Raw genomic sequence first — 60948 nt, 5'->3', positions numbered from 1 at the left:
GCTTTACGGCGAAGGAAAACATTGTGAGGAAACCTGCATGTGTCGAATATCACTGAAATTCTGCCATATGTGTACTCCACCAACCCACATTGGAGCAGCATGATGGAATAAACTTCAAAGCTTCTCCTCAAAAACAGGGGAGGAGGCATTTAGCCCAGCGGTGGGATATTCACAGGCTGTTACGGTACAAGATGCGCTTCATTTATTTAAATGTCTGATTTTATGTGAAATTTCAAATGACTCCTGAAAAAATACCTAAATATTTTTTAATTTATTCATAATAAATATTTTAAAGCTCTAAACCTTTGACAGTCTAAGTGTTATGAATATTGTTCTAATTAATTATAAATCAAACTAACTATAATTTATTTAATAATAAATTTATAAAAGTATATCCAACTGTAGAAAAATATGGTCGAAGTTAATTTTCCATATATAATTCTTCTTAACTTTCAGCTGACAGAATATCTGATATATTCTGTCTTTGCCATTAAAATGTCTTCGACAGAGTCGTTCCTGTAAATAAATCCGAACCTTAAGTTATGACTAAATATACAATTATACCTAGTACAATATTAATTCGAAAATAAATGAATATGGTTTAAACTCTATATTATATTTTCGGTTGTTCTATTTCCAACACGGGTTAGCAACTAACGGCCTTATAAATATTGCTTCAATCAATCAATCAATCAACAGCCAATCGTTGTCCACTGCTGAACATAGGCCTCTCCCAAGGTGCGCCAAAGCTCCCTGTCCTCAATATTGCTTAGCGGCTGTTTAATTAAAATCTGATTTCGCTCTTTTTATCTTTAGTGATTTTACATTTGAAAGAAGATACGGCATTGTCACTCATTGTTTAAGTAATCACCCGATAAGCAACGTTTGTAAGTAAGATCGTATAATTTTACTTATTTTCAATCGCTTCACCGCACGAATCGCATTCTAAACATGTATCGCGAGTTTCGTCAAAATGGAACGGCCAGTAGTCCTTAGGGGAGTATTCGCTTCTTCTAAATATTTGGTCCTCTATCAGCGCCCAGGACCACAGGTAACTTCTAGCTCTTAGGAATTTAGCTGATGATTCAACTACAGCATTTATAGCTCGACGACACACTGAGTCGCGTTCCGCAGCCGCGTTGAATGAGAGATTATTTATATTGCATCTGAATACCTGAAAAGCTATACTTTTAGAAGACTCATTATTTGTTATCGTTGTAATAAAACAACGACTTCGTTAACTTTACTTACAACTACTAAAATGTATGTGTGATTGTTTTAAAAATGTTGACATTATTGTGAGTTAAACCTGCGACTTTGCCGATCTCATGGATATAGCCATGCGAAAAGTTTCTTATTTTTTTTCTAAAAAATATATAATATGTTTCTTACGCTGACTTTGGGTATTGGTCAGGTGACACGGTCGTTATTTATTTATAACTATAATAAATTTTATAGAGGTTTCTTGAACTTTTAAATAACATACACATGCGACAACCACCCACTCATCAGATATTCTACCGCAAAAAAGCAGTACTTGGTATTGTTGTGTTCCGGTTTGAAGGGTGAGTGAGCCAGTGTAATTACAGGCACAAGGGACATAACATATTAGTTCCCAAGGTTGGTGGCGCATTGGCTATGTAAACGATTTCTAATTACATATAATGTCAATATCTACGGGCGTTGGTGACCAATTACCATCAGGTGGCCCATATGTGCATCCGGAAGCTATTCTATAAAAAAACACCTTTCTTTAACCCTTTCGTGCCACATGACTGGAGTCTGTGAAAGCTTGTCGAGATGTTTGGATGGATGTTTTAAAATTATTTCATACATAAAAAGCACAGATAATGAATTATTATTGTTTCGCCTATTAACAATATATTGTACTTAAAGTTAGTTTACCTCATGCCCACACATTTCCAACATGCAGTAATTTATATATTCCACGGGAACGAGATTAACACGAAAGCCCAATCTTTGAAGATACTCTATTCAAAATTTTAAAATTGTTTTTAATAAATGAAAAGTTAATTCTTTAGTAAAAATCTAAACATAAGACACTTCCCTCCCACAATTAATGCTAGATAGGTATAATTTGATTTACCTCGTATACCATTTAATTTTTGTGGTTTATGCGAAACAGTGCCAAATGATTCGTTGGGTCCGTAGTGAATTCTAACGTATTGCATCGACATTATCACAGAAATATATCCATTTGACAAAAATAATTATTTCAAAATTCAAAATATATTGTTACAATTACCCAGAGAACAGATAAAAAATGTCCACAGCTGTCATCTTCAATACAATAAACAAATTGTACGAATGTGGTCTCGGGCTGCCAGTGCTAGTTTAATAAGCGTCTATCTAGTATCTATATATCTATATATAAACTCTATTTATATAAATAAAATTATTGTCTGTCTGTGATTTAAAAATAGTTGTCTCTTGTAAAGATAATATGGCTAACAATCATTTAAAAAAAATTGTGTGTCTGTTTGCCCAGGCTAATCTTAGAACGGGTGGAAGCCAGGGCTAATGGCGACCGTCTAGGATCAGCGGAGGTGGGGCGAATCAGGTCTGTAGCCCAAAAAGCTCTCATTCGCAGATGGGAGGAGGATCTGGGATCCCCGTCAGCAGGCCTGGCGACAGTGGAGGCGATCCGCCCCCGCTTGAATCACTGGGTAACAAGAAGGAGCGGCACACTTACGTTTAGACTGACGCAGGTGCTTACCGGACACGGCTGTTTCAGTAAGTACCTGCACGGGATAGCGAGGCGGGAGATATCACCCTCCTGCCATGAGTGTGGTGCGCCACTGGACACGGCACATCACACTTTGAAAGAGTGTGCTGCTTGGGGGCCCCAGAGACATACCCTAGCGGCGATAGTTGGCGGAGACATCTCGCTGCCGAGCGTGATTGACGCTATGCTTGGCAGCGAGAGGTGTTGGATGGAGATGGTCTCTTTTTGCGAAAGTGTCCTGTTGCAGAAGGAGGTCGCGGAGCGAGAGCGAGAGGCGAGGTCAGCCGCCGCTGATTCTCTCCGCCGAAGAAGACCCGGAAGGAGGCGCCGACGCTATGCGCACCTTCTTCCCCCATCGTAAGCGCCGCTGGGGTTAGGGGGGTACTCCGTACCCCGAGAACCCCCTAGGAATGGAGGCCCGCTTGAGCGGGCCAACCGTCGGTGCGTCACGGTAGGATGCGCAAGCGATCCCGTGACGCCCCTTCGACAAGACGGAGTGGGTTCCGCTGGTTTTTTAGTGGGTATTCCGACGCCTTCAGTACCGGCTAGTCCCACATACCCCCCCACCTCATGTGGGGGAAACACGTAAATGCGTTTTTCCAGCGAAAAAAAAAGGCTAATCTTTGAAAACTGATTTATTATAAGATGTATTTCAAGGTTCTGTTTAGTCTTTAATGCATCAAAATCGGTTGAGTATCAAAAGTTATAATAACGTACGTATTTTTGTTAGGTATATGCTGCTAGGCTGCAATTATTAACTCGGTTATAATTTTGTCCTATTTATATATTTTAGTTTATAGATTATTATTTATTACTATTAAGGTTACCTATTCTTTGCACATCTGTTGATAAATTGTTTATAAAATAATAATTACTTACATTTTAATTAAAAGTTTTATACTTTTATAATTGTAAAGTGCTACCTATGCAATCAAATTATTGTCTTATTCTTTTAATTTATTCGAAAGACATGACATGATGTTCTTTCTAATTTTGATAATAAGACTTGTTTATCTCGACCACTGTAATAAAATAATGTCGAGATGTTTAATTGATATGATAAGAAATACAACGCTGATAAATGTAGTTACTAACTACACACTAAGACTTATTTCTAGATTTTTTTACGAATAAATTGAAGGTATTAAATATGTATGTTCACATAATTAAGATAACAGAACTAGATAATTATATATTTCTTAATTTCAGTTTTAATGGTATGCCACCTTTAACGCCCTGCACGAGGTGTAGGCGGTGATTTATCCGCAATCTTCTATGTGTGTTCTTTGATGGTTCCACCGAGAACTTATGCAACAGTGCGGCAAGTCCTGCTAGTGACTGCATTTGACCCAAACGACCTCCTGAAACAATATAATAATATATATTTTTTACATTTATTTTTGGCCCAGTGGTTAGAACGCGTGAATCTTATCCGATGATCGTGGGTTCAAACCCGGGCAAGCACCACTGTATTTTCATGTGCTTAATTTGTGATTATAATTCATCTCCTGCTTAACGGTGAAGGAAAACATCGTGAGGAAACCTGCATGTGTCTAATTTCATTGAAATTCTGCCACATGTGTATTCTACCAACCCGCATTGGAGCAGCGTGGTGGAATAAGCTCCACAACCTTCTCCTCAAAAGGGAGAGGAGGCCTTAGCCCAGCAGTGGGACATTAACAGGCTGTTACTGTTACTGTACTGTACATTTATTTTATTTTGATCCTTTGACGGTCGCAAAATGTCGGACTGTGAAAAGGCTAATAACTCTAACACTAAAGTATCACAAAAATCAAAATACTATAATCAGAGTTACAAATTTAAGCAGGTATGTAGTAATAAATTATATACTTGTTTAAATTTTTACTTTTTAGATGTTATATAAAATTATAACATACCTATGCAAGCTCGAGGTCCTTCTCCGAACGGCAAATATACGTATTTCGGTACGTTATCGTCAGTCGCAAACCGTTCTGGCTTAAATTGTTCAGGATTTTCAAAATATTTTTCATCGTTTTGTAATGCTTGCACAGGAATAACGATTCTGACTCCTGGATCTATAGTTATGCCGAGTTGATTGATTGTGTATTGACTTGCGCAAGTCCTATGCAAAGTGCCTATAGGTGGAAGCATCCTTAAGGCTTCTTTGAATGCCAAGTCTAGAAGAGTCATTTCGGCTACCGCATCGTAACACAATTTATTATCATATTTTGTTAGAACTTGATCAATTTCATTCTGAATTCTTTGTTGTAAATCCGTATTGTAAGCTAGTTCGTGTAAAACGTAACTTGTTGATGAAGATGAAGTTTCGAAACCGGCAGCGAAAAAAACAAATACTTGAGCTATTAAGCACAATTGATCCATTTCAAGTTCAACTTCCTTCGGTGTGCCGTCTGGGTTTCTCTGTTCAATGGATTCTCCTTTTATCTTACCCTTCGCTGCTAGGTCTAATACGACGTCAACGAAATCGTTCCTACCCGAAGGTTTATAGTGTCTGAGTTTAAAAACTTTTGTGATCATGTCAACAAAGAACTTTTCTAATTTTTTATCAAATATAACGACACTATTTCTTATTTCTGGTAAGATTTCATAGGCACCTAAGAGCAGAAGATCATGAAGCGATCTGTTGAAAAGTTCTCTTCCTATATTTCTAAAGACAGAATTCTCATTGGTCATTGTATCCATTTCAATACCCAAGCCGCAAGCGCCAATAAATTCAGTAGAGAATCTCGCCATAAGATCTCGTACATCGCACTCTCCACCCTTTGCGACAATTTCATCGCCTAAATCATGAAGTTTTTCTGCACACTTCACTATTAAAGGAAACATACCTTTCAATTTAGCTGTAGTGAATGCTGGCGTCAACCTTTGGCGCACAAGCTTCCACAAATCACCGTCAGCACTAAAAATATTTTGTAGCAGAGGTTCCTTTTTGATATCTCTACCCAATCCTCGCAGGTAAAAATGTGCAAAGTCCACATTTAAAATATCCCTTGCTATATCTGGATCACGAATGATAAGCTCCGGTGTGTTGCCACAATAGTTCCCCACCACTTTCTCATTGGGATATTTTTTATATAACTCAGTTGTAGTAACAGCGATACTCTTGATGCCAAATACATAATTGAAGTAATTACCGAAGATAGGCCAAGGTCGATCATATTTTACATTTCTTTTTGACCAGTAATCGTGATTTCGAGTTCCATAATAATAAATGGCTATCACCAAAACTAAAACAATTAAAGTGAACATTTCCTTTAGATATTCTGAATGCAACTTCTTATTTAAAACATTGTTGATTTAATTTTATACCAATTATCTTTCTATATTGAGTTTATCTCGAAAAAGATATGTTTGTAATATGTGCATGTCAGATAAGAAAATATTTATTTAAAATTTATATTTTAATCATTGTTGACGTTGGCTTGCGTTACTGTAAACATAATTTGTTACATTTTTTTTAAATGCGCTGTTACATTAAGAGATTAAGTCATATTTACTGGGTATATAAAAGTCACGTTTTTATAGCATTTTTTTAATGAAATGTTCATAAATCTAATAAATCGAAGTGTGAGACATTTTTGTCCTTGTTTTTGTTTGTAGGGATTGGAGCTTCCAGTCGTAATTCTTGCAGTTTTGTGATGGTCGTGGTGAAACCGTAACAGCCTGTGAATGTCCCACTGCTGGGCTAAAGGCATCCTCTCCCTTTTTGAGTAGAAGGTTTGGAGTTTATTCCACCACGCTGCTCCAATGCGGGTTGGTGGAATACACATGTCGCAGAATTTCAGTGCAATTAGACACATGCAGATTTCCGGGTTTGAACCCACGATCATCTGTTAAGATTCACGAGTTCTTACCACTGGGCCATCTCGGCTCTGGTCGTGGTGAAAACGTGGATTAAAATGGTTGAAAAGCGAGCTTGTCTATCATAATTTGCAATTCACAAGCACAAACAAGTATTTACCACAAACTATTCATGTAATTTAACTAGCAGGTACAGAATTATAGAGGAGACGTAAAAGTACTTAAGAAAAACTAGAATCCATGATACATTTGGACCTGAGTCAATGTCATTTATATAGTTTCTTAGATATTGTAAGCTTCGTAAGAGTATTTACTAAATTATCTGTTATTTAAAAATATAAAATTTAGTTAAAGATGTTGCGTTCTCTTTAACATAAACTAACAAAATTATAAATTATTTAATATAAACAAATTTATTGCGACGGTATTTTTTAATGCACTTTCAATTAAAATATAATTAACCTCAAATACTTGAAGTGCATTAAGCTCTTCATTTTTTAAAAGATATTTCTTGGAATAATGTTTAGTTGGAATACTTTTTAAAAGAGATGTTATCTCGCAAATAACTCTCCTATCCAATAATTTTTTTTAATCAAATTATGTAAATATGCTGTCTACAATTTTAAAGTATAAATATACCTTCCTATCTTCAATGAATTTACATTTTACTGGTGGTAGAGCTTTGTGCAAGCTCGTCTGGGTAGGTACCACCCACTCATCAGATATTCTATCGCAAAACAGCAGTACTTGGTATTCTTGTGTTTCGGTTTGAAGGGTGAGTGAGCCAGTGTAATTACAGGCACAAGGGACATAAAATCTTAGTTCCCAAGGTTGGTGGCGCATGGGATATGTAAGCGATGGTTGACATTTCTTACAATGCCAATGTCTAAGGGCGTTGGTGACCACTTACCATCAGGTGGCCCATATGCTAGTTCGCCTTCCTAATCTATAAAAAAAAATTGTCTTATTCATTTCATTTCATATATTTGAAGGACATGATGTTCTTTCTAAATTTGATAATATGACTTATTTATCTCTACCACTGTAATAAAATAATGTCGGGATGATTAATTGGTATGATAAGAAACACAATGCTGATAAATGTAGTTACTAACTACACACTTAGACTTATTTCTAGATTTTGTTTATGAATAAATTGAAGGTATTAAATATGTATGTTCAAATAACTAAGACAACGGTACTAGATAATTATATATTTCTTAATTTCAGTTTTAATGGTATGCCACCTTTAACGCCCTGCACGACGTGTAGTCGGTGATTTATCTGCAATCTTCTATGTGTGTCCTTTGATGGTTCCACCGAGAACTTATGCAATAGTGCGGCGAGTCCTGCTAGTGACTGCATTTGACCCAAACGAGCTCCTGGAACAATATAGTAATATATATTTTTTACACTTATTTTATTTTGATCCTTTGACGGTCGCAAAATGTCGGACTGTGAAAAGGCTAATAACTCTAACACTAAAGTATCACAAAAATCAAAATACTATAATCAGAGTTACAAATTTAAGCAGGTATGTAGTAATAAATTATATACTTGTTTAAATTTTTACTTTTTAGATGTTATATAAAATTATAACATACCTATGCAAGCTCGAGGTCCTTCTCCGAACGGCAAATATACGTATTTCGGTACGTTATCGTCAGTCGCAAACCGTTCTGGCTTAAATTGTTCAGGATTTTCAAAATATTTTTCATCGTTTTGTAATGCTTGCACAGGAATAACGATTCTGACTCCTGGATCTATAGTTATGCCGAGTTGATTGATTGTGTATTGACTTGCGCAAGTCCTATGCAAAGTGCCTATAGGTGGAAGCATCCTTAAGGCTTCTTTGAATGCCAAGTCTAGAAGAGTCATTTCGGCTACCGCATCGTAACACAATTTATTATCATATTTTGTTAGAACTTGATCAATTTCATTCTGAATTCTTTGTTGTAAATCCGTATTGTAAGCTAGTTCGTGTAAAACGTAACTTGTTGATGAAGATGAAGTTTCGAAACCGGCAGCGAAAAAAACAAATACTTGAGCTATTAAGCACAATTGATCCATTTCAAGTTCAACTTCCTTCGGTGTGCCGTCTGGGTTTCTCTGTTCAATGGATTCTCCTTTTATCTTACCCTTCGCTGCTAGGTCTAATACGACGTCAACGAAATCGTTCCTACCCGAAGGTTTATAGTGTCTGAGTTTAAAAACTTTTGTGATCATGTCAACAAAGAACTTTTCTAATTTTTTATCAAATATAACGACACTATTTCTTATTTCTGGTAAGATTTCATAGGCACCTAAGAGCAGAAGATCATGAAGCGATCTGTTGAAAAGTTCTCTTCCTATATTTCTAAAGACAGAATTCTCATTGGTCATTGTATCCATTTCAATACCCAAGCCGCAAGCGCCAATAAATTCAGTAGAGAATCTCGCCATAAGATCTCGTACATCGCACTCTTCACCCTTTGCGACAATTTCATCCCCTAAATCATGAAGTTTTTCTGCACACTTCACTATTAAAGGAAACATACCTTTCAATTTAGCTGTAGTGAATGCTGGCGTCAACCTTTGGCGCACAAGCTTCCACAAATCACCGTCAGCATTAAAAATATTTTGTAGCAGAGGTTCCTTTTTAATATCTCTACCCAATCCTCGCAGGTAAAAATGTGCAAAGTCCACATTTAAAATGTCTCTTGCTATATCTGGGTCACGAATGATAAGCTCCGGTGTGTTGCCACAATAGTTCCCCACCACTTTCTCATTGGGATATTTTTTATATAACTCAGTTGTAGTAACAGTGATACTCTTGATGCCAAATACATAATTGAAGTAATTACCGAAGATAGGCCAAGGTCGATCATATTTTACATTTCTTTTTGACCAGTAATCGTGATTTCGAGTTCCATAATAATAAATGGCTATCACCAAAACTATAACAATTAAAGTGAACATTTCCTTTAGAGATTCTGAATGCAACTTCGTATTTAAAACATTGTTGATTTAATTTTATACCAATTATCTTTCTATATTGAGTTTATCTCCAAAAATATATGTTTGTAATATGTGTATATGTCAGATAAGAAAATATTTATTGAAAATTTATATTTTAATAATTGTTGACGTTGGCTTGCGTTACTGTAAACATAATTTGTTACATTTTTTTTTAAATGCGCTGTTACATTAAGAGATTAAGTCATATTTACTGGGTATATAAAAGCCACGTTTTTATAGTATTTTTTAAATGAAATGTTTATAAATCTAATTTGATAATCGAAGTATGGGACATTTTTGTCGATGTACTTTTACCATTTTTCTTGGTGGTAGGGCTTGGAGCTCCCAGTCGTAATTTTTGCTGTTTTGTGATGGTCGTGGTGAAGGAGTGGACAAAAATAGTTGAAAAGTCTGGGTAGATAAAAAGCGAGCTTGTCTATCATAATTTGCAAATCACAAGCACAAACAAGTATTTACCACAAACTATTCATGCAATTTAACTAGCAAGTACAGAATTAAAGACGAGACGTAAAAATACTTCAGAAAAACTGGAATCAATGATACATTTGGACCTGAGTCAATGTCATTTATATAGTTTGGTATGTATTGTAAGCTTCATAAAAGTGTTGACTAAATTATTTGTTATTTATAAACATAAAATTTAGTTAAAGACATTTTACATTCTCTTTACCATCGACTAACAAAATGCTTAATATAAACAAATTTATTGCGACGGTATTTTTTTAATTACTGCGTCAAATGATTAAATAATGAAATCTATGCAATGCACCGTCAATTAAAATATAATTAACCTCAAATACTTGAAGTGCATTAAGTTCTTTATTTTTCAAGATATTTCTTGAAATAATATTAGTTGGAATACTTTTTAAAAGAGTCGTTATCGCGCAAATAACTCTCCTATCCAATAATAAAAATGTGTTATCAAATTATGTAAATTATATAATTATATTATAAGATCGAGGGACATAACATCTTAGTTCCCAATTTTGTTGGCGTATTAGCGATGTAAGGGATGTCTACGGGTGTTGGTGACCACTTACCATCAGGTGGCCCATATGCTCGTCTGTTGCTATTCAATAAATTTCCTATTTATGCTACTCAATAAAAAAAAATACAAAGTTTATATAAGCGAAATATAACGGCTGACCGACTCGTCACAAGGTCTCCGAAACTATAAGTCCGATTGACTTTAATTTAGCATAGTTACTCTGATTACGACAAAGACGCACACTAAGAAATGTTTTTTGTACATATTTAAATTTCATGGAAGGTAAATGGAAGTAGTTTTGTATGAATTTTTCCGTACGAAATCAGGACGGGTGGATGTATTATGCAACTGTAAGTAATTAATATATATATATATATAATAATTCGCTCTGGAATAATCTTAATGTCTTTATTATGATTATTATTTTGTTATTGGTCTCATCTGAGTAGTGTCTGTCTGTGATTTCAAAATAAATGTCTCTTTTTAATTTATTATGGCTATTAGCGAGTTACCAAAACCAAAACTATATATTTTTTTACTATAGTTTACCGCTGCTACCTAATAACATTTTAAATTAAGAGTATTTTTTGGTTTTACTTTAGTTGTACACATCATGAACATACATACGGTCCACTTGACTGCGGAAAGGCAGAAGCATTTCTCCGTTGTCCGATTATCTGGGCGAAAAATGATAAACGTATTATATATGTCGCGATGATAATTGCTTGTGTTCGGGATAATGAAAGCATTTCAAGAAAATGGTTATACTACCATTGCCTTTTTTTCCTTTTTTTTTTCTCGCTGGAAAAACGCATTTATGTGTTTCCCCCACATGAGGTGGGGGGGTATGTGGGACTCGCTGGCGCTGAAGGCGCCGGAATACCCACTAAAAAACCAGCGGTACTCACTCCGTCTTGTCAGGGGACGTCACGGGATCGCTTGCGCATACTACCGTGCCGTCCCAACGGTTGGCCCGCCTCTGCGGGCCTCCAAATCATAGGGGGTTCTCAGGGTACAGAGACCCCCTAGCCCCGGCGACACTCACGGCGGGAGGAGAAGAAGCGCATAGCGCTGACGTCTTCTCCCCGGTCTTCTTCGGCGAAGCGGGTCGGCGGAGGCACTCTCCTCGCGCTTCCGCTCCGCGGCCTCCTTCTGCGACATGACTTTTTCGCAGAAGGAGACCATCTCCATTCAGTACCTCTCACTACCAAGCATGGCATTATACTACCTTTTCCTGCTTTTAACATTTTGTTTATCATACGCATCATAGAACAGGTAGCAGGTCTAATTTAGAAACAATTTTATAATAAAACACGCACACAATTTATGCCAATCTTTAATGTTTTAAATTATTTATTTCTCACGTAATTTAAGTTTAAGTGGGATTCCGTTTAAAACACCCTGTATAATGCGTAGTCGAGGGTTCATAGTTAATTTTCTCTTGGATTTCTCTGATGGTACCACTGTGAAGTTGCGTAACACAGCGGCAAGTCCAGCTAGAGACTGCATCTGACCTAACCGAGCGCCTGCAACAGTAAAAATAGTTTAGATACTGGTTGGAGATTACTTACTGACAGGATTTTAAACCAACTGGGTTAAATGGATCTACTCATCCGTTGTTCTATATATAAGGATCAATACTTTTTTAATGACTGTGTTCGGGCCTAAAGGTTAATTAGATAAGAGACATGACATCATATTTATTTCTTTTTGGTATATGGAGTCGTTAATACTTCTTGCATTGCCAGTTTCCGTGGGTGATGAAAATGTTCATTTACATTTTCTCATCTATCTCCTTAAAACATATTAAAATAGAAACATTCACTTATAAGCTTATCAATAGCGATACTTTGTGTCGAAGCCGATTTCAGAACAGGTGACCAGCTACCATTAGGTGGTGGGAGATTAGTTCCATCTGCTTTACTCCTATAAAATGTAAAAGAGAAAGGGGCACTAAGGAAGGATATACCCGAGTTATTCCATATAAGGTAACGAGTAGGAGCTTATTCTCCATAAAAAGAAAGAAATAAGAATAATAAGTTCTAAACAAAACCTATGACTTGGTAATATTAATTCAATTCGTAAAATGTTGTAAATCGACTATAATATCACTAGTTCGAGTTTCTTTTCCTTATTCGATAACGTTAACGTTAATTTGCTATTTGTGTGAAATGAAAACTGCGCTGTCTCATGACAATAATTGGAATTCTGCAGAATTACACTACTGCACATCTATAATTATATGAAATTAAAGAAATTAGTATGATTACTGAAAATTTTAATAAAAGTACACTGATAATGGTATGTGCAGTTATTCGATAACACAATTACTACGTAAACTGATAAATATTAATAGACAAAACTGGATACCTATACATGCACGTGGACCTTCTCCGAAGGGCATGTAGACATATTTATTGATTTCATTAATTTCATTTTTTCCAAATCTTTCTGGATTGAATACTTCGGGATTTTTGAAATAAAGTTTATCATTATGTAACGCTTGTGAAGGAATTAATATTTTTACACCGGGATCTATACTTATTCCAAGTTGAGAAATTGTATATTTACTAGCACACACTCTATGCAATCTTCCTCCAGGGGGTACAATTCTCATTGCCTCTTTAAAAGCCATATCTAAAAGTGTCATTTCTGCAACAGCTTCGTAACACAGCCGATTATCATGCTTTAAAAGCACACGATCAATTTCATCTTGTATTTTTTCCTGTATGTCCAAATTGAATGCAAGTTCATGTAATGTATAGCTGGTACTCGATGACGATGTTTCAAAACCAGCTGCAAAAAATAAATATATTTGGGCTATAAGGCACGATGAATTCATTTCTAATTCAATCTTCTTAGGCGAACCGTCTGAATGTCGATGCTCAATAGAATCCCCAATTATTTTACCCTTCCCAGCTAAATCTAAAACGAAATCAACAAAATCGTTTCTACCAGAAGGCTTAAAATTTCTTTGTTCAAATATTTTCATTATTATGCTTGTAAATGATCTTTCTAAATTATTGTCAGTCATGCGGATGAATTTTCTTATCCCTGGAAAAATTTCCCATAGCATGATTAGAATATCATTCGTCAAAGAGGGATCAAAAATTTTCTTTCCTATTTTTCTAAAAACAGAATTTTCGTTGTTTATTGCGTCCATTTCAAGGCCAAATCCACAACTTCCTATAAAATCTGTTGAAAAACGCGCCATAAGTTCGTATACATCACACTCTCCTCCTGCGGCTACTATTTCGTTTCCTGTAGTTTCAAGTTTCTCTGTACACATCACTATAAGTGGAAACATATTTTTCAATTTAGATGTAGTAAATGCTGGAGTCAGTCTTTGCCTCAATAATTTCCATAAGTCACCATCGAGATGAAAAATATTTTGGTGCAGTGGTTCAATCTCGGTATTTCTACCTAAGCCACGTGGATAAAAATATGCGAAGTTTGCGCTCATAATATCTCTAATGATATCTGGATCCCTGATAATCAACTCAGGCGTTGGTCCCCGAAAGTATCCAACCACTTTCTCTTCTGGATATTTGTTGTACATTTCAGTTGTAACCTCAACGAAGCCTTTCATTCCAAAAAGTGTTTTAAAATGATTTCCAAACAGCGGTAGCGGTTTGTCGTGTTTAACATTCCTCTTAGTCCAGTAATCATAATTCCGCGTTGTATAAAAATATATGGACACTAATAATATTATTGTTAATAATAGAAACATCTTTACGTGCCGAAGTAAAAAGCACAAATTACATATAAATTCTGAAATTACTTATTTATAAATGATCACCTAATTATAAATTGTAATTACTTAAGTAAGTGTAAATTAATTATTTAAAAACAGTTAATTAGGTTTGTTCGATAAGCCGAAATGGCCTAGTGGTTAGAACGCGTGAATCTTAACCAACGATCGTGGGTTCAAACCCGGGCAAGCCCTACTGAATTTTCATGTGCTTAATTTGTGAATTTGTGATTATAATTCATTTCGTGCTTGACGGTGAAGGAAAACATCGTGAGGAAACCTGCATGTGTTTAATTTCATTGAAATTATGCCACATGTGTATTCTACCAACCCGCATCGGAGCAGCGTGGTGGCATAAGCTCCAAACCTTCTCCTCAAAAGGGAGACATTAGCCCAGCAGTGGGACAAATGTTAATAGGAGATAAACTTATAATAGGAGATTATTTAAAATAATATGTCTAATCAGGCGCAACATTTTAACATAATATATAATTCGACGAGCTGGTTGGCGTGGTTGGTGGATGCTTGCCTTTCACGCCGAAGATTGTGGGTTCGATTCCCTTAATTTGGGATCAGATGGCCGAGTGTGAAAAATGTTCCTGGATATTATTATTATATAATATAATGTGCTTAACGCGAACAGAGAATAAGTCTGCAGTTACTGGGAGCATTAGATGCGAAGCAAATAGAACTCGCACAACAGTTCACTAACCTCGGTAGTGTCGAGTCAAATATGAAAGGAAATATACTTTACGAATCAAATATGAAGAATACGAAGAGGCTGTTACATAGGGGCGCTCGCGCGTTCTATTCGCCTTATATACCTAAGTACCAGAAGCGTCAAGTATGGTATCACCTCCGTGTCAGCACTTTAGTACTTACCAACCATGCCCAGGATGACGTGCCCGCCTTGCATCTCTCCTTGGTAGAGCTAGGTCAGCTTGCTGTGACCATTCTGTAAACATTTTAGGGCTTAATAGATGTCCTCGCGGTTTCACCGGCGTGTAACTAAAAGAAATCATTAATAGCAGACTTATAATATTTCTTTAATATTATTTTTATTAGACTTTAATATTAGTTTTCTTTTCATGGGATAATCGTATACATTGTTATTCTATATTTACGCGCGAACGAAGCCGCGGGCATCTGCGTTCGGTGAGACCTTCTTACTTTAAAATCACAGACTTCCATACAAGAATTATCCTTTTCCTATACTTACCCGCGAGCGAAGCCTGCTTGCTTGCCTGCTTTTAGCAATAGCAATGGCGATAGCTAGTTAAATGCTTAGTGTCGAAAAACAAAAGAAATGTGTATTACATATATTGTTATTTTTTTAATCCGTAATATGTACAGTTTTTAATATGAAACATTGATAGCGGCGGGGGTTCTATTGCGTTGATAAAGGCCATAATAATAGTTTTACTCATAAACCTTCCATGTACAGACAGCGATCAATTACATTTTTACTATATGTATAGATAACGTTAAGATAAATAAGACAAGATACCGATAGACGATACCGTTTAAGCAAAAAAAAGATTACTAATGGTCTCCGTACCAGTAAAACTGTATCGTGGAGATAAGAAGCCAATTACGTTTTCGGAATAGCAAGACTAAGTAAGTTACAAACATTATCCTCTTAGTTCAAGTAGTTGCTATATAATAGGCATGATGACAGTATTAAAGAATTAAAAAATAAATGATTTTAGTGAAGAAACTATTTTAAAAGGATTCTAAAAATAATCTCATTTTAATATACATATTGAGATGAATAAGATTTTTAATAAAACAAAAGTATAAGATTCTGTAATCGGCCATTTTATTTGAAACACCAATCAGAACGAAAGACGTCATGCATCAGAATCATAACCCTTTCTCTTGAAAAGTTGTTGTGTTTACGCGTTTAAAATTAATTTTGCATCATTTAATTAGTTGAGTCGTTGGTTATTCGGGGTTTTGTGAAGAAAATAAAACATCCAAGAACCGTCAATGATGAAACAAGGTTTTGTTAAGGCAAATTCCTCTAATTTGCCCAGGATTGATTTGTTGATGTCATGTTTTTGATTTGTTAGATTTGTTTCATCAAATAAAGACTTTTGTTCATATGATATTCGAAATGTGAAAACTACTTACTAAGTACATTTTTATTTATCTTAAGTGTTATCATAGGTTTTTTTTTGTTAGCTATATAGTATTACTCGCAGATGAAGAGCCTTTATATTGTTACCAGTAAGAATTTTTAAAGACAAAATTTCATTTAGCTCCACTAGTACTGAATTTGTGAATTTACCTATTTACGAATACTTCTATAAATCTAAATGTATAATAAATATATAATAAATCTTTATGAATCTCTGCCTCTATATATTTGCGTTAAGCCACTTATTTCTCACAATTTTCTTGTTTGGAACATACACAAAAAATTTGTTAGATGTTGATATTGATATATTTTTACACAGAGGGACCGCATACTACTTGTAAAATTTGGAATTCATTTTTAACCTTAGGAAATACGCAATACTTTCTGATTTTCTTCGTTGAGTAATAACAGATTAGTTTATCGTCATCGATTATTACTCGAAAATTGCAAGTCACCGCGGTGATATTTCAAAAATATCAAACAGAGGCAAAGTACTAATTAGATCACTGAATTTTCCATGCTTAATTTCATCATATAATCCATTTTGTTCTCGGGAGTTATGAGAGCACTTTGAGAAAATGACAATCAATATGTTAAGAGACAAAACTGTTGCCTGATTTTAACGTTTGTAATATGCTGACGGTTTGTTTACGTCATCGGACAAGGATGTAGTTCTTTAAATACAGCTTTTTATAATAAAACATTTAATTACAACTATACTAACTAATTAAAAAAAAACTTTTAATCACAAGTAATATTTAATAATCATGTACAAAATATTCCTGTCAAATTATTATTTCCCACGTAATTTAAGTTTCCGTTTAAAACACTCTTACTCTTATAGATTACTCGCTGATAGGATTGTAGACCAACTGGGTTTTTAATGTTTTCACCGACAACCTAATAATCCGTTATTCTATATATATAAGTATCATTACTTTTTTAATAAGTCAAAGGATATGACATAATATTTATTTATTTTGGGTTTATGAAATCGGATTCAGGACATGTGACACCTGCACGTATGTATATAATTATATTAAATTAATGAAATTCGTATGATTACTGCGAATGTTTTTAAAAGCTCAGTAATAATGGTAAGTGCAATTATTCGATAACACAAATACTAAGTAATTTGATAAATATTAATAGATAAAAATGGATACCTATGAACGCACGTGGAAACCTTCTAAGCATAGGCGAAACTTAATTAATCTACTTGACGGATCTTTTAAACTAACTTAGTTCTCAACGTGTTTAACTTTTCCAAACTACAATTAAACTGACTAACTAAATTATCAGCTTCTTTTAATTTTTTCAATACAATTTCACCTTGACGCCTACCTGGTCCGATTTTCACCAAATGTGTTCTTACTTTATTTAGCTCAATACTTAAATTATTTAAATGTTCACACATTACGGTCCATTGTATAACATATTTATATAATTTAGATTTGCTTATTCATATATATTACCACGCATACACCAATTCACTATAAAAGCACTTTGACATATTTTTAATTACACTATCACGCAAAATCTTCTAGCCTCGGTCATCTGGTTCCAGTATAGGTGTATATGCTCAATTATTCACTCATTATATCACTAGGCTTTCTTTGCAGGAATTGGTAGCTCTACAATTACAATCTTCGCATATAACCTTAGGATTCCGGTAATGATTAGATTGTCTGGGTTGATTAGAATGTCTTAGCACATGTCGCGTTAACTGGTCTCTCATCCAAGATTGATGGCATTTCTTATATAACCTGTAGCCAATATATAATAATCCAAAGAAAAATAAACAAATAACATATAATCATCAAGACTATACCTATTGCTGACAGATGAAATTTGATTTCTTCCACTGTAGCTGAATTTTTTCCTCCACCGGCACTGTTTTGGTTCATAAAGATTTCCACGTTGTTCAGCTTAGATTGCTATATGATGATGATTGTCTTTGAATACAATAATATTCGTAACTTTACGACTTGTACACAGATTGACACAGTCCGGACTAAACGTAAACATGATTAACTTGATCCCCGCCCAAGTGGCAGGGTCGCCATATAGGGATGAGCTTTAGACACAATAAAACATCTGTAATGATGATCGAATACTGAGTATATTTAGTCCATTACACATTATTATAAGCACGCACCTAAGCATACATGAATGACAAATGCCACTTTTAGAAAAGGCATTTTGTGATGTAGTATCTACTACATCAAAAAATGCCTTTTCCAAAAGTGTCATTTCTGCAACAGCTTCGTAACACAGCCGATTATCATGTTTTAAAAGCACCCGATCAATCTCATCTTGTATTTTTTCCTGTATGTCCATATTGAATGCAAGTTCATTTAATATATACTCGATGACGATGTTTCAAAGCCAGCTGCAAAAAATAAATATATTTGGGCTATAAGGCATGATGAATCTATTTCTAATTCAATCTTCCTAGGCGAACCGTCTGAATGTCGATGCTCAATAGAATCCCCAATTATTTTACCCTTCCCAGCTAAATCTAAAACGAAATCAACAAAATCGTTTCTACTGGAAGGCTTAAGTTGAGAAACGCGCCATAAGTTCGTGTACATCACACTCTTCTCTTCGTTTCCTGCATGTTCAAGTTTCTATGCATACTTCACTATAAGTTGAAACATATTTTTCAATTTGGAAGTAGTAAATGCTGGAGTCAGTCTTTGGCTCAATAATTTCCATAAGTCATCATCATGATGAAAAATATTTTTGTACAGTGGCTCAATCTCCTCCAACCTAAGCCACGTGGATAAAAATATGCGAAGTCTACGCTCAAAATATCTCGAACAACATCTGGATCCCTGATTATCAACTCAGGCGTTGGTCCCCGAAAGTATCCAACTACTTTCTCTTCTGGATATTTGTTGTACATTTTAGTTGTAACCTCTACTACGCCTTTCATTCCAAAAAGTGTTTAAAAATGATTTCCAAACAGCGGAAACGGTTTGTCATGTTTAACATTCTTTTTAGTCCAGTAATCATAATTCCGCGTTGTGTAAAAATAATTGAAATTAATATTATTATTGTAAATATTGAAAACATCTTTACGCTTTGAAGTATAAAGCACAAGTGACATATAAATTCTGAAATAATTTGTTTATAAATGATCATATCGTTCTAAATAGTTATTACTTATGTAAGTGTAACGTTTTGAATTAATTACTTAGTTAAGTAATTTTACGTTTGTAGTAGGCGAGTTGTATGTTTTGCTTATTTAGCTGACATATTACTAAAAAGTGATTAGTTTGGTTTGTACATTCCCGGAATAAAAATAATTCATTGATATATCATGCTATGATAGTATATATTAGGAGATATAACGTATAATAAGAGATTATTTATTTAAAAGAAAGTCGCTTTTAAACATATGATTCGTAAGGAATTTGCAGCTACTGTGAGCATTAGGTGCAAAGCAAATAGAACGCACACATCGGTACTATCGAATCAAATATGGAAAGAAAGCTAGTGCAACCTTCGCGCTAATTAGAACCGGTATTTCGGTTTGAGTTTTCTAGGTATTATTGAATTGAGTAATATACCTAACTAATTTGCAAGAAAATTATTTACTGAATTTTATTGTAGAAACGAATACATTGCCCCCTATAGATATATCTTGGCGGAGTCAGAAGCCTTCGATTTTTTTATCGAACGTCTTTCAAGTTGTTTTATTTGTATATCGTTTTTCAGTGATATTAATATACATTGATACACCTATATTGTGACTCTTCCGTAAGTATTTCCAAAATTAGAATATTATTCAGAAGGGAGATTTGGGTTGCAAGCTTCAAATAGCCATATTAGACCAATAGTGGATACGCGCCCCCTCCGTGTGTGCTCGAGGCGTTGAAGCGGCGGGAACACTGGAGGACTCTTGCGAGATGGCGCGACCGTCTCTGCGAAGAACGGTAATTATTACAATATTTGTTTTATATTTATTAAAAAGACAATACTAATTAACTTAGTAAGATGTAAGTAAAATATTTAATGTAAAGTAATTCCATGAAATGCAAATTTATTTTTATCTTATAAAAGTTTGCAATATAAATTAAATAACAATATGAGTACAATTAAACGACCTTAATTGTTTTTTTAGATATGCAAAACAGTTTGAATAATAAAATTGCGATACAATTTGGTTTTCAAAAATATAATTATAATTATTGTTCGTATGTATTTTTATTCATAATGGTATATAATATTTTCTAATTTTTTTTTTTTTTATATATTCGCCGGGAGGGCAAATGACTCTACTCCACCTGATGGTAAGTGGTAGTAGAGTCCAAACGCTACGACGGCCAGTACAGACGGGAAAAACGTTCTGCACTAGCCGCCTTCGCCTTGCCGGCCCGCAAGATACCTCTTCACGCCTCGTTTGAAGGAACCCGGGTTGTAAGAGGAGGGGAACACGTGAGCTGGTAAGGAATTCCATTTTTTGGAAGTGCGACAAAGAAAGGAGTTGCCAAATTTCTTTGTTCGCGATGGAATTGATGTCACAGTTAGGCGGTGATATCGAGAACCAGCTCGCGTGGACTTAAGAAGGAAGGGGGAAGCAGGAATTAGAGAGAATAATTCCTCAGAGCACTCGCCGTGATACAGTCGATAGAAAGCGCTCAGTGCTGCTATCTCACGACGCAATTGTAAAGGTTAAAGGGTGTTTGTGACCTTTACGTCGCCAATAATGCGTACGGCACGTCGCTGCAACCGGTCCAAGGCCTCAAGTAGGTACTTAGCGGAGCCATCCCAAAGGTGCGAGCAATATTCCACGCAAGACCGTACCTGTGTTTTGTACAGCAGGCACAGTTGTTGTGGCGTGAAAAAGCGCCGCACCTTGTTCAGAACTCCGAGTTTCCGTGAAGCTGTTTTTATAACAGCCTCGATGTAATCCCTTGGACTAAGGTCGCAGCGAACGTCAATCCCCAGCATGGCGATTTTGCTTTGCATCACCAGCGGAGTACCACAGAGGGAGGGAAGAGGGGAAAATGTTGACTTTTTCGCCGTGAGAGCGCATACCTGTGTTTTCTTGGCATTAAACTCAACAAGATTATCAGAGCCCCATTTGGCGATGAGCTCTAACGTCCTATCGAGTTCAATGACAAGATTCTCCCGCCTCTCCTCAGTTTCCGCCCGCCCAGCCACTGCGCGTCCGTGGTATCCACCATGCACTGTACTATCATCTGCATAGCAATGTATGTTCCCAAGGGAGAGCATATCATTGATATGCAAAAGAAAGAGTGTGGGAGATAGCACAGATCCCTGGGGGACCCCAGCATTCACTACATAGAATTGTGAAGCGCAACCATCTACTAAAACACGAAGGCTACGCTTGTGTAAGAAGCTGGCAATCCAGGTGCATAGCTGAGCAGCCAGGCCATATGCCGGTAGCTTGGAGAGAAGACTTCTGTGCCAGACCCTGTCGAAAGCCTTGGAGATATCGAGGCTGACAGCCAACGATTCTCCATGCTTGTCGATAGCTTCACCCCAGAGGTGTGTTACGTACGCTAGAAGATCACCTGTGGACCGTTTTGGTCGAAACCCGTACTGACGATCATTAATCAGACAGTGATCTTCTAGGTAATGGATCAGTTGGTTGTTTAAAATCCGTTCCATCACCTTACAAAGTACTGAGGTGATAGCTATTGGCCGATAATTTGCCGGGTCAGACCGATCCGCTTTTTTGGGAACCGCTTGCACATTAGCTCTTCTCCAAGCCTCCGGCACACTTCCCGAAGAGAGAGAAAGTTGGAACCGGCGCGTTAACACAGGAGACAGCTCCGCTGCGCACTTCTTCAGCACTATGGCTGGTATTCCATCGGGACCGCTAGCTTTCCGTACATCAAGTGATTGCAGCTCCGCACACACATCACGTTGCCTGATTTTAATGTCAGGCATCGTATGGCCACATGCAGGTATTGTAGGTGGCAGTGCACTACAATCATCGATGACGGAATTGTCGGCAAAGAGTTTAGCCAGGAGATCAGCTTGCTCTTGCGGACTGTGAGCTAGCGATCCGTCCGGATTTCTGAGCGGTGGCAGCGAAGGTTGGCAGAAATTATTTTGCACAGACTTGGTCAGACGCCAGAAGCTACGGGAGCCCCTAGGATGCGAAACAAGGTCATGACCAATCTGTACAATGCGCTGTGCATCCGCTCTCGTGTATGCCTTTCTACAGTACTTGGAATTTTTATTATAGTTTGCTTTCAGTGAGTCAATGTTAGATGCCCCGCTAAAACAGCCGTTGATCCACTTGCGATATGCCACCTGCTTAGATGATACAGCATCGGCACATTCACGAGTGGACCAACGGTTACGCGTACTTCTACTGACGAGATCTGAGCTAGGAATGTAGTATTCCATTCCCAGCATGATCTCGCCAGCAACAGCAGCGGCACTAGCTGTCGGGTCATTCCCACTGAAGCAACGTTCCTTCCAAGGGACCGACGCATAGTAATCGCGCATACCGTCCCAATCCGCCGACTTATAGTGCCAAACGCGACGTTTGCATACCGCTAGTGGCGGCAGCTTCGCCTGTGGCACTCTGGTAGAAATAAGGCTGTGATCCGAAGAGCCAAGAGGAGCCTGAACCACAACCTGATATTCCACCGGGTGAGAAGTCAGCAGAAGGTCCAGTAGAGAAGGTGCTTGCCCATCAATGTCTGGGATCCTGGTGGGCTGATCAACCAGTTGGGTCAAGTCATGTGTGAGAGCAAAAGCATGAGCAGTCCTTCCAGCATGGTCAGTTTTAAGGGATTTCAACCAGGATTCGTGGTGAGCATTAAAATCCCCCAAAAACACCAATTCCGCGTTAGGAAATTGCTCTTGCGCAGCATCTGCCACCCGACTAAGATGGTCAAATAATCGGCTTGTCTCCAAGTCACCATTGTGGGATCTGTAGAGGCACACGTAGACTCGGCTCTGACGAACCAGGTCCACACGTATCACCAACATGGAGAAGCAGCGCAGTCGGTGACAGCAAACATCCGTCCTGACGAACAAGCATACTCCGGCTTTCGCTTTGAAGGATTCTTCAAGCGTGTAGCCGGGATAATTAAGGTAGCCGGTATCGGCAGGACGGAGTATTTGTGTCTCCGTGAGAAACAACATTGCTGGCCGTGTTGTCTCGAGATGGTGGTGGACAGCGTTGAGGTTAGTGTGGAGTCCTCGGATGTTAGAGAACTCGACCTCAAACAGCGAGGGTATGGTGGGGGTGTGCACCGCTGTACGACCGTTATTTCTTTTTTGTTGCGCCATTTGGGAAAAATGAAATGGAAAAGAGACGTGAAGCGAGCGATGTATTGCCACGATAGGGATGGGCAAAGTGTGGAGGCGTGTTTCCCCAAGTGGTTGCCAAAAGGAAAAATACACTGACCCGCCGGACGGAAGGGCCCCCGAACCCCCCCGGAAGTGGCCGCCGGGACCCCACCTACCGGTCACCAACCGGCACGACGGTCCACCCCGAGATTATGCGTGGCCTGGTGGGGCAGCCTCACAAGCTGGTTAGGCACGCTCGGGCCCCTGTACTATGCCACGGGCGGCCAGCGGAACAGCCGTTTCTTCGGGTCTCCCTGACCGGCAGGTCAATACAGTTTCCCCCGGCATTGGTTCAACAGCCGTCTCCAATTGGACCAACACCCATCGCGGCAACACTCGCTCGGGCTCTGGCTGTACGCTGGCTGACCTCGAAACGCGGCTGCAAGCCACTTCACGAGTTTTTCACCATGCGTACGGTGGTAACAAGCCAGGCGGATGTTAGCATCCTACCACCAGATGAGCAGATGGTCGCTCAGATATCCCTTAGTCGCCTCTTACGACACCCATGGGAAAGAGAGGGGCAGTGAAATGTATTCTTTCTCCGTCACTGCACGGATAAAAATATAAATATAACTTTTAATATTCATACATAAAATATAACTTTTGCGGGTACTATTTTTTATATTTTGCCTTAAAAATGGCTTTACGTAGATTATACTATTCCAACAAGAAACCATAGCCACGATTTACGTCATCATTGTATCACATAATATGGAAGCTGAGATGTTCTCTTTCATGTGCCTAAAAATACATTGGCTCACTCACCCTTTTAACTAGATCAGGTCGAGGTATTGGAAATTAACTCTCTCTGTTCTCTCAGGCGAGCTAGGCCGATGTAAGAACACGGTAGGAGTACGATGGGGTTTCGAATCATCGGATTTTCGGGAAGTTCTTGGCGTCAAAAAAGAAATATAGGTAATTTTAAATAGATTTTTTAAAGAATAATACTAGTAGGTCCTTCTCGTGACTTTTTTTTATTTTATGTTCATAGGTCTACAAAACAAAATGACAATCAAAAAATTTAAATGATTACATTTCTCTTGATGTAGACACGACATGCGTTTTTGATTAAGTGCAAAAAAAGCGTCTAGTCTGTGACAGCAACAAAGACCTAAGCTTATAAGTTTTTTTAATAGCTAAATAATTTAATCTATCGAAACAGTTTTTTTAAACTTTTTTTCAATGAGGCTATAGAACTGTCGGTAAAAATATCATAATTAAAACGAATAATATTATAAGAGAAACACATGCGGTATGAAGGCGAGTGGCTAAGTACATTTGTTTTAGAGGTAGGAAGACAAAAGGTCATACAATATCGCATGCGACTATTTGGGCGAGGAATGAAAAGATATATAAAATTTATTCAGGAAGTATTCAAATATACAACAATTTTTTAAACTATAATTCTGCGCACGTAAAGACGGTGTTGCATATATCGACGCGAACCTCTTAGCGAATCATTGTTTCAGAGCAACCTATAATAATTAAAAAAAAAAAATTAATAATTAAAGAAACAAATGCAAAAATAATATGTAATGCTTGAACAGCTACCAATTGCATGCGTTCATGTATTGCGTCAATCACATATGTCAATGTGGTGTGTGTGAAAATTGTGTGCGTATCCTTGAGCGTGTAAATGTTTGTCTGGTTGGAAACTTAACATCTCACAGTTTCATGATAGTTTTTTTTGGTAGGGGAGGGATAGACATTTGTACATGAGTCAAACGCAGATACGAGGCTTGTTACTGAACGGAGTGGTTCTTTACCCTTTACCTAAGTCGTCGTCAACATTTTTACCCATCTCTTATGCGACAATGTGACTGGCGACTGCATCTTACAAGAAATTAATAAACAGACATTGCGCCTTCTGTTATACCATCCTGATATTAAAAGACTAAACCTTAAACACCCAAGTAAGAATTAATGGAACTGTCTGACGTCTGTAGAAAATTATACATTGGGATGTTAGTTTCTGTTTGTGTTGGTGGTTTCTTGTAGCTCAGTCAACGCCTGTAAAATTAATATCTTAAGCATTAGAACATACATTTGCTATGTAAAAAGTGTCAGGAGTAATGACACAAAAACCACTAAATAATTCATCATCATTTCATTCGATTAGACAATAATAGGTCCTTCTTTAAAAAAAAATTAAAAACTACATCTCATAGTAAAACACACTTGTCCATGTCAGCCTAGTTTTGTATAGACTTCGGTGACGCATTCGGTTTTTTACGCTATGCATGTATATGTATCGCGTATTTTGACTTTATTATGGGGAATAAAACAAAGAAAATCATAAATAATACCGATTTTTTAACGGATTACTGCTTAAAATATATATTCTAAAATGCTTACATAAATTGCGGAACAGTACATTCCGTCGCGGGGGCTAGGAGGTTTCTACTTTCTGTATCCCGAGAACCCTTAGGATTTGAAGGCCTTAGAGGCAGACTAACCGGCTTTGTGAAAGCTCGTATGGGTAAGTATCACCCACTCATCAGATATTCTACCGCAAAACAGCAGTACTTGGTATTGTTGTGTTCCGGTTTGAAGGGTGAGTGAGCCAGTGTAATTACAGGTACAAGGGACATAAAATCTTAGTTCCCAAGGTTGGTGGCGCATTGGCTATGCGATTTACAAATTACTTAATCACCCGGGTAGACTGTATCAATGAGCTATTACGACTTTAAAATCTAACCTGAATTACTAAAATTCTACAAAACATACTATATACATATGTATATACTTATGTATATCTTATAAGTGTTCTTAACTGCTTTCTAGCATTACATATACTGCTTAAACCTGCCTTTTTAAGTTGACAAAAATATCGAATAAACACTTATCACAAGATTTATTTCAAGTTCATGAACATATCGTGGTTTGTGGATAACATTTTTATTCCATACATTGTATTATTTTTATTTTTACTACGGGATACCAAGAATAAACACATGAACCTTCGTCCAGGGACCAAAAACAGTAATTTTCGTATTGTAAACAAAATAAGTCACCGTTGTTCGAGAATAGCCCTGGAATGCCGGATATTGCAGGCGCGGGCGCTGAGAAATTACAGGTGAACAAGCGCGCGCTGGCGTTTCAGTGCACGTTGTAGCCACCGACGCGTGCGCACGCATCTTCCCAATATTAAGCCGCGTATTAGATACGTACGTACGAGATAAAGAAATATTTAAAGAATTGCCATTGTCATCAATGAAATTATTATATTTTATGTTTTTATGAATATTGTTTTTGATTGATTTACGATAATTAAAAACTTCCGATCAGTGAAGTGGTAAAAAAACTATCAGTGAAGTGATATTGATTTCGATACAGTGTTCATTGTTTTGGAGAAAATGAAGGTCTTGACAGCAGAAGATAAAGTTGCATGTGTTGGGAATGAAAATGAACCAAGAGTTGATGTTACAGAAGCGAAATTAACGAAGGAGGAGTTAAATAGGTTGGTGATAATAAAGAAGCACATAATGAAACAAAATAAATAGTCAACAGGTGGATTTATAAAGAAATTTTTATTACCTACTTATTCACTCGAATGAATTTTCAAGAATTTTATTAGGTTTATTTTATTTTTATTATAAATGATTTAACTTTTACATACTTTTAACTTTTTAATTTTACGGCATATCTTCCTATAATGTACACAATAGCAGTAGCATACAAATTTTATTATTTATTGCTTGTTTGGTAACGTTAAATTTTAGTTAAAATATTTTATTAAGACATTTTAAAAATATTTAGAAGGCATTAATTTTTACTTCCAAACCTGAAATTACGCGGAGTACGCAAGTTCGCGCTAGGTCAGACGTGCTGGCTGCCCGCCAGAATGACACAACAGCGTGGTATGCTGTTTACGCGCCGGATTGTTGACGTTTTTTCAGGACACCTCCAATCGCATTCCTATAACATACGAAATATTTTTTAGATATTTTCTTTATATATATATATATATTTTTCGCAGCTGTGAATTTATTCTTTGTAATTGCATTTATTGTTATACATAATTCATCAAATAATAATGTGTTGTCAACAGAGGCTGCCCTCTCGGAGTATCACGTGTCATCAACTCTGTATATATATGCGGTGCCCATGCTTTGCCTGGAGCTGTGAAAGCGTTACGACCAGGACTTGTAATAAATGCTGCTCCTGAGCTACCACCTCCACCAGAAGATTATGTTCCAAGACAGTACATACCACTGCTTGATACCCCAAGCTCTGATATGTATCCATTTATGGAACGTGTCGCTGACCTTATAAATGAGGTAATTGATGAGTATATTTTTTAAATTACAGTCATATTGGTACAAATACTAATTTTTGTTGTTAATGAGTTAAGAAATAAATTTGAATTGAATACTATAAGAATAAAATATAACAAAATCATAAACAATTATTGTGTATATAACATGAATATATGAGTCACTTTTTAAAACGCTAATGACTTTTAAATGATTTACGCTAATAGTATTTTTAATGCAGGTCGTAACAAGAAACGAAGTGGTGTTGGTACATTGTGTGGCTGGCGTTTCACGATCTGTCACACTCTGTTTAGCTTACCTTGTCAAATGGCACAAGATGACTTTGTGCGAAGCTTATCATCACATGAAGCTTAGACGGTAAGTAACTTACTTATGTGTAATGCGATTCAGGTGTAAAAAAATATAGCAAGGGTTCCATTATATTTATAAGCCTAATTACAATTGTATCCCAAAAATCTCTTGTGAATCTTCTTTTACATACATTTTAAATGAAAGTAGCTTTTAATATAATTACATATTATAACAGTCTGTCTCGCTTTAAAAAATATTGATTGGCGTGATTCCATAAATTAAGTGTTATAATGCGTTGTTTATATATTATGGTTGATTAAATAAAAACAACTAAGAAATAAAGTAAATTAATTTTGGAATATTTTTTCAGACCACAAATTCGACCGAACACAGGTTTCTTCAAACAACTAATCAAATTCGAAGAACGACTTTTTGGTGAAGCGTCAGTTAAAATGGTTTATTGCGAAGCTATTGATAAAGAGATTCCTGATGTATATGAAGCAGACTACAGCGGAATGACGTGGTTTAGGCAACGATATGGTCCAATAGAAAAATGAAATGAGATGATTATTAAAATGTTAAGTAAGATTTAATATTAAAATTAAATAGTTATATTTAAATGCAAAGATTTGCTCCGATTAAAATAATTTATATTAAGAGGGATCTCAAAAAATTTCGAAAGATATGCATCATATTTTAAATTCAAGACAACCTTTTAACCATTCGTAAGAAAAGAACATTGAACTAATTTAAAAATTAGGCACGTGATTGTTTTAAAAGATTGTTCGGGTATGGTAATGATTTAAAAATATATGTGTTATGATATGCTGATTAAGACTGAGATATGAATGATCTAGCTTAAGGTAATCGTCGTAAAAAATTAGTTTCTCGTATTATTTGAAAAAAATTAAAATAGAGAACTGAATTTTTGTTACGTCAAAATAATTGGATTAAGTAAATAATTGTGATTATAATTCATAAAGCTAACGATTTGTTTCTTATCGCATGTATTTAAAATATCTAAATTTTTAGCTTTCATTAAAGAAAATGGAAATGAAATAAAAGAATTACAGCCTTTATTATATTACGAATGTTTTAAGTACATAGCTCATCTTTTTAAGTTTATAGGTGTTTTTTAGTATTGTGATAATGAAAAATGTTAGTTATAATTTTAATGGATATGGGACCAAATAAACATATTTCAATTAAAAACTATCTTGTTTCATTATGTTGACTGATTAAATTATCTTTTGATTATAAAGCATGAATAAAAATGTTTGACTAAATACACACCCCTGATGAACTCCATCTTCAGTATTTGCCTTGGACTAAAAAAACATTAAGAGTTCATATTAAGCAATTGCGAATAGTGCGTAATGACTATTTTCATTAAAGAGAAGAGATGTTGTTGGCCTCGTGGCATTGAGCGGCTGAACTAAAATACATCCGAGTTCTTCTAGTCGGCCGACATATGTTGATACGAATGTGTATAATTGAATAGACAATACGCGTTCGTTTCCTGGTTGTGATGTAACAAAAACTAAAATAGACCTGCATTATGGCGGTAATTGAAATTCTTTACTCAATGAATTGATTATTTTTCATTTTCATTTATTATTTCCTGCATAGAATTAACTAATGTTTAAACGAATTGAAGCAGTTCCTTTATTGATGTTAAAGTTTTCTTTACTGTTTCATATTGCTCGAGTTTTTAACAATTCGATTCAATACTGTTAATTGACATTTTTAAGTTGTTAGTAATATGTATGTATAGCCGAGATGGCCCTGTGGTAAGAACGCGTGAATCTTAAGCGATGATCGTGGGTTCAAACCCGGGCAAGCACCACTGAATTTTCATGTGCTTAATTTGTGATTATAATTCATCTCGTGCTTTACGGTGAAGGAAAATATCGTGAGGAAACCAGCATGTGTCTAATTTCACTGAAGTTCTGCCACATGTGAATTCTACCAACCCGCATTGGAGCAGCGTGGTGGAATAAGCTCCAAACCTTCTCCTCAAAAAGAGGAGAGGAGGCCTTTAGCCCAGCAGTGGGACATTCACAGGCTGTTATGGTAATATGTTACCAATATTTTTTGATATTTTGTGCAAAATTTGTCACAGGGAACTTATCCGAGGGTTCAGGGTCGAACTAGTGTATTTAATTGCTAGGTGTTATGTATACCATTGCATCGCATTATTTTTTTAAAACTCAGATATGATAGAATTATATAATTATTTTTGTACGTCAAGTTTTAATTAGGATCACTCTAATTTTAATATGATTGTAGTTACTATCATTTGACAATTAGCGGGTAGGTCATCGACATTATGTTTTTATGTTTGGTCTTAAGATATAAATACTCATATTTTGGCTAAAGCTTAATATATTTTTGCCAAATGCCTAATGACTGCAGGTGGTCAAAATTTGGCAGAAATCTGTACTCAAGTTCAATGTTTATGTTAATTACCTTCATCGTCCACTAAAATTAGAATTGGCAAGATCTTTTTACATTTGCGTGGTCATGAGGGACTTTAAAAAAGGTATCTTAAGTACGTACGTACGTAACAAAAAATGTTAAGATTATAGTGTTTGTGTTTTGTTTTAATTTTTTAATTTACCTATTCTATATTTAAATTGCAAAATGAAATGATTGTGCGCAACTTATTTACAAACAGGAACTGTTTCTTGGCAATTACTGCTATCACCTTGACGAAGGTACTCAAATGAATTTGGATTATACCCAAGCGTTTGACCTTCTGTTATCATAAAAAAATACACAACTTTAAATATCAACATTGTCATGTGATTTTTAATAAGGTATGATCGTTCTCATTTGTTATACTTACTCATCAATATATACAATGGTTTTTGTCTTTAGTATTTCGTAGTTATTGTAATATTGAAAAAATAATTTTTAACATATTTAGAACGCCGAGTAGTTCAATGAGTGGCGACTTATTTAATATGACTTAGTTTTGAGCAATATCTAAATATATAACGAATTTATAAGCATTACATAAACGTTTACGGTGGTTTATTAGCAAAGTCTTTCAAAAGATTGAGTTACGAGTCTAGTTTTATTTTATGGTATTTGTAGGCGGACGGGCAAATGGGCCGACTGATGTTAAGGAGTCACTGCCGCCCATAGATGTTGGCGATGTAAGAAATATTAACCATTCTTAACTTCGCCAATACGCCACTAACCTGGGAACGAAGTTGTTATGTCCCTTCTGCCTGTAGTTACACTGGCTCACTTACCTTTCAAACAGTAACGCAACAATACTATGTATTACTTAGCGTTACTGCTTAGCGGTAGAATATCTGATAAGTGGGTGGTACCGACTCTGACGGAAAGTCCTACCACCAAGACGACATTAACAGATCGTTTTAGATGATTTTTTGTATATCTTTCTACGAATTTAATAAAATGATTCTTATTAACATTCAAGTAAACATTCGGTTGAATTTCTTACCAATAGCAATATACTGTTTGGTGCCTTTCCGATTTTCATCCGGAAGCAACCAGATTCTCAAATTTCTTTAGCTCTTGAGTTGGTTTTTTTGGCACAAGCGGGTGGTATCTTTCAATATCATGAATAGTTATATGAGCTAGACACGATGAGAGAATTAGAAAAAAAATTCCGTTCAGAACACTCCAACATAAATTTCGCGCTAGAGTGATGACAAACAGGTTGGACATACGCCCATGATTTATATAAAATAATAAAATTTATGTGTCGATTGTAATGGATTGCGAGTAGTCGAACTTCTTGTCATATAATGGCTCTTATTCAACGGGTTAAGACTGCAAGTAATGCAATTCATGATACTGTAGACTATGTCTATCAAATTATGTCTATTTGGCTATAGGAGACTATTAATACCATGCATATCGCTTATATCATCTGATAATGCGTTTAAGTTTTGAGGAATGCAATTTTGACAGATTTTTTGAAGCCAATGCCAATTAATTAGAACAACTTCAATATTTACGGAAATAATTATATTCATTCAATTCAAGTTCCAAAAAGATTATATTATTTGTCGGATTATACAAAGTATGTGTTAACTATATATCAATTGTTTTTAATTTAAACGTAATGAGAGGACTTCTTTATATTTATTATATAATAATAGGTGATAATTGATGTTTAAAAAAGGTTATTTATTTATATATTAATCATTGCACTCCGATACTCGAAATTAACAATAATTAAAACTTTTGGGCAGAGAAAGATATAATAATCTGAATAATAATCTTTCTGAAAATTATGTGAGATGTTACTTAATTCACACACTTGTCACACTTATACGTACATACATAAACACAGATATCAAATACGTTGCAGTTATCCTTTCGTTATAGGTACTTTTTAAGTTACATAAAATTATATAAGTATAAAAAAAATAGAATTAGATTATATATATATATATATATATATATATAATCTAATTCTATTATATATATATATATATATAATCTAATTCTATTATATATATATTGTTCTGGTGGATCGCTACAAGGGCGCAAATCCTGTATACAAACCCCTGTTTCTCAGGTTGTGTTTGTTTGTTAGATTTTTCAGTCGAGAAATTCTTAGAAGTACGGAGTCTAGAAATTATGAAGTATTTACAATACCGTCGCCGTAGACGTTAGTTGTATTCCTAAGCTCATTTCGGTCGTATCGGATTTCATCCTTTCAGATTATGAGAGTATGTTTATTATATACTTATATAAAGATTTTATGTTGATACATAGATTACAAACTGTTAAGCTAATTTACTAAGATATAATATTATAAGTAGCACTAATTAAAAATTTTGGTTTTTCGTTTATTTTATTAGAACTCACTATGGGTTATTATTAAAATGATTCGTATATTGTGTCTTTGCAGTTGTTTAGTCTCTCTTGTGAATCGCCGAAATCGGTCAGGAGAACATCCTACAAAACTAATATCGTCTCTATAATATAAAATAATCACCAGCGTTTGTTCTTTATTTAAAAAAAAAGTAAACGTCTAAAAATGTGATTAATATGACATTTGTCTCTAGAATTAAAGATGTAAAAAAAAATCAGAACGATGATATGAACATAAGTATGACACAAAAAATCGACCTAAAAAAATAATATAATAGATGAATTTATTTCAATGAAATCGGCCTTGAATGAATCATCCATTTCATTATTATATTTTGAAAATTCTGGTCGCATTAGATTTAAACTGAAGTACGCAATCGAAATATCATGACCTCCATTTTGCAAACGTTCTTAGCTATTTACATCCCATTTTATGACAACGACCTTTAGAATAGTTAATCGTAATTCAGCTTCATATATAAAACTGTGTGCCTTGCGAGTCTTTTTGAAGTGAAAACTTTTTTAGGAACATTGCGCTGGTTTATCATAGGGGATAGACTCATGGCTTCCCGTCACCGAGACGCTAATGCCATCGTATCCTTTCTAGACTGGAAATTAATGAGGACAATGATTATTGAAATTTATGTAAATACTAAAAAGTATATAAAAATAATACAAGTGTATTTTAACTATTATTTATTTATATTAAGCTGGATTAATAATTTGTACCGAGTTTATACCGACATACTGTGTATTTTGATGAATATAATCTGAATAATAAAAAGGGATAGAATTATTGCTTGAAGTACCATTAGATGTGAAAACTGGACAAATATATTTAACAGTTTCAAGTTTTCACTTCTAACAGCAGTCCCTATGACTGCCTGTTTTCTTTAATTCGATAGCGTTGTCCACTGCGATTTGTATGGAATTTCAAATATTTTCACTAGACTATTGTTTTCATACCATAAAAATCGCATTTAACGAGAACGTTATCAAATGAGTAAAAAATAACTCGCACTAGATACTCTAAGTATTTTAAGTAAAGGATTACTTTATTAAGATTTAAAAAAAAAAACGTAATATAAATAAATATTATTCTAGTATCCATTTATATATACTGGTGGTAGAGCTTTGTGCAAGCTCGTCTGGGTAGGTATCACCCCCTCATCAGATATTCTATCGCAAAACAGCAGTGCTTGGTATTGTTGTGTTTCGGTTTAAAGGGTGAGTGAGCCAGTGTAATTACAGGCACAAGGGACATAATATCTTCGTTCCCAAGGTGGGTGGCGGATTGGTGATGTAAGCGATGCATTACATACATACATTAAAATTTGCATACATTTCCTACAATGCCAATGTCTAAGGGCGTTGGTGATCAATTACCATCAGGTGGCCCATATGCTCGTCTCTATATGTTTCTGGGTAAAGGTGACCTTTTTATCTAGTTTCACACGTTTGCCCTCTTACAATTACTTTACTCTTACTGTCTGAACTTTTTAGATAATTAAATAAAACCTCATTAAAGCAAAAGTCAGTTTGTATGTTTGTTACGCTTTTACGTCTTAATATCTCAACCGATCATCATGAAATTGGGCATACACGTTATTAAGGCTACCGAAAAGGACATAGGATACCTGCTCCCTCTCTAACACGCGGGCAGAAACTAGTCGAATACAAATCCACAAATCTAACATGTATAAGTAACTAATTAACGAAAAAAATTGAGTTCAAGAGAACAAAGCAAATCAATGTCTGTAAAAAGGTCACGATATTTAGACCAGATCCAAATATTTAGATAAATTAGTTCGTGTTTTGCTTGTGTTATTAACCAGTTAACAGTTCTGATTTTCATAATTAAATTACTTCTTGTTTTCATATTGTACTATAAAATTAAATACAGATCATTTATAATGGAAATTTAACTGTCCACCAAGTGGCCGGAATACCTCGCTGGATACCATTCTATTTATAATAAACTAGCACTTAGGTCGGCTCATTCCGGCTGTCGTAGAGACATTCCCGAATATTTTCATATAAGAGACTGCCATTTATATGTGACGCGATTGTGCTAGAAAAACTAAAATATTCATTTTAATTTCTAATATTGTACAAAACAGCAGCTGATAACGATAATATTATAATTGTCTTCCTGACACCGACGTCGGCTCTACAGTTTCACTTTTTTTTTAAATGTTGACGTTTTCAAATAAACATCTACAATTATTAAAGTATTATAATACTAATGACAATTTTGAAACGCCATCTCATTTTATTTAAATAAGAATCATCATTTTCAACAGGTTTTTTGTTTACAATACGACTTTCTAAATCCCTTCCATGATTGTAACGTTTTTGTAAGAAAATGTTGAAAAAATGTTAGTTTTCAATTTCATAGTTAGTCATTCATAAGGACATATACAAAACAACGATATTGATCAGTTACCTCAAAAGTAATATTTTTTTCGATTGTTACCGTACCGTAACAGCCTGTGAATGTCCCACTGCTAGGCTAAAGGCCTTCGGACCTCTTTTTAAGGAGAAAGTTTGGAGCTTATTCCACAACGCTGCTCCAATGCGGGTTGGTGGAATACACATGTGGCAGAATTTCAGTGAAATTAGACACATGCAGGTTTCCTCACGATGTTTTCCTTCACCGTCAAGCACGAGATGAATTATAATCACAAATTAAGCACATGAAAATTCAGTGGTTAATTTTAATTTCGATTGTTATATTAGAACAATAATAGTTCACGTTCAAAAAAACACTATATTTACTTAATAATTAGTAATTTTTACTGGTGGTTTAAATAAAGAATTATATTATGAGACATAAGTACACGTACCTGTTCGAAGATAGATTTGTTAGGTTTAGTGGCAGCCCTGAGGAATTGGTATGTTGGCAGCTTGCCAAAATGACACGAGCCGTTGGAATGCCCGAGTTATATCGACATTACAAGCTGAAATGTTAATGATAATGTTGAAATAAGAGCATTTTTTGGAGGATGACTATTGGAATGTGGATATTAATGAATAATGTGGATACATTGAAACCTCGCGCGTATGTACTCAGCCTCGGTTGTCTAGACGTCAATATTTTTTTTGAAACAATTGCTAACCTTACCCGGTCAGTGACCTGATAACTATCGCGCTTAGAAATTTGTTTGTAAAGAAAAAATATTTGCTGTTTTAATTATTTGTTTCGTCGAGATATTCGCTTGTAGTATAGCTTTCGTTTCCTAAATTGTACGCATAACAGCTTAAATGGCATTGATTTGCTTGAAACTTGTTCAATATAAAGTATGTTTACATGTTTGTTCGTATAAAGCAAGTAATAAAATTTACAATATCTTTAACAATCGTATTAAAAACTTAACTGTTAATAAATCTTTGCTATTTGTTGTAAAAATGTGATAAAAACTAATTAATTTGTAAAATAATCTTGATTTTTATTACCTTTATAAATAAAATTAAAAATATTTGATATTTAGATCAATTATACTTATAATATAATAATTATTGCCATATAAATATGAAATGGTTTTGTTAAGACATTTTTTTGAAAAACAGATCTTTTTTCGATAGATAGATAGAAATGAATTGGTGTATTATGTAAAACATATTTTATTATTAATATCTAAAAAAAAATATATAAAACCTTTTTTTTATTAATTAACGTACGAAACATTTGAAGAAATATTTTTTTATATTCTACATAGTTTTAGTGAGTTAAGATTGTTTATAGCAACATTTTCCTATAGGTAAACACTATCAAATTGTTTGGTTCGTGTTATACAACTTGATAATTGCCATACTTACCCATTGCTGAAAGAGGGTTTGCGATATGTAACAGTCGAATCTTGAGTGCTAAATGAAATAAATAAACAAAACGTTTTCGACGAATTTATCAAAATAGTATATTACCTAATATATATCTCTATATTTTGTCATTAATGTGAATAATATTATATATAAAATAATAATAATATAAAAAACAAATCACTTTTATGCAACGAGTATGAATTTTCGGGGCTGTGTTTTCAAACATTAGGTCCATGGTTTGATACTAAATAATGTATAAAAGACTTTCAAAGAAACTATTCCACACTTCTGGTGACCTAAGAGCCCAGAGACTGCTTCTAGCGGTCCAGAGGCTAATACTGCCAGCGTCTTGGGTACAATGCCACATGACAATCTTTTGGACGGCGTGTTTTTTTCTATAAATTTGTATTTGTTTATTCCTGTTTTATTATTTATTTATTTTTTATTCTAATTGTATATTTAATTTTAATTTCTTAATGCTTATAAATTTCCATTATGCGCAGTGTATAATAATAAAACTATATTGATTATATACTTTTATATTTTTAAATAGGATAACAAAGTAGCTCGTTTTATAGGATATTGATTGATCATCAATGTGTTAATATTATGTTATTACATGTCGACAACGATACGAGAAGTTTGAAAATATTTTCGTGTTTTTAAAAAAATAAATATGAATTCACAAAGAAAAAAAATTAAAGAAAATCGTGATTGATTGAATTGATTCGCATCGATAGTTAATACGATTCAATGATTATACTTTGAATTATTGACAAACATAAAGTTAACTTGTAACCAAAAACGAACGACTTTTAACTTAAAACAAATATACAGCCCATTCTTAAAAAATGGACATTTTAATTGCAATTTTTTTTTTATTACATATTTTAAACAACGCTATGTTTTTCAAACAAAATAACTTTGCCTAAAATTATTTCAACTAATTGTAATAACCATATATTTAGTGATTTATGACGTTACCTTGGATACATAACATGCAATTTAAATGTAGGTCAGGTTGATAAGAAACATGCGTTCAGACGACGTACTCGTATGCCTGGTGCCGTCAAAATGGGTCGTTATTTCCTCAGTCTGGTATTTTACACTGTTACGGCTCCTTCAGACTTGATTTCCGAACGGTGCTTCAGTAATTACGATTACAAACGCACTATGTTTTTTGAAGATAGCCTTGAATCTAATTAAATAATTGAAAGACACACAATCAAAGTCAATCAAATCACATTTTATGTTTAATTTTCGATTTTTTAAAATCATAGTTAATTTTCTTAGATAATTAAATATTCAAAGAATCTTGATGAAGTCGAGATGGCCCAGTGGTAAGAACGTGTGAATCTTAACCAATGAACGTGGGTTCAAATCCGGGCAAGCACCTCTGAATTTTCATGTGCTTAATTTCTGTTATAATTCATCTCGTGCTTTTCGGTGAAGGAAAACATCGTGAGGAAACCTGCATGTGTCTAATTTCATCGAAATTCTGCCACATGTGTTTCCACCAACCCGCATTGGAGCAGCGTGGTGGAATAAGCTCCAAACCTTCTCCTCAAAAAGGGAGAGGAGGCCTTAGCCCAGCAGTGGGACATTAACAGGCTGTTACTACTATACTACTTATAAAAAATATATCGTATTATATTTTTTTTAGAAAATAAAATATTTAATTTGGATTAACTATGAAATAACGTTTGCTTTTTCGTAACATGCTTGTATATGTGTAAGTGAATGCCTGCGCTTGTGTGTGCCTACATAGGCACACACAAGCGTAGCGTTTGTGTGTTGTCTTTGTTTTTTAGCTTGTGTTCATGTTTCTGTATGCTGACAGACACAGCGGTATGTTCTCTTTATCGTAAATAGTCAGTTAGAAAAAGCTTTTAGCGGCGTATTCGGTTTCATTGTTTCATATTTTATTTGTACATCTCATGTTCATATTCTGGCATAGACGTATTTAAAGCGTAATTTATATATAAACGTCCTTAAATAATATAATTTATAATATTTGTAATAGTTTTCTTATTATTTTTGAGATAAGGAACTTAAGAATTGCTTATCTTTATTTTGAATTGTACTTTTATTTAGTTAGTGTTATTCTAGTATGGTACCGTTCGTTAAGTGAGTGCCGCCGCTAACCTGCTCCGCCGAAGAAGAGACGTTGTCGCTATACCTATCTTCTCCAACCACCGTAAGCGTCGCTTGGGTTAGGGGTTTCTTTGTACTCTGAAATCCCTCTAGGAACGAAGATCTGCATACGGGGGCTACCCTTTGAGTGATACGGTTATTTTTTTATGGATATTCTGGCGAACCCGATGGCAGAAATCGGTTAAGACATCATCATCATAATTTTAAACTTACATAAGCTTATCACTGGTGGTAGAGCTTTGTGCAAGCTCGTCTGGGTAGGTACCACCCACTCGTCAGATATTCTACCGCAAAACAGCAGTACGTTTGAACGTTGTGTTCCGGTTTGAAGGGTGAGTGAGCCAGTGTAATTACAGGCACAAGGGACATAACATCGTAGTTCCCAAGGTTGGCGCATTGATGATGTAAGCGATGGTTAACATTTCTTACAATGCCAATGTCTATGGGCGTTGGTGACCACTTACCATCAGATGGCCCATATGCTTGTCCGCATTCCTATTCTATAAAAAAAACTTACTTGAAGGTCCAAATAAAATTTGTTAAAATAGTTTCTGTATCAATTTCCACGACATAAGCTAATTATTCTGTTAATTTAAATTCGTTAAGCTTTATCGTTTTGACAAATGTTCAAACACACCATCGTTCACATTTATAAAATTTGTAAAATTAGAAGGCTGTTATTTAATTAAAATTAATTCAGTGATAAAATTATCTAGCAATGTTTGGACATAAGTGGGTCGCAGTTCGCTTGGTATGCGTTCGTATGTATATATATATTTATTTAATAAAATAACGCACGCAACATTCTATGAGGTATTTAGTTCAAGAATTTGAGTTTCTTGTTTGTCTTTTCTATTATAGAATTGTCTTTCGAAAATATATACAATTTAGATTATGCTACTAAATTGATTATTTTTCTTTTGTCTTCTTAGAAAATAGAGTAGCGCTGACAAAAAAGACAAGTGCTACGGTATTTTAATTTTTAATTTTTGGTTTAATTTGTATTTGTAATTCATTTCGAGCTCGGCGGTGAAATAAACATCGTGACAAAAGCTGCATGCGTCTTATTTAACTTACATTTTGCCACATGTGTATCCACCGATCCGCATTGGAGCAACAAGGAATAAGCTCCAAATCTTCTCCTGAAAGGAAAAGCCTTAGTCCAATAGTAGGACTTTCATTAACTGTTACTATTTTAACTTTAAGAATGTTAGAGTCACTGACACTTTTAAATACATGTGGTGTTATTTTTGCGTTAACAAAAATTTCGATCTCACGAAAATAGTTTTTATCTGTACAACATAACGTAAATTTCATTTAAAAATGTGCACAAAATAAACAAAATGAAAATTTTGTAAACTATTGGCAAAATAAAATCTATTTTCACATTTAATTCTATTTCGATTGAATTGCCAATATTTTCTACTTAGAAGTAAATTTATACATTTTCACGAACAGCTATTGCTGGTTAACTTATTTTTTTGTTAATAATATTCTACAGAGCCAGTGGTAAATGATTTATGCAACTATTTATGTAAAAACAATAAAGATGGACTTTAAAGTGGTCTGCATATACATCAATTTGAATGATAGTTAATTACATGGATTTTTTTTTATAAAACCCGCTAAGTTTTTCCTCTCAGAGGAACCGGCGAAAAATCAGGGTATTTTTTCCCGAATCGGTGGTAGTTTCTAATTTTACAAACAACAAGTAAGTGTAGTGCTTGTTTGTTGAATAAATTGATTTGGTTTATTTAGGCATATTAGACTTGTGTTCCGTCGGTGTGCAAAGCATTCTCTGTCCCGTGTTTTAAATTGTACTGTCAATAAATTAAACTAACAGAAAGTAAGCCATTGCATTTCAAAATGCTTCTAGGAATATTGTTAGTAGCTTTTTAATAATCATTTCTCATGAATCATCATAGATCATGAAATTAACCAGTTTTTTTAGTAAATAATCACAAACGTTACGTTTTATAAACAAAAAACGGGAACATTTTCATAGCATTCCAACTGAATATAACGAGGCATGTATCACAAGCTATATTTGCCTGTTGGCGCCACACCACGTAAACAATATGCAGTTATTTATAACGTAGAAAAAAAAACTTATGTCGCTTTCATATTGTAACTCCTATGTACTAAAGCGTTTTATGATGCTAAGAAATGCATTTATGCAGCTGAAATAGCTTATTGTAGAAGACCTTAAAGTATATGAGACTCCAGGTATACTCAGCCCTAAAGTAAGAGTATAAAGGAAAGTTGCTAATCATTGCTTAGATTTTGTATTAGTAAATCCAGTTTTAAGTTAAAAATAAAATATAGTATGTAAACTATATAATATTTTCAAGGCTTGTGTCTGATCAAAAACAAAAGGATAAAATTTTCTCATGCGAAAAATAATACGAAATGCCCTCTAATCCTTGAATTGTCCTCATTAATTCTCATAATCCTATAAATTATTGAGACGAAAATATACGTACGATTGAAAGTAATTTATTTATAAACATTTTATGTATGTACGTTTGCCCATATTCGTAGGCATTGTGTTATAAATATCTCAAAGCACCACCAGTAATGGGCTCTAGAAGGTATTTTTACTTGTAAATATTATAACTCTCCCTTCAAAGCAAAACACAACAGTACAAGGCATTGATGTTTGACAGTAAAGTAATTGATGACCCGCTAAACTGGCCAGCACAAAGCCCGATCATCGGGAAAAAGATTTGTTGATGTTTTTTAGACTTAAAAACACCAGTTGTTAGAATGTTAGGGCAATTTTCTGTTGCTTTACAGCCATGAATGATACAAAAATAAATAATTAAACAAAGTTGGAAAAACAGAGGAACATTTTTATTCTATATTTGCCCTCGGATGCGCGAATTGGACTCCGAAAATAAAGTTCTTAATCATCCAAGGTCGTGGGAATTCGTAAAATATAATTTTTTTTTATCATAATAATAATCATCGTGACGAGCGAAAGCGGGTGTGGACTTTTACGAGATTCAAGTATTTCTACGTGGGCCAAAATTACTGTTAGTAAATTGTTTCGTTTTCCCACTAAAGTTTCGGGTACTTATAAAATCTCGGTGACAGATGAAGTTATTTATTTTATTTATTACTGTTGAGTGTTTGGAACTCTTTTATAGTTACGCTGTCTCGTAGCTAGGTACTCGTAGACGTTTAATTTTGTCTTATACAAGTTTTATGCTATGGCTACTCACGTATACAAATATAGTTTTACCCCATGTATCATTGTTTTAGCTGGCTTAAAAGTAAGGCTCTCGATCCCTGCTTCCTCAGTTCCGCATTTGGTGGAGCTGGCCTCAGAGGATTAACCGTACAGAATAAGGTCTTTATCGTCTCTGCTGAGTGTGATCGATCCGGCTCCGCTGTTTCGTTCTGAACCATGACTTATTTATTTTATTTTTTTATATTTGCCGGGATGGCAAATTACTACTACTTCACCTGATGGTAAGTAGTAGAGAGTCCAAATGCGACAACGGCCAGTACCGTGGGTAGAATGTTCTGCAAAAGCCGCCCCCGCCTTGCTGGCCCGCAAGATGCCTCTTCACGCCTCGTTTGAAGGAACCCGGTTTGTAAGAGGAGAGGAACACGTGAGCTGGTAAGGAATTCCATTTTTTGGGAGTGCGACAAAGAAAGGAGTTGCCAAATTTCTTCGTGCTTGATGGAATTGATTTCATAGTGACATCGAGAGCCAGCACGCGTAGTCTTATGAAGGAATGGGGACGCAAGAATTAGAGATAATAATTCTTCAGAGCACTCGCCGTGATACAGACGATAGAAAGCGCTCAGCGCTGCTATCTCTCGACGCAATTGTCAAGGCTCGAGGGTGTTTGTGACCTTTACGTCGAAAAATAATGCGGACCGCACGTCGCTGCAATCGATCCAAGGCCTCCAGTAGGTACTTAGCGCAGCCATCTCAAATTTCCGTGAAGTTGTTTTTATAACAGCCTCTATGTAATCCCTTGGGCTAAGGTCGCAGCGAACGTCAATCCCCAGCATGGCGATTTTGCCTTGTATCACCAGCGTAGTGTCATAGAGGGAAGGAAGAGGGGAAAATGGTGACTTTTTCGGTGTGTTATATTTTTAAAATAACATCTGCACGGATAATCCTGACTAACTTTTGAACGGTACGGCGTATATTTAATATTAACATTCATAAAACCATTTGTAAAGACTATTTCATCTAATATTTGCGAAAAGGAAGTTTGTATTTCTTATAGTGATGAAAAAAACTTACCAATTAGGCAGTCTTTGCTGCCTATTTTAAATTAATTTTACTAACTTATTAAGTTAGTAATTACAAGCAAAACTTATATTCTTGATTAATAAATCTTTTAATTGCATTAAAAATAGATGCCGAATAAAACAATATATTTGGCGAAAAGGGTATTGCTCCGATTTTTTTTAGCCCAATGAAAATCTCCCTTGCACTTTAAATACCGTAAAAAACAAAAAATACTTTTTATTAAAAGCATACTCATAAATTGCGTCTCGGTCATGAGAGTAAAACAAATGACGAGATATTTTAATCCTGTCACGCTTTTTATACAAAGCCGTTATAAAGCAGAACGCATAAATATTGCCTTGTTAATAGTTTTGTTTTAAACTAAAACTTCTGTAAAAGCCGTGATTTATATAACAATTGGGCATTAATCGAACATCTTACATCGAACATCTAATGTTTCGTAGTGTCTTTTGATAGTAGCTGCCTACTCAATCAAAAGTTTTGTTTACCAAAAACCAAAGCTAATGGTGGTGTCATTAAAACTTTGTTACCAAAAGTATTTTTTGTGAGGAGTCAAATTTCTATCAACAAAGACTTTTAAAGACAACCATTCTGTTTTTGTTTCTGTTTTTACCAATGTGGATTGAGCCTTCCCGCAAAAGGTGAGAAATCCTTTGCCTAGAAGTTCGATAAGAATCATTTATATTAAGGGTACGAGCTGGACTAAAAAAACAAAAATTAAAGACATCATATCACGCTTTGAAATTTTCGTATTACTAATAAGATGAAATATTTGTTTGTATGTGAGAGAAACGAACCAGTTATGCAGTTACTCATGACTAACTTTGGCCAAATTGAAAATTTATAAATATCCTCTTTAGACCTTGAACCTGGATTGGACTAAGCAAGGATAATTTCATTAGGTGGGGATTTACCATTATTTATAACATGAAGTATCAGTGTGGTGTTATTCTTCTAACGATAACGTATCGAGCATTCTGTCCATTCCTTATTCCGCATGCAAGAAAAAATGGATTTTATTATTAATTAAAAAAATACATATATGGCCCTTGACCTTACTTTTAAAGATAAATATTTATTGATGAAAAAACGACAAAATCTATTCTAAAAGGTTTAATTATAAAGTGTACCTGTACATAGCAAGGAGCTATATTGAATGTATGCGCAATTTTGTGAAGAGCTGTTTGTTCCACTTCAAGAGCGCATCGTTGCAATGTGAGTCATTGCGCGGGAATAGTAGCTCTGAAGTTCATGTATTGCGATCAAATTCGAAATTACTTTGGAAACGATCTCTGGTTTATACAGCCGTTATATGTTTGATAAATCTTAATAATTATAATATGCTCTTGACCGATTTCAATTTTAAATACGATTAAGTTACAGCCCGTAAATATCTCATTACTCAAAGGCAAAAAAGCAGTCTCCTTTCCTCTCAAGGAGAAAGTTTGAAGCTTATTTCACCATGGAGGTCTAAAGGAGTTAATGAATACACATGTGGATTAAATCTGACATATACAAGTTTCAAGTTTTCTAACGATTTTGATATTTTTTATAAATCGTTAAACTGCTATAAAACCAAACTTAAAACATACTTTATGAATGAATGAATAAATCCAAAAAAATATCTCTTACATATATGTATATAAATGTTGTCTGTAATTACAGAATATTTTTTTATTATTTACCTATATATTTATAATTAGATCATAATGCTATTTAAGTTAGTTTCTTTTTTTTTGTTTTTTGTCAATTTTTATTTGAATGTTTAGTTAGTTAGTTTGGTGTATACTTAGTAACACTATTTTTATATACTCATTAGGAAATTGTATTTGTAAAATTGTCGGCGGAAATTTCCTCGGGTGGCAAAGGTGATCTCGGTGATATAATTTAGGCCCCGAGCGTCGAGGCTGTTTTAAGCTAGTCACATAGTTGATCAACGAGGCAGTCAAATATATATGCCAAATATTGTACAATGTGTTCATGGCCTATTCAATGTATTGTAAAGGTTAATCGTGAAACTTTGAATGCAGTATCGTTTTGTTAGTCAGCGGACAGGAATAGTTGCCCTGGAGTTCATGTGCTGAGAAATCTCTCGTCGGAAATGACTTCATCACCGTTCAGGCATGCTTCTTACACAATACAGCGGTGTTGTGCTCTTATTTGATAATTTGATTTTATGTCATCTGTTAATATGTGGATTTTTGGAACTAACCTTTAAGCCAGTCCGGGTGGAACGAGTCTTATTTCTACAGGCTGTTTTAAATTTCACATTAAAAATAAAAAAAAATATATAATTTTCTTTAAAAATGTTTTACCTAGATTTATATATAGTTTACAACGTGCAAACATGGATGCATTCTCTATTTCCGTTTTCCAACAATTTGACGTGAAAGCAAATCCGACACGACATTAAGTTACCCGTCTGGGTAGGTATCATCCACTCATCATATATTCTACCGCCAAGCAGCAAAGTTATTGTTGTTGCAAGTACTGCTGTGTTCTGGTTTTAAAGGTGGCTCACATAACATGTTAGGTCACAAGGTTGGTTATAAAATTGAAAATATTTATTGCAGCAACAATGTCTATGGGCAGTGGCAACCACTTACTATCAGGTGGCCCATTAGATAGTCCGCCGTACCGTACTGTAACAGCCTGTGAATGTCGCACTTCTGAGCTAAAGGCCTCCTCTCCTCTTTTTGAGGAGAAGGTTTGGAGCTCATTCCACCACGCTGATCCAATGCGGGTTGGTGGAATACACATGTGGCAGAATTTCAGTGAAATTAGACACATGCAGGTTTCTTCACGATGTTTTCCTTCACCGTAAAGCAAGAGTTGAATTATAATCACAAACTAAGCACATGAAAATTCAGTGATGCTTGCCCGGGTTTGAACCCACGATCATCGGTTAAGATTCACGCGTTCTTACCACTGGGTCATCTCGGCTTTTAGTCCGCCATCCTATATCATCAGATTAAAAAAAACTCAAGACCGCAAACTAAACCAACGACCCTAACCCTCTCCTCTTTTTGAGGAGAAGGTTTGGAGCTCATTCCACCACGCTGATCCAATGCGGGTTGGTGGAATACACATGTGGCAGAATTTCAGTGAAATTAGACACATGCAGGTTTCCTCACGATGTTTTCCTTCACCGTAAAGCAAGAGTTGAATTATAATCACAAACTAAGCACATGAACATTCAGTGATGCTTGCCCGGGTTTGAACCCACGATCATCGGTTAAGATTCACGCGTTCTTACCACTGGGTCATCTCGGCTTTTAGTCCGCCATCCTATATCATCAGATTAAAAAAAACTCAAGACCGCAAACTAAACCAACGAGTCAATTAAATTATGCATTCTATAAGCCTGAGTAGATGCTTTTTAAATAATATTTGCATTACCCTGAGAAGCCATTATGACAAACGGACACGCTTGATTATCACTTCCATATTTTATTTATAATTCACAACTCTAAGCTCGCTTTGAAAATGACCTCATTCCGTTTTCACTGTTGCCAATTATGGATAATTTATTTTAGCTTAATATCATTAGCCATGTTTTATTTGTCATTTGATTAGTGATGTTATTGGGGTTCAAAAATGATTGAAGTAAATTTTTTATTATTATCACAATAAGATAATTTTTATATATCTTTAAAATATTGTCACGCCTTCAGTTATGAATTATACCTAAATTTAGTTTTTTCTGTATATATTAAACTTAATCTTTATATATTTACAATGTATATAATTTTAAACAAGTTCTTGAGTTGATAAAAACAAAATTATTAATAATTTATGTACTAACATAAATTAAGCATAATAAAATCAGTAGTGTATTTTCAGGCTTGAACCCGCAATCATTGTTAAGTTTCACGAATTGTAACTGTAAATTGCGGTTCATTTTCTAATAAAACATTAAAAAAATCTAAAACGAACATTTATATGAAGTGACTGATCATTCGCATCTGTCACAAAATTAAGAAAAAAAAAGATGAAAACTTAGGAATTCCAATCTAACAACTTCTAAAAGATCAAAAGCATCTTACACCAGCGTAAAGGCGGAAGATTGCAGGAAACATTACATACCATCAAAGAACTGAAGTCGGCCAACTGCATAGCAATGCACCGGTACTTTACCGTCGTTAATTATCCTAACTGGCAACATTCATCTGTCATTGTCTACGTTATACGCGTTCATAATTTTAATAAATGGGCCCAAAGCCGCTGAACGCAGACGATAATTTAAAATCTTATAACTTGCTATTTAAGCGATTTTAATTTTACGATCTCATTCATAAACTTTATGTGATGTATTTTTTTATTGGAATATATATTTGTTGAATATAATAGGTTCAAATAGGTTCAATCCATTTTGGTAACCGTTCTAAAAATTCTGGTATTTGTTTTAAAACATTGTAATTGATGTTTGCCAAACATGTTTACGGTGGTATTCGAGAGAAATATAGGTATGTAGGCTTGTTAATTGCAATATGACAGATACTAATAAAATTTAGCTCTGTAATTATTATGGGTTTTATAAAAATCCGCTTTAAAATAATTGATAATAATCAAAAGACTTCTTCATGAATTAGATTCGATATTTATTTGCACGTGTTAGGAGGTATTATGTAAAAAATATTCTATGTTTTTCCTTGGGGTTCAAGCTTGTTACATAGCAAATTTCATTAAAATCGGTTCAGTGGTTTAGTCTTTCACATTTATAATAATAAGTATAGATAAATTCAATATTTCCTATAGAGATGGTTATACATAACAAAATATATAAAAATTATGGTATAAATATGATATCCATCAATAAAAATAATAATATTCAAGTTATGAAAAATTAATAATCTAAAATTTTAAAATCTAAAATATTATTTTAGACTAGAATATGATAATAGCTACTTTCAAAATGTTGACTATTCGCGCTAATGACTCATATGCACGCGCATCTCATTTTAGTTCAGGTGGGAAGACATTCTCGAACCACAACAATATTTTTTGCATAAAAACATCAAAATAACAATCAATAAAATGTAAACAAACGAATACTGCGGCCAGATTAAATTTAATTTCGTTCTATTTTATCGTCAACAATTAAACCGATGCTTACGTTAATACTGTTTTAGAAATTTATTTGTTTTGATATCTGTCGGTCGAACCAAGGGTGTTTAGAGCATGAAGCGTTCAGAATAGTCTCCAGAAACAAAGTATACATTTTTTCGCAAACATTAAACTTGTTTACAGCGTAAGTATCGTCTAGAAAGGTATTTACAAATGTTACAAGCTTTAAATAACATTTAAAGATGTTGAAATTATTATTTAATTTGTGAGTTTTATAGTTATTTTATGATATGATTTCACGTAATTTTATGTCATACATATTAAATAAATTTGTAAAAGTAGTTTGGATTACAATAGACAGATGCATTAATATAATTCTAATGACAACAAGCTAACTTTTCTAGCTTTATATCTGTAAATATAACCTAATGAATGTTTATAAAGTAATGCATTTTAGTATAGAATAAAGAGATAGAATATTTGAAAGGTCAAAACCAATGTTTTAAATAAAAACATTTAAAATGTTACAAAATATTTTCTCGTTATTAATAAACACGTGTATTTATTTTTTAATTTTAAATACTTAAAATTTATTTACGTCTTGTTCTAAATTTAAACATTTTTTTTCTATGAACGTTCGGACAGCTAAGGTGTAAGGAATTTGGCATGGACGCAAGGACGTACAAATTGGACATGGTTGACAATTGGTGTAATTGAATATGTTCCACGAGTCTGTGATGAATGATGTAATCATTTTCGTATTATAGGTATATAAAGTAGCACGGATACGTGTGATAATTTTTTATCAGACACATGCAGGTTTCTTTACGACATTTTACTTAAAAAATCAATGTTTTAACAAATTAGGCATCTCAGTTCGTACGTTAGTTTATAATAAATTTAGCCAGATTGTTAACTGTATAAAAATTATATACTCGAATTTTGACAAGGTTCCATCTAGTGTTTACTTAGTAAAAACATATTTTTATTATTGTATCATTGTCACTAAGTTTTTTTCTTGTTTATTGAACTATTTAAGTGTTAATTATGATATAGGTGTCCGACGTAGATCCACATAACTTGAAGGTGTTCTTTCAATACCAAAATCTAATCAAAATATAAAGAAACTGTAATGTATGTTAATATTGCCGGTACTGGCAGGTAATAATTAGTAGTATATTTGACATAAGTTTAGAATGTGTCAATTTTGGGAATAAAATGGTTATGGCGATTTGATATTATTTTTTCTAAATATAACAGAAACCATAGACAGTTAAGAACTTTTTAATAATTTGTCATATTCCTAACGATGATATAATTAAAAATGGTAGTTATTAATAATAATAATAATAATATCCTGGGACATTTTTCACACACGGCCGTCTGATCCCAAATTAAGCTTGTACAAAGCTTGTGCTATGGAAAACAGACAACTGATATACTACATATACTACTTTTCTTTTGTAAATGCATAATATATAGAAAATTACACCCAGACTCAGGACAAACAGACATTTTCATGCACACAAATGTCTGTCCTGGGTGGGAATCGAACCCACAACCTTCGGCGTGAAAAGGCAAGTATCTACCAATCACGCCAACCGGCTCGTCAAAGTTTTAAGTTTGTTATCGCTTATTCTTGTTAGATACTACATTTCTACTTAAATAAAGATATTAATTAAAAATATTTTCATTTTTAAATCGTATTAGTGCAATAGTTACACGTCATCGTTTTAATCCTGATTTAGATTTCTCTCTTTGTCACATGATTTGAGAAAATGTATAAAGTACTCTATACACTTGAGGTATTAGAAATGTACTAGTTGTAACATATCCAGTTCTAGTTTATTTAAAATATATTATTAAGTATTGCACCAACGTTGTTTTGTTTTGTTTTGTTGTGTTGTCAAAATTGCAAGTTCCAAATTCGATGTAAGATAAACAATATTAAATAAAGATAAAACTTAATTGTGTATCAAGAGGAGTTTACCTATTGCGTGTAAATTAAATTGTACGTAAATAAAATTAAATGTTCTTATTAGTAATTGAAGGTGTAAATAATATATTTACTGGTGGATTAAGCTGCGTTTGTAAATCCGCATCTCATTTTACTATAAATAATTAACTTTTTCCGTTCGTATCGGAAATACTGTCCAATCAGACTTAGTGAGGCAAATTAGTCCATTCGATTATTCAAAGTGCGTTTGTGTTTGCACGCAAACTTGTACACTATATTTCCTGAGCATAGTCACCACAGTCAGGAGGACAATTGTCAACAAGTTTATTAAAAGAATAGCTGATATGTGGGTTCTAGCTATCCTAAGCGAGTTTACATAAAGACCAATTGTAAAATAAAATTTAAACAAAAATTGATAACATTAACATATATGTGTACCAAGTGACTTTCCAAGCAGTAAACAAGGATTACCGCCAGACATATGCCTTCAATGTAGGCTTATATTTATGAATTGCTAATAATGTATCGTTCGGACGTACGATTCATTCATTGATAGTACTCCCACACTTAGTGTAAAGTCTCACTAATATGACGCGAGCGGGGCTCGCCTACGAGGTGATAAAAAAACTCGCTGAAAACGCGTTTGAAATGAAAATAGTCACTTGCCGCGAAAACAGTTGGTTGCGTGCTGTTGTTCATAATAATGCGATGGGTGTGTCTCCATTGTTTTTGATATAATATCTAATAATATAACTGAGCTTGTGTATGAATAGGCGCTTAAAATAAATCAATTTTACCGGTTAATTTGATTTAATTTGAATAAAATAATGACATTCCTTTTTACGCTGGACATAATAGTCATGTTACAAATACATAACAATTGCATAATTTTTTTTTCACATGTTTTTTACACTAACAATATGATGCAAAAAAGTTGCTTTTAGTATTTATTTTTTCAAGTCACGAACTATTTCCTCTATCCTCCTGAACGATTTCAGCCAAGGCGGTCTTTTAACGTGGACAAGCCAAATGCGCACGAGATATAATTGTAAATAAGTGAGGGTAGGGTACTATATATTTCCTCATCTCAGCACAATAGGACAGCAATACAACAGGACTTGTGAGAGATGCAGAACTTAAAGTCCTTTCCGGGGAATGGGCTACACGCCCACGCTGTTAACGAAAGTGAAAATTTCTTCACAGAAAAACCTGATAAGTGTTAATAACATAAAAAGGGATTTGATCCAATTAGGTCAACGAGGTTGATAACAACAATACAGTATATTTTAACATTGTCGAAGTATTTATAATAAAATTAAGACATGACCATTTATTTCTTATTAATTTTTGTAATTTGTTTGTAAGTTAGTAAGGAATAATCCTTATAGTTTCATCAATAGAACAATGGAAACGAAAATACACTACGCATTCCGTTCAGTGATGTTCGACGCTACATGTTACAGCGTTCACGAAAACACATCGTTTTAGCGCCAATAAACCGTTTTAGATGAATGGAATTTACATCACGAGTGACTAATATTACGTATACTTTTGCGAACCATATTTTTATGATTGACGGTTTCACAGATTGAAGTCGACGGGAAGTATTGAATTTTACTTTTGCAGTTGAAAGACAATCATGATCATTTGGTTTTTTTCTCGTGACATTTCTTCGGGACCTTGCTTATGATTTATTGAGTGTTATTTTAATTTTAAATCGGTTCGGTATTATAATTTTTACGGAAAACTAAAATAGTTTACTTTAGTTTGTCTCGTTAATGTTTCGTATTTTTTTGTTAAGGGGTTGTTAGGTCCGTTAATACAATAGCCGGGCCCAAAATTATGCCAGACATTTTTCCATAAAATCTTTAAAACAGACAGATGTAAGACGTTGGATGGACATAACTTTGTTATATTCGACTTTACTTTATTCTTTCTGTGTGCGCTGCGTACTGCCTTAACCTTTCGTATATATTATTATAATTTACGTTTATAAAGTCCGGACACGTGTATATTTGGCCGGACACGATTCTAAAAAGCTAAACATGTCTTGCTGAAGCCGATCTGGCAACCCTATATCTATCAATAATAACATTTATAAGTAAATTATTTTTTATAATATGTTACCGGATAATTTAGTAAGGAACGTTAGTATATTATGACTAATAAATCTAGCCAGATTGTAAATTGTCGATAAATCATGAACGGAGCATTCAATTTACAATAAAACGCGTAAAAGATTGTGTCATGAAAATAAAATTACACGTAACGCTGCGCAAATGAGCTGGAGCCGATTAAAAGTGTATCATTGATATATGTCACCTTGGGACAATTCGTGAAAATATATTTTTACAGCCGCGTGACATTACTTTGTTGCCAATCTATAAAAGATAAAAATTAAAATTAAAAGTGCAAAGTACAACATAAACACAACCTTACACACACATATAACAAGTACGAATATATTACATGTAAAAAGTCAAAATATAATGCATTTATGAATATTTAAAATCAACATTTTATTAGTCTGATTAGGTAATAAATAAAAAAATGCTAATTTTACAATCTATTATTTTCCCAATGGCATCTAAAACCGAAAATATATTTATATGATAAAATCAAATGTCAGAGTATTTGTATAAATTATTATTATTATTTGTATAATTATAAGCTAAATAATATTTTTTGTAATTAAAATACTTGTAAAGCCATCTGACGACAACGGATGTATTTATGTAATACCACCATATTACCATTTTTGAAGTCTTCCTTCATAGCGTCATATTATGAGACACAGTCGCTAGATGGCGTTAATAAAAAAAGTTGCTTAACTCAACACCATTCTGACTTTTATTGTTTGTAATTGAGAAATGTATATAAGAGTAAGATATTTTATTTGCCTAATATTTTATTAATTTATGTTTTGTTCGTTTTTTTTTATTTGTAATGTTGGCAATTTGACAACCTGATGTTAAGTGATCACCCTTAGACATTTTACTAATCATCCTTTACATCGCTAATGCACCACTAATCGTGAAACTATGTCCCTAATGCCTGCAATAACACTGGCTCATTCAGATCGTTAAACATACAAAGCAATAATGTTATAATTACATAAGCTGTCCATAGTGAAACAGAAGGTGGACCAGGTTAGCGAAAGAAATTCATTATAAATACATCGAGATTTTTACAAAAGTCAAATCATTTCAATGTTGGTAGTTGTAGAAATCATATCAAGAAATAAAATAAAATTGAAACAAAATTTATAATCAACCTAAATAAATATTAGGTTATCCTAAATTATATACGCGTTGAGCTTAACAATAGACAAAATACCTTGACAACATTGAATGATGAATGTTGTTTGACAAAGCTTATAAAAACTCAAAAAAAAATTAAGACGATATTATAACGGTTTCAACATAATCACTTATCCCGGGAGAATTCATTAGGTCGTCTGCATACATAAATATATTTGGTCACCCCGACCACCTAACAATGGACAATTTATTATTTAGATTTTCCGCATTTGCTCGCAATTCTTTATGCAAAACGATTTGGTCTCATTGCTTTTTTAATGATTAATTGAGCTTAAGTTTTAGTCTTTTAATCTGTGGCAGAACGATGATATCGTGGCTGTATGCAGTTTATAGGTATGTAAATTCAGATAATGTATTTGAGTTTGACAGCTTGCCTACACTAATCTGGTAAATTGTTTGGCAATTTTTGTATTAAACGTGGATGGACACAACTAGTTGTTAATTATTATAAGCATAGAAGCTGGCCAACTAAGAATATTAAATTATTAAAACATATTATTATAGAAATATTTTTTTTATCATACAAACAAAGAATTTGGGTGTGCATAAAAATGTTTACTAAAATAGTTACATCTAAGTTACATATGGAACTCGTTAAGTTCGTTTTAAAAGTTTGTATGACTGTTTATCTGTCAATCCTAGAAAATAATAATCATTTGTACGTACTATATTTAAAAAGATTGTGTGGTTTATAATATTTTAGAATTTAATTTTCAATGTCAAAAATAGAAACTTCTTTATAACCATTACTCATATACATGGTCTTGAAGTATATGTAAGTATATTATTTCAAAGCTTTCACATTGTTAAGGCTTAATATTTCCAAAATTAATAGCCGATGTTTGCGGAGTAGCGAGGCGGGCGTTGTAATCCATGTTAAAACAATTTATACACTAAACTTTATTCATATCCGATAAACTTTACTAAGAGCTTAGTATTAATGTTAGTATTACAATTATATATATAAATATATATTTTATAAATATTTACATCAAGTTAATGCACACGCACATTCAGAAAAACGCAGTAAATCGTTGAGTGTGATTTTATCAATCCGTAATCAACTCAGACATATATCTCAATGTGAAGATGAAATAACTATTATGTAATACCGTAAAACATTTAATTTTTTGACAAGTAAGTATATTGTGTTTTATTTCTAAGGTCTAAGACGCATCATTTAAAATGTTATCTAAATCCGAACACAATTTAACCATGAAAAACAAATTACAATATGATCGTAAACAAGTAACCCAAAAGAATTGTTCATTTTTCACGATAAAACGCAAGCTTTCCCCTGACATTGAATTCCGTTCAGTTGCTTTAGTATAAAGTGGTAATTATTGAATGACATAACAGATATAGCCCACAACGTCATGTCTTTTTGGGATAAAATCTTATATCCCTTTAATAAATACTTCTGTGCAAATAATCAAGATTAACAACAATTGTTCTTTATAACATTGTAAAATGATATAAGGCCGTGAACAGATCCTAATTATTAAGGCTCTAATTTGACAGTGGCAACTATTCGTTTTCATTACGAAAAGCCTTATTTGCTTTGCAAAACAAACACGAAGCGTATTTGCATTTGATTAACTACAATTTAAAAGATATTAGGATCTTACAGAACGTTGTATTTAATGTTAGTAAGAAAACTTTCTTTGAATCACTTATTCGAACGAGATGGGAGATGATTTTATCCCTTACTGTTCATAACTTACATTTAAACGTTATTCTAATGAGTTGTTGGACAAATATCAACGTTTTGACATTTTGAAATTTCTTTTAGTGGATTCAGTGTGGCAATTTCAAAATATCTTTCCTATCGAGCACGAGATGAATTATAAACGAATTAAATACATGAAACTCCAGTGATGCTTGCTCGGGCTTGAGTCTTCGGTTAAGATGCACGTTTTCTAGCCACTGGGTCAACACGGCTCTATTACGGGGGGGGACCTTAGCCCAGCTGTGGGTCATTTACAGACTAATTACATTTACTTCTTTACTAGATAAAAAGTCGACCTATCGACATGTACATAGTACATATGTGATATCGATTTAAATCGTTGAATGTGAATAAATTTTTTCCACAAGCGAATCAAATGAGTCGTGTAAAGAGTGAAATGTTTGAATTGTACTCAAGATTTAATTAGAGGATTTCTTGCTCTAAAAGTCCATACTTTTAATTAGAAGACAATAGCAGTTATTTAATACATCTATGTAAATTTTGTATGAAACGAATGTTGTTCATTGTATGGTATACATTATCTCAATATACACGCTCTAAAATGAATAAATAATAATAGTACATAACCTGTAAGAATATTAACTAAAATGACCAAAATATACTACACCTAAATTTTAACTCCTAATTTAAATTGCATGTTTGAAAGTATGTAAATAACTCTTTAGATAACTTATAGAATGTTCTCAAAGAAAAATCGCTTACAATTCCGGACCTACACACCTGTATGTCGGTCCCAACTTACTCGTTAATTTGACGGTCCAACTCTAAATAAACATTGAACGCCTAACAATTGTTCAGACAGGGCAAATCTCTGCGGGATTTATTTAATGTACGAATCGACAAACTTCGTTTTCCTATCATTTTGACGTGTCTCAATTTGTTCAATTTGCAAATAACCATATGTATCAAAAAAGAGTTATGGCGGTTATTTTTGCAACTATAATATCTGCCTGCGTTATTTTATTATTATTTTTTAGCGAATAGATTAGGTAATAATTTATTTTGATTTATAACAGTAACAGTAACAGCTTGTTAATGTCCCACTGCTGGGCTAAGGCCTCCTCTCCCTTTTGAGGAGAAGGCTTGGAGCTTATTCCACCACGCTTCTCCAATGCGGGTTGGTAGAATACACATGTGGTATAATTTCAATGAAATTAGACACATGTAGGTTTCCTCACAATGTTTTTCTTCACCGTCGTATTTTGATTTAACAATTATTAATTTTAATTAATTTTTAGAGTTGATAAGGTTTGACAATCTTTGATTTGTATTTACGTGGCTTGTCTGCTATGTTTTATGTCTATGGTGTGTTTTCTCAGTGTAGGACGCTATTTGTCTTTACGAAGATTAGCGTAAGTGTTTTCTGTGCGTCTCGCACCTGCGTCTACAACCCGTACGCGTACACCCGTCACTTTTACTACACGGGTTTGACGTGAAAACGTTTTTTGGCGAACATACAATTTATAATTGGCACGTTATTTTGAGAGTTTATATAATGTACACTTGTGTTGTCGGAACCTTTCCTTATTTTGTACATAGATATTGTTTTTTTTATTATAGTGATATGAACAATTATTATAATGTCAGTGTATAGACAGTCTAACAAGGTAGGTAGAAATATAAAGAACTTATTATAATATTAGTATAATTAATTGATTACGATACTAAAAATATCTTGCTGCGATTAAGTTAGTGTTGTTCACCACCATTCATGGCCACAGGATACAAATAAATAAAAAATCTGATAAAATAAATATAACATAAAATTTCAAGCTTCAGTTTTTACAATGTAAATAAATTATAATAAATGAGCATTAGTAGTTAATTAAGAAAACAACTTTTATATAAAATTTAATTAAACGTAAATCTACGAAAATATGTTTAGAATGTACGTACATTTTAAAGAAAAAAAATTTAAAAGAATCCCATTGGAAATGGTGATTATTTTTTCTAAACAAATATTTTAATTTATATCAACCCAAACGTATTTGTAACCACAAAGAAAGTTTGATTTAAATGTCATACTAGTCTACTATATTTTGTACTATTATATTATTACACCCCGATAAAGGCTTTTAGACCTAATTTCAGCCACTGCGCTTGTGCATGCGATATAATATAATACGTAAGTGATTGTGCATTCTGACGAAACTGGAGAGTCGTATGACGAATGAGGTTAACTGCAATTTGTATACAATGCCGATTATTATTGTAACTAGATGGCGCTGTTTTAATTCCATGCAAATCAGATAACGCCAACGCTTTCGAATAAATAATAAAACTCCTACAGGTCACTCTGTCCTTAGGGCCCACAATAGGACTTTTATGAATTACGAAGTAGAAAGAGTTGAAGAAATGCAATGCTCTCAAAATAACCTTAAAGATACTTCACGTATACCACGCTGACTGAAATTGATGATTCGGATTCTTAATCTGATTTGGTTTGATATAAATAATTTATTAGGAATGAAAAATTTTAAACGACATTAAAATTAATTCATTGTGATACATAAACCTGAATAAAAACTTAAAACTATGTCGTTTACAGTTAAGCTTACAGTCTTAAGAGTGATTAATTATAATTAACGACGACTACGCAATTAATCATTGTATTGTTACAATTACTTGAATGTATAAGGCTCGTTACGGAAAGCTCGATGAAAACTTAAGATGGATTTATTACCTTTTGTGTTCGCAAGAGATCTGTCTTCACGCATTCGACTTATCGTTAATGGTGATAGACCTACTTATCATTTATTATACTACCGAATTATATTTAATAAACATATTATATCTAAGTTATTTCATTTGAAATAACTTTATTTCATACCAGTTCTTCTTGGAACGAATATTGCATACGTTCATTTTGTTTCTTTATATTCTTATTTTTAGTAAGCAGTATTTTACTGGTGGTAGGGCTTTGTGCAAGCTCGTCTGGGTAGGTACCACCCCCTCATCAGATATTCTACCGCAAAACAGCAGTAATTGGTATTGTTGTGTTCCGGTTTGAAGGGTGAGTGAGTCAATGTAATTAAAAAACAGGCAAAAGGGACATAACATCGACATTGTCAAGGTTGGTAGCGCATTGGCGATGTAAGCGATGGTTAACATTTCTTACAATTTCAATGTCTGTGGGCGTTGGAGAACTGAAGTGTTCTCCAACTGCTAGGTATCAGGTGGCCCAAATGCTAGGTAGGCGGACCTACCTATTCTATACAAATTTAATCATTCGTTATGGCACTATGTAACAAATGTAAATATGTCTGTATAACGTTTCATCTCGATCGAATGCATTATATTAAAGAATACTACCGAAAATAAACTTAGTTTTAATAAGATAAAATAATCATAATTATTAGTAGACTGACTGTATCTGAAATATATAAATATATAGAGACTTAAGTAATATTTTGATGAGAAAATGTTAATAATCTTGTATTTTATAATTACTTTATTAATTTTCAACCAGAGAAAATTCTTATTACGTTTTTAGACAACAAGCTACTTGTAACAAAACTTTCAACAACAATCCCATTAATTTTGTTTCAAGATTAAAACGTGGAGTCAAAAACAATTTAATCGGATTAGTAATTTCTAAAACTTTATGAATTTTAATAAACGTAAAAATTGTGTAATGGTTAGTATTGATGTATCCAAAATTGCTGTTTAGTTTCAAATAATATTTAGTAACACTTAGATAGTGTCTACTAATATGTATGTATAATGATCTTGAAATATCATGGGATATATATTGTTTTTTGTTTATAGTATAAGTGATGGTAAGTGGTCATCAACGCCTCTAGACATTGGCATTGTAAGAAATGTTAACCATTGCTTACATCGCCAATACGCCACCAACCTTGTGAGCTAAGATGATATGTCCCTTGTGCCTGTTTTAACACTGGTTCACTCACCCTTCAAACCGGAACACAACAATATCAAGTACTGCTGTTTTGCGGTAGAATATCTGATGAGTGAGTGGTACCTTTCCAGACGAGCTTGCACTAAGTCCTACCATCAGTAAATTATTACCAGTTAATTATTATTTATTTTGAATTCATAAGAAATGGTACCCTTGTAACAGCCTGTAAATGTCCCACTGCTGGGCTAAGGCCTCCTCTTCCCTTTTTGAGGAGAAGGTTTGGAGCTTATTCCACCACGCTGCTCTAATGCGGGTTGGTGGAATACACATTTGGCAGAATTTCGATGAAATTAGACACATGCAGGTTTCCTCACGATGTTTTCCTTCACCGAAAAGCACGAGATGAATTATAAACAGAAATTAAGCACATGATAATTCAGAGGTGCTTGCCCGGGTTTGAACCTACGTTCATCGGTTAAGATTCAGGCGTTCTTAGATGGTACCCTTACCGCTTTATTATTTAATAAATAATTAGCTAATTGATTACCTATTTATTAATGTTAATGGTAGTGGTAACAACTATATTTTGTAGTATTGTGTTATAATTGAAGAGCGCTGAGTAAGCTAATGTTGTTACGGATGTAAAGAGCACATAGCAATATAGTTGGGGCACATTGAAGTGGTTAATTCTCCATACAGTACAAGTGTGAAATGTGATCATTTATAATGTGGGCTATTTGTTAGCCTGCCTTCATAAAATAAAATACTCTTAAAGTATACTTAAATATAAATTGCTTTTGTACCCACAGAATCTACATATAAAATTTTCATTCATATATATTTGTATATGAAAAGTTTTCAGTACCGAACGCAAAATAAAATATTTTCAGAATGTTCGAGTGTAATTAATTATTCTTGACGGGAAATAAAGCAAGGAGCCATTCGTTCGATACCAATTAAAAATTTTACAAATTTTTCAATAATAGACTGCTCCGTTCAGTGACGTTATTATAAACGACTATTAAATGTTTTTAAACTTTTCAATGTTTGAATTACAGTCAACTCCGTAATTTTTAAATGTTAAATCAGTTTTACAAGCCTCCTGCGTTATAACGATTTCAAATTTTTAAATGATCTGTGAAAATTATTTTACTAGGAATGTAAATTAGGCTGATGAATTGATACGCACGTTACGCAAAAAAAAAACAACGCTTGTTTAATTATTCAAAATACGTTATTCGTTTTATCGTACAGCAAAATACCTAAAACGCGCTGTAAAAATAAGTGGATGAATATTATGTCATGGATTTCATGATATTGCTGAACAATGCATTTACATAATTAAGAAAAGTCATAACACATTTGAAAGGAGGTCCATGTTAACTGCATATAATATATTAGCACTTATATAACACAACACACCACAGATCATATAATACTATACATGGCAATACTAAAATTCGATGTTGCCATTGATTCATTATAGCAGTTTTCACCTGAATCGCCTTACTTGTTGAACTCGTA

The 60948-nt window shown here is 34.0% G+C and overlaps 4 protein-coding genes across 4 annotated transcripts; 1 reads left to right on the top strand and 3 right to left on the bottom strand.

Moving 5' to 3' along the window:
* Positions 1-394: 394 nt before the first annotated feature.
* On the bottom strand, positions 395-2338 carry LOC126768574 (UPF0728 protein C10orf53 homolog). The gene is made up of 4 exons (XM_050486763.1): positions 2108-2338; positions 1906-1991; positions 912-1174; positions 395-516 (listed from the first exon to the last, which is right to left on the bottom strand). Exons 1-4 carry the CDS (start codon positions 2196-2198, stop codon positions 453-455), a joined length of 504 nt encoding a protein of 167 aa, XP_050342720.1. The 5' UTR covers positions 2199-2338; the 3' UTR covers positions 395-452.
* Positions 2339-3912: 1574 nt separating this feature from the next.
* Positions 3913-9563, bottom strand: LOC126768348 (uncharacterized). The gene is made up of 4 exons (XM_050486373.1): positions 8155-9563; positions 7762-7932; positions 4645-6045; positions 3913-4107 (listed from the first exon to the last, which is right to left on the bottom strand). Exons 1-4 carry the CDS (start codon positions 9506-9508, stop codon positions 3935-3937), a joined length of 3099 nt encoding a protein of 1032 aa, XP_050342330.1. The 5' UTR covers positions 9509-9563; the 3' UTR covers positions 3913-3934.
* Positions 9564-11909: 2346 nt separating this feature from the next.
* On the bottom strand, positions 11910-19461 carry LOC126768347 (cytochrome P450 6a2-like). The gene is made up of 3 exons (XM_050486372.1): positions 19220-19461; positions 12927-13979; positions 11910-12082 (listed from the first exon to the last, which is right to left on the bottom strand). The coding sequence occupies exons 1-3, from the start codon at positions 19383-19385 to the stop codon at positions 11910-11912; spliced, it is 1392 nt and encodes a 463-aa protein (XP_050342329.1). The 5' UTR covers positions 19386-19461.
* Positions 19462-26893: 7432 nt separating this feature from the next.
* Positions 26894-29518, top strand: LOC126768567 (dual specificity protein phosphatase 14). The gene is made up of 4 exons (XM_050486755.1): positions 26894-27251; positions 27843-28071; positions 28289-28425; positions 28730-29518. The coding sequence occupies exons 1-4, from the start codon at positions 27148-27150 to the stop codon at positions 28914-28916; spliced, it is 657 nt and encodes a 218-aa protein (XP_050342712.1). The 5' UTR covers positions 26894-27147; the 3' UTR covers positions 28917-29518.
* The last annotated feature ends 31430 nt before the right edge of the window (positions 29519-60948 follow it).

Source organism: Nymphalis io, chromosome 5 (genome assembly GCF_905147045.1).
Source record: "Nymphalis io chromosome 5, ilAglIoxx1.1, whole genome shotgun sequence".
Lineage (NCBI taxonomy): Eukaryota > Metazoa > Arthropoda > Insecta > Lepidoptera > Nymphalidae > Nymphalis > Nymphalis io.
This window is presented reverse-complemented; position numbering and strand designations above follow the sequence as displayed.

Bases quoted from the DNA above. Each gene is read 5' to 3' on its own strand.
- LOC126768574 (XM_050486763.1), bottom strand. From the start codon at position 2,198: ATGTCGATGCAATACGTTAGAATTCACTACGGACCCAACGAATCATTT. The intron at 1,175-1,905 runs GTAAACTAACTT...ATAGCTTTTCAG, and splicing joins TGGAAATGTGTGGGCATGAG to GTATTCAGATGCAATATAAA. The intron at 517-911 runs GTAAAATTATAC...ATTTATTTACAG, and splicing joins GGTGAAGCGATTGAAAATAA to GAACGACTCTGTCGAAGACA.
- LOC126768348 (XM_050486373.1), bottom strand. From the start codon at position 9,508: ATGTTCACTTTAATTGTTATAGTTTTGGTGATAGCCATTTATTATTAT. The intron at 7,933-8,154 runs GTATGTTATAAT...ATATTGTTCCAG, and splicing joins AGGACCTCGAGCTTGCATAG to GAGCTCGTTTGGGTCAAATG. The intron at 4,108-4,644 runs GTATGTTATAAT...ATATTGTTTCAG, and splicing joins AGGACCTCGAGCTTGCATAG to GAGGTCGTTTGGGTCAAATG.
- LOC126768347 (XM_050486372.1), bottom strand. From the start codon at position 19,385: ATGAAAGGCGTAGTAGAGGTTACAACTAAAATGTACAACAAATATCCA. The intron at 13,980-19,219 runs GTTGGAGGAGAT...CACGTGGCTTAG, and splicing joins TTTTTATCCACGTGGCTTAG to GTAGAAATACCGAGATTGAA. The intron at 12,083-12,926 runs GTATCCAGTTTT...TTACTGTTGCAG, and splicing joins AGGTCCACGTGCATGTATAG to GCGCTCGGTTAGGTCAGATG.
- LOC126768567 (XM_050486755.1), top strand. From the start codon at position 27,148: ATGAAGGTCTTGACAGCAGAAGATAAAGTTGCATGTGTTGGGAATGAA. The intron at 27,252-27,842 runs GTTGGTGATAAT...TGTTGTCAACAG, and splicing joins ACGAAGGAGGAGTTAAATAG to AGGCTGCCCTCTCGGAGTAT. The intron at 28,426-28,729 runs GTAAGTAACTTA...ATATTTTTTCAG, and splicing joins CATCACATGAAGCTTAGACG to ACCACAAATTCGACCGAACA.